Source organism: Trachurus trachurus (genome assembly GCF_905171665.1).
Source record: "Trachurus trachurus genome assembly, chromosome: 23".
Taxonomy (NCBI): domain Eukaryota; kingdom Metazoa; phylum Chordata; class Actinopteri; order Carangiformes; family Carangidae; genus Trachurus; species Trachurus trachurus.
Window position 1 is genome coordinate 19,308,147 of NC_139912.1, and position 60,332 is coordinate 19,368,478.

The window sequence follows — 60,332 nt, forward strand, 5'->3', positions numbered from 1 at the left end:
GGAACAAAATTGTGATTCAGCATTTCACTGAATTTAGTCTCAAATTCTTTCATCAAATCTGGATCCTTTCCTCACTGAGGCTAAAGCTACCTTTGCACATATATTTTTAATTTTATTCCTGCGCTTCTCTCTCCAGACACAGACAGATTTGGACCTGTTGTATTTGATCATTTACATTGCCGACACATGAATAAAAGTTTAACCAGAAGATTGAGGCAACCTGCACTGATATAACTAGGGCTGCAATTAAGCTCTATTTTCAATATCACTTAATCCCTCATTATTAAAAATCAATTGATTATTCAATGCTAATATAGCTTTAAGCTAATTATGACCTACCATAACCTTATAAAAACAATCGTTTTTTGTTTTGTAGTGGAGAGTTGACCTATCATCGACAAAATGATTATTTAACTAACTGAAAGTAAAACTGGCTGATTAATTGATGGTGAAAAGAATTGTTAAATGCAGTACACAGTGATTGTTTGGTCTTAAAAATGGCAATTGATGATTAAATTACTGTCAATAGTGAGGTCAACAGGTAAAGGATAGTTCTCTAACCATTTTCAATGTTAAAGAAGCTCAGTGGATCCAGGAATTTGGCCAGCATCCATAATGAAGCTACTTGAACCCAAACGAACTCTTGGTTTTGTCGTCTTATTGTCGACTATACAAGACAAACAAGGCTTCTTTTGAAAAACATTCTCATTATGCTTCTAGCTCCATCTGCCCAGGCAATATAATGGCATGCAGTTTAAGGAAATGCCCCCTTGAGTGGAGGATCACTCACAAATCCCCTTCTAAACGAGCATCAGGACATTATAAAGGCTATTGTAGACCGTCATGCAACTGAAAGGTCACAGATCTGATAACCTGACAGTCCGTATCCTTGAGCAGCCTTATTAATTAACTGAACCCCCACAGCTCCCTCGCTCTCCAGATAAGAGCACCAGTTAAATGCCATAAATGAAACATTAAAAGTACATGAAAGCTAGACAAGAAGACTACTGCTAATCTGACTGACAGTCGCTCTGACTTTAATACATTATGCATCAAAGATACTCCAATACCCTGTTGTTCCTCCACTGTGTTCAATAAGAAGTTAAAGAAACGGCAAAGGCGGGCAGGGTCAGTGATGAAAGCAACAACAACTTTAGGAAATAAACTCCCAGAACGTATACAGATCAATACTAATTAATATAATACTCAGGCTGAACAGGGTGTGAGAGCACAGAGGGACAGATTTAAAGGAGAATAGTGAATTGGAGCTTTACCTCGGAGAAGTGGAACGAGACAGATAAGAGACGACGCCACGGATCCATGTGATGATGATTCATGATGAGTAGGAATGTCCAGGCAGATATTAGGTCAGATATTCTCCACCTCTGGCCAAACCTGGCATTAGTAAACTGCATAAACACTGCAATTACATGGTTACTGCGACTGTCTTTTTCCAGGATAATTAGCCATCCTCCGTTTCAAAATGAGGGGGTTTCCTAAAGGATGATCCACATGCAGGGTGGTTTGTTATTTCTACAGCCGCTGGTACTTCCAAAAGAGGGCTTGGAACGCAAACAACTACTTTCCAAAGATGATACAACCCATTACTGTATATCCCCAGGCTGGAGGTAAAGATTACACACCAGTTTCTAAGGTTATTGCATCTTTGTTGACTTTTACAGAGAAAATTAACCCCCAAGTATAAGCGCTCATTTTCTTGATTCTCCTGCTGATGCAGTTGCTCATGTTGAGAGAGCCTGACTGATGCCCAGTAAGCATTTCCATCCAGACTCTTAATACATCTTTTCTTGCACACACACAGTGGTAATATTGTGCCACATCACAAGTTTTAATTACCGACATTTACAGATATCCTGCTCTAATACTCCTGCTTATCTACAATAGACATAAACACTATTTAAACTGTGCTGCTAAAAATTGCATAAAAAAATAATAATGCAGACAGCAACATGTCTTTCCATACACAATGTCCTGGTAACTGAGGATAATCCTTCAATTAGGGACCATTTCTCCTGAAAAAAAAAACTGAAACTCAGGACAATAGCTGCAGTTTCTTCAATGTAATGTGTAATTACAGGTAAATGAGATTCCATTCACCTGCATGACAGCGGAGTGAAGACAGAAAACCAACTGTATGACTGAAAAACAACAGTGATAAGTGAAAAACTTGATATTTTAAGTAACAGAACTCACATCTCTGAGTAAGAGTACTTGATATACTTTATATACACCTCACAATCACTAACCTATGATTCATAGTTGGAAGCAGAGGCACAGCTCGTCAACAGGCAGGACATCCAGTGCTTGGGCCCCAGGCTGTTCGAGGGCCCCTGGAGCCTCATAAACCTTACCAATGTCGCAAAGCGCTTATGGACTATTCTCAAAAGCAGCATTGCCAACTATTTTCAGTATAATCATTTTTCAATCTGAAGGTAAGTTAAACTATAACTACATGTAGGTAGCCATTTTTTCAAGCAGCCACCCAACATGCCTCTCAAACACAGATTAAAAAACACCCATTCACAGCTCATTATGTCTTTGTCTGACTGTTGATTGGTCAACTGAAGGTGCTGCTGTTCTGTCCAACCCACTGTTTACCATCAGTCTGGAAAAATTTTGTTGCCAACTTCTAAACCTCACAGGGATCCATCACTATACATATGCACTAATTCAGCTGCTCTTAAGTAAGGCAAACAATGTTAATGTAATGCTATGGACCTAAATATAGCCACTACTGTGTGTGTGTGGGTGCAATTTTAATGCGATAGTTCTCCATAAAAGAGCTTTTGCATAAACCCATGTGGCCTCAGAAGTAAACCCCTAACTCAAGCCATTATCATAGTTATAAAGGAAATAGAACCGCTAACCACACTTCACATTAGTACTTTCCTCTCCTTCCTTTTCAAAAGACCCTTAGATTGATTCCTTTATAATAATTGCCTCTAACAATGGATAATGAAGCAATTATGAGCTGTTTGGTTTCTTAACACACCACGGTTTGCCTGTAAACCACTGAATAAGACCGCACATTAACTGAGGACAGCAGAGAGAGAACAGAGGGAGGGAGGTGGGGGGTGATGTAGAGGAGGCCTCTGCCAAGTGGGTACATGCCAGCACTAAACAATCTGGCCTACTGATATGTTTCTTTGGTCAGGGAGCTGATAAACAGTGGTACAGACCTCCAGCTGTCATAAAAGCCGATCTTACTAACCCCGCTCATTTCTGTCTCTGTCTATCTATATTTTACTTATGTCCTATTTAATGTGAGGACTCTGACCTGGTTACACAGACTGTATCTGGTGACCTGGTTAAATATATCAAGTTGATATTTGCTTCTTAGACGCAGCTCCTGCTGAAAGTGTGGAAATAAAGGTAAGACCTGTCCAGGAGCTTCAGGGATATCAGACAGCAGATATTCCTTTCCAGCTAACTTATATATTAGTTGATACCAAGTGCTGAGCTGATAGCACTGCATTAGAAAAACACATGAGTGCCATAGAATCATTTATCTAATTTGACAAAAAATAAATACATTAAAAGCAGTGTTAGTTGTCCCAACACTAGTGCTACCCCTTCGTTTCACTGGTGGGACGTCCAAGTCACTATTTGTTTTGCTAACTGCTAATGTCACACTCGATTTTAGTTCTGCTCTTAAACAGTGGCTGCACAACACAACTTCTGTGAAAGCTTCTTGTTTAAGAAGAATTAATGTTCTGTCAGAGTGTTAACCAAAGTATGAAACTCTAAACTTTATACATCAAATTGGTGCAAACACCTACAGTAGCATATCATAAGTCATCATAATACCCGATATCGGTTTTTTAGGCAATATTAGCGATATTTTAGCATTACCGTGGAGTCCAGGTTCAATTAAACTTTGACTGTTGCACTTCTAAACCTAAACGTCCCAAATGTGTATTCTTTGATGATAAAGCAGGTCTAGGTTCAGCCTCCTCTCTTCTGATTGGCTCACTGACCTGTTGTTACTAAAGCTGCAGTGAGAAGCTGAGAGGGTTTGGAAAAACTACACTGATACCGATACTACATATGGATTTCGGTTCTAAATACTTATGGATCAACACTTCAAATGAAACACAAGAAAAGTGTAAAACATGGGACCTTTAATAAAAAGCATGTAATTAATAAGAAGATTTTTAAATGTAATACTTGTTGCGATCATGTGACTGACTGTGCAACATCATGTGATCATGTACAACAATGACTACAGGAGGTTTTCTGGGCTTTTCTTTGCATTGAAACCTTTAACAAACATTTCATAACTACGCTTCTCTCTACAAATGTTCTCCTCGCTCTTTATCAGTCTGTGTTTTTTTGCTGTGTGAGCAAACACACTTACATAGATGGTTGAAGTTACTGATGCACAGATCCATTCATCGCTCCAACAAGCACTGGTTAGACACGGTGGCTAGAGCTTAATATTAGATATTTCACTGATGACATTTTACGCAGACAACTGAGAGGACTGTGACTGACAATCAGGTGACTACCGAGTCGTCTCAAGCCGTGAGTCATGCAGACTGTGTAGACATAAAAATGTAAATGTAACATGGAAAGCTCTCCTCGCTGCTGGTTGCTGATGTCATTTAGCTGCTGCTGCCCCCGCAGGCCTCTGTGGTTCTGTCTTTAGTGGGTTTGGGGGATCACTCACTTGCCTCTCAGTTGTCCTTTTTTCAATTTGCCGTTGAGACTGGGTGGTTGAGTGAGATGCTTTCCATTACACTATGCTGTCACCACACAGTAATTTTCCTTCTTGCTTTAAAACACGCAAAGAACTAGAACCAACCAAACGCCAACAAAGATGCAGCAGTGGAGGCAGAAAAACAGTGGTGGCACCATGAATGTCTCCTGCTTCTCTTCTGTATTGCATGTATAATTTTTTCATATATTATTATCTTGTATGTAGCTATAATATCAAGATGCTTATATTGTTGACTTTACATGCTGTAAAAGTGTTAGAGCTGCACTGCACAAATGATTATAAGCTCCATATAACATGATGCCCTCTTTCCCAGGATCCCTCTCTCTTTCAATTTATTTCTGTAGAGGACGTGGGGTGATTTTCACATTACCTGAGTAGAGTTTTATCTTTCCCTCTCCCATGCCTCCCTGGTGAGGCTTTCTCTCCTGACTTTGTGCTGTGTAACTCGTGTGTCTATGACCAACAACATCCTGTGATTCTCCAGAAAATGGGCTAAATGACCAAGGAGCACACTGAGTATTTTAGCCCTCTCCTTTGTTATGTTAATTCCACCCAAATAGGGCTTTTATCACTTAATACATTTAAATGCATAATGGCCTTAATCTGTCTATAACTGGACAACTACAGTGCATATAAAATGTGTTAGACTGGACTTCTCCATATCCGACTAAAACGTCCAGATTACGCAATTGGAAACCGATTTTCTTCTGCATGCATACGCCTTAATCTGACTGAAACTGGACAATGCATGTGTGCCTGCTCCACAACATTAGAGACAAAGTGTAGCAGAATTCAGCCCAAACCCAGCCAAAAAAAAGAAAGAAGAAACAAAAAGCACCTGGCCTGCGATTTCACAACACCACAACCATAACCTTCATCTAATGACTTTGACCTTTCACATCAAGGGCTGAAATGGACACTAGTCACACCTCATCACCCAATATTACAGAAAAAAGACACTCATTTATAATGTAACCTAAACCCAAACAAAACATTTAGTAAAAAATAACTTCAACTAAACATTATACATTATTGCCCTTTCTGCTCAGAACCTCTCCAGGACCCCTGTGGGTCCCCAGACCCCACTTTGGAAACCATTGATCAGAACTGGTGTCATTAACTGAGACAACAACAAGTGGGATACACAATGTATTTGCAACATTTTTTTATATCAAGCAGTGAAACATTGCAAATAAATTGCTGATTCAATTGTTTATTGCAACAGCAGGATTTTTAATTATTACTTTGGATTAATTCATCCAATTACTACACACCTGCCTCACTCAACGGATGCACCACGTGTTCTGTTTTTTAGTGTCATTAACAGAGGAAATGCCATCAGAGAAAATGCCATATTTCATCAGTTTATTCATGAGTCATTCTCTTTTAAAAAGGCAGCGGAGCAAATTAGTGTAACAAAGTAAATTTGACTCATGAGTCACCAAGAAGGCAAGAGACCATACGGTCATATCGTCTATATAACCAACTACAGCACATCATACAAATCAAAGAAATTAATCTGAACTTACAACACACATCAACGACTGACCACCAGTCTGTCTGATCAAGAAAATACATGCACGATAATTCCAACATGACAACAACCTCAAGCTGCATCAGACAGTCAGTCAACACAAAATGTGTCCGACCCATATAAATGCACTGGGGAGTCTAATTGCAATGAGTATCTTCTGACGAGCTCAGAGTCTGGGAAAATAATTGATGCTGAATCAGTAATTGGATGGGATGTTTGCTGTGTGATGTGTGAATGAGCGTGCACGTGAGCCTATGTATTTGTGTGTATCAGTCAGTGATTAAAGGCTTTGCAGTGTCATCTCAGCCCAAGGGATATTAGCAGCAACGCCACAGAAATGAGAGGGGAAATAATAAACAAACTGGAGTTCATTCTGTATGCATGAGTTTGAGCCCCTGGGCCTCTTAGAAGTACTGTGTTTGTGCCATTCTCACATCTTTTCAGCAAATACAGCCACATTACCCAAGTGGACAGTTTCAGATATAGACGCAGCTATATAAACAGTTCCAAATTCAATGTCACCAAAATATATACCTGTAATTTTGTTGATCTTATGGATGAATTAATTTTGATTATTATTTTTGCCTTTGTGTACAGAGCCCCCCAGGGTATTTCAATGTTTTGTAATAGTTTTCAAAGTCACATCACAGTTGAGGTGTGTTTGGAGGCCAGGAACCTGTTGAAATTTCTTATTCATCATTCATATTAATCCTCTCCAGCTCAGTATTTATACCCCCCCCCTGCTGCATTTGCAAAGCTGCACCCACTTTGGAGCAATCTAAATCAATTCCAATCAAATTGTGTGGGTCTGATTTAAATTGCTGTCACATTATTAGCCACTCAGAAATATGTTACACTGATAATAAGGACAGTCTAACTTCTGTTTAAAGGTCCCATACAGTATAAAGGTAGATGTCCACATGTTTTTTTGTTTTTGTGATTGGACATCAGCGCTATGTTCTGTAAAACTCTCAAAGCCTCAGTCGACTGAGAACTCCATAGGGTCTGTATTCAGAAATGTGAGCTTTACAACCAGTTGTCAAGCCCTCTGTAACTTTGTGATGTCACAAGCAAGCAGTCGCCATAGGCCAAACCCCACCCAACTGGACCCACCATCCAGCCTGGCAGGATTTGGTTTCTCTGGCTGTAATCTGTTACATTTTACCTGGATCGCTCAGAAAACAGTCAGCCAATCAGAACAACAGATCTGAACCTCCTCTCTTCTGATAGGTTCACTGACCTGCCATTACTAGCTCTGCAGAGAGAAGCCTGGAGGAGATGTATATGCCGAGATGTTTTTTGGTTATTAAAAACCACAAATACGTCCTCTGCAAAACACTACTGAGACTAAACAAACAAAACTCATCCTTCCTTTGACAATGAAATGTTTGCTGTGTCTAATCTTACTGAGGAATGTATTTTATATGTTGCCTCCTTCACAGTCCCTCAACCGAGAATGAGGCAATTTTCCCCTCAGTCCATGTCTCATGGGTGACAGTCTACATTTCATCTACCTGCATTTATTCTGCATTGGAAAAAAAAAAACGCAATCATTGACAGCAAGAGTAGAAAACATCACAGAGTGTGTATGTGTTAGTGAGCGGTGAGTTTATAACATGCTCTGAGATCAGTAGTTGCCCATGTAGCCTCTAGCTGTTCAATTCTTAACGCACATCGAGCGGTTCACATCTTCTGGCACCTACAGCACATCTCACGCTTTGAAATGGATATTGAAACATTAACATGTGGCATTACTAAGCTAAAGTGAACTCACATAACCCCCTCCAAAACCTCATGACTCATAGAAGCCCTGTTCATTTTACCCGCAGCTAACCCCTTGCGCTAACCCACCACTGCTTTGATGGTACGATTGATGCCATGCTGATTGTTGTACGAGGAGAAAAAGCGGTTGCCTTCCCTTTGTGTCAGCAACATTCCCTGGCCAAGGCTACGGCCAAATCTTCGCCAAGACACGCACGCACACATACACCACGACCAGTTATGCAAGTACTGTGACACATACACACTCACACAGCTAGTTGCCTAAGCAGAAATGAATCCAAACACTAATTTTTGCACATACAAACAATTCTGAACACAATCCCAAACCCTGAAGGGCTCCTCAGAGGCACAGAGAAGATTTAATACTTTCATAATAACATGTTACATTGTGCAACAGACAAATAAAGTGGGAGCAGATTAGTGTTTCCAGAAGTCATCAGGCTTTGCTACCTTTACATGCCGAGTAAGACAGAGGGAAGCAGCTAGGTTAATGAAATGTCTTAACGGGCTTTGAATGCCACCAACAAACGAGTTGAAGATCCAAATGAAGATGTTATTCTAATTGAGACTGAAGCTCTCAGCTGACATGTCTGTGATACCGGGTAGTAGTTGTGCCTGGAGAGAAGAGCGCAGTGCTTTACGGTGAATACATGAGGCTTGCAGAAACAAAAAGGAAACCTGTAAAATGCAAATTAGCTCCCTTAATTTCCCAGAATAGGTGTATGGGTGTATGTGTGTGTTACACAGCAAGCTGAGAGTGACAAACCCTGAGGGAGTCACAAAAAATGTGTTGAAATCTGCTGCTGGTATATGTGCTTGAAATAAAAAAAAAATCAAAACTAAAAAGAGGAAAGATGATCACGAGGGGAGGTTTGGGTTGTTTTGCATGTGGTTGTGCAGGAGTCAATGAGTGCAACTTTAACTAGAGGATCATTCCTTTAATCGAGGTGGCAGCTTGCTTTCTTCATCTGCCTGCAGTTAGCATGTAATGCGCCTGATTCAGCACTTGCCTTTCTGCTACAAGATCATTAAACCACCATGCCATTCATCATTTCTGATTCTCACCTAGGAGGGAGCAAAAAAACAGCGCGAAACATTTCCGAGCCTCCTCTCTCTGTGTTTAATGCGCACCTATTTCAATGTCAAACTCAGCTTAAAATGAGTGCCGAGATGAATGAGCCTCATGTAAATAAGAACCGAGCCCGGATATTTCTCCTTACCTAGCTCTCAGCCTGCCACATTCACGCTGATGGGTTATCAATCTTGCAGCAAATGGCATAAACATGCAGATTCATACCATTTGTGTGCTGCACAGCAGCAATGTTTCATATTAACACATTAGCATGAGCCAGGGCTGAAAAAGGCCCACTTGGCCCACTGATACACTTACTACACCAGAGGAAGTTGATGCAGGCTGCGTTATCTCTTCCTCCTCTGCAGGTTAAGGCTGCACATCTATTTTCATCTCTTATTTTCTTGGAGTTGTTCGGCTCTAGCTTGTTGCTGGTGTTCACATCACTGGTATTTTAGGCATTAAACTTAATATCCTGTTGTCAGCTCTGATAATCAGAAGGAATGTAAAGCTGGTAGTCAGCACTCCTTGACATCAGTAAGAATTAGCATCAGATGTATTCAGAGATCAGCTGGTTTGGATCAAAACAGCCATTTGCCATTGAATGATTGAAACATTTACAGCTTGTAGCTGACTCATTGACACTTTCGCCCAAATAAGAAATAAAGCTCTGTTCCAGCTATTGACAATCTAAGTATAGCTGCAAACTCCTACCCATTTTCTTGTGTTAAGAAATGAAGAGATAGAAGGAGCAACTTCCTCTCTGCTCAGTTATCCTCCAGCTCACTAACAGGACAAGAGAAGTCAGCAGCTCCACATTCAGCAAACTGTCAACCTGTGTGAAGGTGAAGTGGGATGTTGCTAGCTGAGAAAAAAAAACACGCACTCTGTTGAATTTCTCTGCACCATTAAAGGTTAAAAGAGACGCTGGCCAGTGGGAGCCGAGGCAGAGGAAGTAGGACCGTGTCAGGCACCGGTGCAGTCGTGGGTTGTTGGAGCAGCTCTTAGAAAGGTTGGCACGGTCAAACAAGCACAGAACTACTCTTCATTAATCTCAGTCTGAGGACTTCTCTGTTAGACATCTGTTCCAGTCTTAAAAAGGTTACCAAACAGCTAAAACCAGGTCACTTAGAGAAATCTTGACATACCTTGAATTTCTCTCAAAGTGGTTCTATGGAATCGGGACAAACTTCCTCTTATTTTCACAAAGTAAACTGAGGATGACTTGATTACCATCCGTTCTCCAAGTGTTTCATATCATGATTGTGCCAGATGAAAAGTTCAAATCACCACAGTTACAATTAAGCCAAAAGGAAAACATGAATGTCTGCACCAAATTTCATGGTAATCCATTCCATAGAGGATTTCACTCAAAAACCACAAATGTCAAACACATGGTGGCTGGTCACTGGAGGATAAGCTGCCAAACGGAGAAGGGTTGTAATTCCTGTAGAAATTTTAATGGTGATCCATCCAGTAGTTGAGCATGTACAAGTGGGGGACTGACCAACACTACCACTACAAAGCTGAAATAATTTAGTGCTTAAGATGTTTGATTCAGCCCCACGGCCTGCTTTGTCTCTGACCCATCCCCTGCTCCCAAATCCTGATTCCACGGAGGCCATACTTCCTTTTCCACCATCACCTTCCTCACTGCGGAGGAGAATCTATCCTCAGCTCCTGGTTCCTCAGGGAGCCTGCGCGCGATCTGTCATGACGAGTTCATCCAGCATCCTCAAAGAGCAGCTTCACAGGCCATCAGTGTCATGAAGCTCTTTGCCCTGAACACTCACTGGTGACAAATAACCCCCCCGCTCCACCCCACCCCGCCCTTCTTTGTGCCTCTCATTATTCCCCATTCCCTCTGTGTGAGGAGACAGTGAGCCTTTCCCCTCTCTAGAAAACAGACGAAACAGCCGTTTGCTCCCTGCACCCTCGTCTCTGTGTTTCCATTACAAGCAGCTTTTGTCTTCTATGCTCCTTTTTGTAACAGCCTTTAATACTCGAGCCTTTGGTGGTGTCAGAAATGCTTTGCAGTCGACTCTTTGAGCATCCGTAAAGAGTTTGCAAACAGCAGATGTTTATGATTTAGTTCAGATCCACTGCTATGTCAGGCAGCAATGTGGCAGAAGAATGTTCAGCTATTGATTAGTCACTTCTGAGAAAAACTTCTTATTAATCCCTGAGAGGATCAGATGGCATCGCTCCAGGTACTACTTAGCATCCGATTAATCAAAGGCGTCGCCTGCCCTAAAATGGCAATAGTGCTAATCGATGCTGATGTGAGAGCATGTCGCCGCTCTCTATCAAGGCCGTTAAACTCTCGTCTGCCGAGGTTCCCTCTAATTTAATCTGACACTTTAAATGAAATATCTTCAGCCGTCATTGATCTCGGTGAAACACTACCCTCGTGATCCAAAGCAGACACGACCCACGGGCGCAGTTGTAAAAATGAAAGCTGTGACATGAAAGAGAAGAGGAAGGAAGGGGAACGAGGACAGATCGGAGGAAGAGGAGAGAGAAAGTTGTGTTTTTTTTTTTTTTAACTCGCCTCTCTCTGTATGCATTCCTCACATCAGCAGAGGACAGGGAGGCGAGGAGAGAAAAAAGAAAAAAAAAGGGACAGTGAATGGAAGCTGGATCAAAGCCGTGGAGAGGCCTGGAAGGAGCCGACGACGGGAGCAGCGGCGGTAATGGAGAGCTGAATGGAGGGACGGCGGCTGGAGATGGGGGTCGAGCCCTGCGGGGCTCACTGTCGTCTGTGTCGGCTCCGCGCTGCACAGCTGAGTGCTCACAATCAACCTCAGTGAACTGCACAACCCTAAACACATACCTGCACCACATCTCATCAGCAGCCACTCATCTTCTACTCAGATCAAACAAGCTACTCAAAGTGATGCCGCAAATGTAAATAGCCTTTTCTCCTTACAGACAAGACTTAAAAGGATTAGTAGAGATGATCAGGCCAGGTATTTCAGGAATCAGACCATTGGACAGATTTCAGTCGCTGCTAAGGTTCAGTACCCAAACTTAGTGTTTGGAAAAAATGTATCTGAAAGTAACTTGGTCAAAGTTGAATCATTATAAATGCTTAAAGCAGAAAGCAAACAAAAAAATGTTGTACATTAAAAGCCAAAAGGCAGAGAACTACTGAGATTATGACCCAAGTCAAATCCAAGTCAATTCAACAAGCAGCTCCACTGGAGTCCAAAGCCAAAGCCACATCTAAACAGGACGAAGACAAAGACAGAAACCAGAGCAAATAAAACTCGATACAAAAACAGCAATGGAAATAAAAAAGACTTTGTGTCCCTCGTAATGTAAAACAATGTTCAAGCTTTGAGACAGCTCTCCGGACAAAATAAAATTAATTAAAAACCCATTTGGTTTAGAAATGTTTTTATTTGAAACGGCTTCAGTGGGGGAATAAACTGAGTCTTCAATCTGGACACATTTTTGTTTTAACTGTAGATTCAGTGAAGACCAATAAGTGGTCATTCATTAAATACACTCACCATCTGATACATTAAACCCTGGTCCCAACGTTAAACTATAGTCTCCTCTGTAACACAGTTTAGAATGAGGTAGTTTAGTAAATAAGCAGCTTACACTTGAATTATATGGATCAAATCACTTGTTTGTGGAGCTTTGTTGAAATTACAGCAGACTCCTGTGGATCAGCTAATCACCTAAGTCTTTTTTCAAGTACATATACTAAATATTCTGGTTTCATCTTCTCAAATGGGAAGATTTACGACTTATCTTTGTTGTATGAGACAGTCATTAAAAAAAATTAGCTCATTGGCTGTTTGTCAGAAAAAGGCACCATCACTGTGGCGTCTAAGAAACTGAACACCAGCTTTCATTTTCTATAGACTAAACATTCATCTCTCAGTTAATCAATACTTTTTAAAAAATGTGTTTGCAGCTGCAAGTATACACAGATATGACCATGTGCTCAAAGAAAATGCTGACAAAAATCATCTGATACTGGTAAAGACCAAAATTAAGTCCATCACACTGGACACAAATAGACCAGTGGTGCTAAAAGCACCAGGGAGAACCTGACTTGGCTTCAACACAGCCTACCTGCTGGACTTCAGAGCAGCATTCGCCAGTTAATGACTTCTCTTGGGCTGATTAAAGTGCTTACTTAAGCAGGACCATTCACCCTACCAGACTATATCTACCCCCAACATGACTGCAGAGTGCTGGCACACCATCACTCCTGCCTACTGGGCTGTTGGTGAGTGAGGCTTAGACAAATCTCCCTGGTAAGGTTATTAGTATTCCCTGGGGGTGAAATCCTGAGCCCTCTCTCAATTCTGCAGCTTCTGGTTGAATGAATGAGGGGGTTAACACCATCAGTGGGCCCAGAGCCAGCTCTGGCCTCACACCGGTCCTTTGGGATAAGCATACCAGATGCTGTGGCATCTCACTTGTTACACAATCAAGGAAATAATTGCTGCGCCTGACTTGGGTGTGTAATTCAATTAGGGCGATAAAGAAGCCCTCATTATTCTCTGGAACAATTACAAAGGGGGTAACATGGCATTTTGTTGCAACCCGTGAAATCAAAAGAAGCTTAAGGAATAGACCCACAGGCAATTTTAGAAAAATTTGGATTTCATCTTTTCCAACCAACATGAAAAATCACAATAATTCTATTTACCAAGAGTTTCCTGATATACAGTACCTTGTGATTTTTTTAAAGACATACAGGGGTTGCTATAATATTCAATAAGGATTTTTGGTAAAGGAAAAACAGCCTCAATTGGTTTCTTATCAGCGTCTCTTCATAGCCTCATACAGACAAAAATCAATGCTGCGAGCCAGTGAATCTACTCAGCCATCTATTATTAAAAAATGAACCAGGCATTCATGAAAGCAGGCTGTGAGTGATGCTAAATAGATTAAGATGAGTCCTAATCAACATCTGCATCTCATAAAATGCAGACCTCAGACAATGCTTTCCCCCCCAAGGTAATATTTCAGTAACGTAAACGCTGAGACCCAGGAGCATCCGCATCCTAGAGGCAGCCTCCAGACGCTGTAAAGGGAGCAGAGGGGCAGTGTGATGGATGGAAGCTGGCTGTGCTGTCTGGAAGCCCAGGAGTGCATGTCTACGATACTGTAGCTCCACATAAACTTTGTCATTATCAAGGGAGACAGCCACCGAGAACAGGTTGATGCAGCCTGGTGGAGGGTAAGATCCTCCTGCTCAGTTTGCACCGTGTTTTACTTCTCTTCTCTTTTAACAGTGATCTGAGCTCCACAAGCACATCAGTGACAAGTACAGCGTTGATGGAAGTGAGATGAGATTTTATAAAAGGCTAATTGGTAATAAAAATGATTGTCATCAACTGTAACTCCTCTAGTTACTCTGCGTTTCCATTTCCAACTGTGCCACTGGCTCAGGATGATGCATCTGAGCATGACTTCATAAATGAGAATCAATGAGGCGCCTTGTTGATTTGACAGCACCTTTGCAGAAGTGGTTTACAGCTTAACACCCAACATCCAGCCTCACTAATTTGGATCAAGTGCAGCCTCTCTGGAACAACCCGTGTTTGTCTTTTGTTCATTCCCACAAACCCTCTGAGCGCGGAGCAGCACAGCAACACAACGATAAGTGGCAAAAAAAAAAAATCTATCACACGTTCGTTTCTCTTTATAAATTGATGATAGATTGTCTCACCTGGTGGTGTCTAGCAGCTGAGGAGGGCAGGCTCCCTCTCTCTCTCCTTACCGCAGCTCTTCATTCACACCAACACACAGGGCAGCTTCTTCTTCTTTTTTTTTCGTTCTTCTTTTTTTGAAGAGGAAGCGCAGCGGCGGAGGGAAAAAGCTGCTTTAGGTCTCCTGTAAGATGTTCCTGAAGAGCGGAGGGGACGGCTGTCAGCCCGGGGATCAGCGGGAGGGGAAAGCTCCGTTGCAGGCTGAGAGACGGAGAGGAGGCGGCAGCCTGCAGACCTCAGAGCGCCGAGCCCGTCTGAGCGCTCAGCGGGGGGAGTGCAGCTGCGCGGCCGGACACCAGATGGCGGTGTTGCACCCCGGATCTCCCCCCATCTCCCCCCGCCCCGCCAGCAGCGGAGGCATGTGGGGAGGATGCTGCTTCATGACCGACCGCCCGGGTACCAGCTGCACGTGCTCTGCAAGATTCTGGAGTTGGTCCGCCGATGTGACGGGTCTGGTGATCATGATGGGAGAAAGTTCAAAAGTCCTTTCACAACTGTTGATATATTGTACTCGAAACAATGAGATCAAGCTTCCACAAAACAAAATATTGCATTATATTAAAAAAAAAAAAAAAAAAAAAATCAAGGAAAGAGACCCTCTTTCTGAGAGGGCTGATTCTGAGGGAACTGTGATATCCTGGCCAATGGTGTAGTCTGTGATATACAGGTATACGCATTATACCACTTAAAATGCATTAATATTTCAATAAACAACATACAACAACTACAACAGAACTAATGTGATACAGGTATGAACAGTGTACCAACTTGAAAAGCATTAAGATTTCAGTATACACTACAACAAATTAGACTACACCGCTGATTCTGGCTTTGTGTGTGTAGGGGAGACCGGGGATGGTTCTAACACTTTTTGTCTTAACTCCTTGTAGAGCGTTCATGGTAGGCTCTCAAATTACACATTTGTCCACAAAAAATAGCAATGCCTAAAACTTCTCAGAGTATATCAAAGAACTCATTATCCGATGTCACCATTACAACCTTCACCATTGTAACAAATTGTAACAGTGAGATTGAAAACTAAAAACTGAGACCACACCACAAAACATGCATCTTTATTGTGCATGTTCCAACACTAAAGCATCTTCCTATGGTTCAGTAAAGAACTCATCACTGATGATGAATGAACAGAGTCAGTGGTGTGTATCCTAACATTAGGAGAGCTTTCTTAAAGAGCACGTTCTGATAATACCGATGAATGGTGAACATGTATGAATGGAAACCTTCAGCAGGAGGTCAGAAGCAGATCATAATCCATGTAAAAATTCCAGGGAAGATGGTTGACACTTAATAAAACAAGGTAAAAGGTGTTACAACCATCCCCACCCCTGTCAGCCATTTTTTGACCATGCACGGTGGTTTGAAATAAACATAGATGAAATTTTTACCCAAGAACCTGCTCTTTCATCTTATACAAGTTACCCAGTTCAAACTTCAGTGGTATCAGTCATCAAAATTTGGACTTGGTCCAAAATATTTGTCTCTTACCTAAAAAAAAAAGTGTTGTTTTTTTTTTACTGTAAAATCTACACACTTCTTCATACAGCCATGCAAGATCAGGGAGGGAGTGGCCTACACATGATATTGATCACATAACTCTAATGTTATCCGTTATTGGTAAAAATGATGCCGTTACAACCATCCCTTTGTTACAACCATCCCTGGTCTCTCCTGTGTTACATTGTTAGATTGTTCTATAGTCTTCAGTATGATAGATGTGTCTCAGTAATATTCTTGAGTGAGTCCAGACTCCTGCACAGACCCAATAGAACCCTTGCAGACAGAGACGTGGGAACAGACTCTGTAGTGCAATGATCTGATTTATTAACTCACCAGAAGTCACAGGAACATGAAGGAACACACCGGGGAACACAGGAGCTGACAGCAACACACAGGTAACACTGGGAACTGATGCAGACTAACCAACAGAGGGCAACGGGAAAACACTGAGGCAAAATGCACAAGGGAGAAATGACATGAGACACAGGTGGGGCAATCACACACAGGTGAGACACATGAGGTAATCAGAGGAGGGAGAGCACAGGAAGAAGAGACACAGGGAATTTCAAAATAAAGTAGGGCATGAACAGGAAACACACACACAAAAATCCAGTGCATAAGTCTGGACTAGTCTAGACTAGACTGTATTACTGAATTTATTTACTATTACGTTTCCCATTATTGTCATGATAATATGGTTGCACACCAGTTCAGTTACTTTGTGTCAGCAGTTGTTGGGTTATCTGTTTGTGTTTAAGTCAGTGAAGCCAAAAATACTTCTTTTTTTCTTTTTCTTTTTTAAACTTATTATTGCATTATAGGTAGCTACAGTGTGCAGCAGCGTGTCATAAAAATATGAAGTAAAGAACTCAGTTAAATGGTAAAGTAAAGCTTTAGGTTGCATCAGCATTCTGCTTCATGGGCTTATGGAGGCTAATGTTTTAGCATGTGTAGCCTATGTTATCTACATTTAACATATTTAGATAAAAACAAAAGAAACATACAGTTCTCAATTTAGACAAAGTATCTGTAAGATCTTTCTTTCACTTCACTGAAGGAAGAGGGAAAAAAAGCTGTTCAGATATCATCTGAACCAAAGAGCTAGTTCCTCATACAGTACATGGGAAACACATTATCAAGATGAGGATGCTTATTATCTGATGTGAAGGACATAAGGGCAGAAGACAAGTTTTATTGTCATTGTGGCACAACAAAATGAGAAATCAGAATGGCATGCTCATAGCAGCAGATATAAAGATACAAATCAACAAAGACCTGAATAAACAACTACAACTACAACAACTGTGTGACTAAAGTAACATCTAAATAAAATTCATGTGGAACTGTTGCCAGAGAAGTAAGTCCTGAAACCCATCCCTGCAAAACTGCATCTACTGCAGCTTACTGATAAACCAAGAATCAGAATCAGAATTTTACTGTCATTATACCAGGTATGACCAGATAAAAAGATCAATCTCAAAGTGCAAGACAACATCATTTCACATCACATCACACGGGCATACTTAGGAATATGTGCAAACTACAAGTGCATATGCATAAAGCACAGTTATCCAGATTCACAGTAAAGTATTTAAATATTGTGCTTCAGCATGATTATGGCTGTGGGAAAAATGTTTTTGAGTCTGTTCTTTGATTGAAGACATTTTGGGTTGAATCTGTACATGTACTTTATGGGTATAAAGCTTGCTTTCTTATAAGTTGTATATTTAAATTTTATAATTTAAAATATTATTAATATATATATATATATTTGAGATGAGAACATGCAGTTTTTTTGTGATTCACTTTTTATTGGTTTTCAGCAGGAAAAAGAGATATGTACAGTATATATACCATACCACAAGTCAAAACAAAGCCAAAACAGAACATCTACAAAAAACAAAACATCAACAACAAACAGAGGGAGTTCAACAGAGACAGTATACACCTATATACAAATATATACATACAAATGCGGACTGATGAAAATAATGTATGGAAAGGGCACAACCCATATCAAGATACTGAGGGTCCCATCTTTTCATGTCTAATTCTTCCTTATCCAGCAGTCTGTGACACAGCCTTCATGTGACGTCACGGCCCGTATGGAACGCCCCCCTGGCGGTCAAAACAATCCACTTCCCCGCTGTCTGCGGATTAGGACAAGGCAGAAAAACACACACTGCTCCCTGCTGCTTCAAAAATACCGGTGTTATGGCCCAACTGGTGTCTGATTTAACTGGTTACCGTACCGAACAACAGCTGTGCTGCACTTCCGTCCGCAGATTTGTCACAAATTCACAAATAAAGCCGCAGTTCACATGTTACTGCAGCCAATATGCTTCTGTGAGTGAACCTGTTCAGGCAATCTACAGACAGTCAGCGCCACACTTCTCTCACTCTGCACAACACTGCACAGTAGGGTGAAGTCAGGTAAAATGGGCCACTTTTTGGTAAACGATTAATAAGACCATCAAAAACGCTATGCATGAAATCCATTGATATTTTTAAAAATCGACATAGGTCTCTTAAATGTTTCTGTGTGAAAAAAAAATTAAAAAGTACAATTATTTTGGAATTATGAGAGTTAAAGTATCGGGATATTCCCTCTCGAGGTACGATGAAGGTTCAGGTAAAATGGGCCAGCCGTTCAGTTAAATTGGGCCATGAGAGAACAACACAGTAATTTTAGCAGAAATCATTTAAATTTTAATAATTAATTGACACTACTACTAAACTACAACACTAAACTTAACATTAACAGTGAAAACATAGGAGGTTGAAGACATTTTTTAATCTTAAAATGCATTTTAAAATTACATGGTCATGTTGTTGCTATGCTCTTTGTTAACTGACTATGTTATAGGCTCTTTTATGTGTGTGTATGTGTGTGTGTGGCATTATAGATGCCATTTTTTCCCCCACAGTGCTAATGGCACCATGAGTGGCACTGACCAACCTTGGATATATATCTAACTTTGAACATGTTTTGCACCCTCAATTTCTGTGTAACTTCAGTGTAAGACTGTGTTTTGTATGTGGCCCATTTTAGCTGAAATGCATGGCTCAATTTACCATGATGCATTAAGGTAAATTGAGCCACCCACAAAAAATGCATTTAAATTAAAAATAAGTAAGCTTAGCAAGAATTTTGCATTCTATCCAATGGGGGGAATCACAATGTGTATTATAAATCACATTTTTTGTTAGATCTGTTTTTTTACGGAGTTATCAACCTTATCAGTTTCAAGTGAAATTTGTTTGCCAGGCCACTTTTCGCACACTTCTCCTCAGCAGGCTGGATATAAAGCATTGTCCCACCCACAACAGCAACCAGAGACCACTCAAATCAATTGTTTTTTTTCAAGTAGCCTACAGTTGTAGCAACAATTTGAAATCATTTACAGCCATTGCCTGTTAAAACTTAAAAAGCTAGGAGGCTCAAACCTTAACTGGCTCATTTTACCTGATGGCCCAATTTACCTGATGTCACCCTATGACAAAGCCTGTCATGTTAAAGTTACGAACTAATGGAAAACACTCTGAAAATACAATAACAACATCGTCCTCGTCGCGGTCGGTCCCGACCCCCGTTACCGTGTCGCTGATGCCAAGGGCGGTGCTGTTGCCGTGTCCGGTGGCGGCGGTCCCGCCGGGTTACCATCGCCGCCGCCGCCGGTCCCGCTGCTGTCGGACCGCCGTCATCGTTGCCGTCGGTAGTGGTGCGTAGCAAAGCTCCGGGGGGAGGGGGGGCAGCTGGTCACCGTGCAGCCCAGCTAAGGGCTCTGGTTTGTGGGTGAGAGGAGCAGGGAGCCTGGGCTCAGTGGGCTGGAGCTCAGACTGTGGAGCTCAGCGGAGCTGCGGTACCAGGACGGTGTTCCCGCACAGGAAAGTTACAGGTACATTTCTACCACTTCAACGAGTTCAGAAACATTATTTTAAGATCAAAAAACTACAAAATGGGGCTTTTAATCAGACACCAGTTGAGCCATAACACCGGAAATATTGGTTGCAAGCGGTGGAGGATGATGGATTCTCCACCAGGTAAATGTAAACATCGCCCAACTCGAGCTTCGGCAGGGAACTGGTCATCTGGTGTTGAATATGGGCCACAAGTGCCCAAAACTTCAAAGCTATTTTTATATCTTTCTTTCTCGGCTGCTGGCAGATGATTTAAGTCATTACTCGGTTGTTTGTCCATAGAAAGTCCATTGCGGGGCCACTTTGGAATGTTGCTTTTGACCGCCAGGGCCCTGGGAAGTGACGTCAGTGAAAGCTATCAATTGGAAGCAATCTTGGCCATTTCATCAAACCACCCATTTACCGATACAGCTCCTTTCATTTTCCAGCGTCGCAACACTATCCTGCATCCAGTAATAAGTGCTGTTCTGTTCTGTACAAAGCAGCAGTTGTTGTACTACAGTGCAGAGGGTAGTAAGACCACAGTATTAATAAAGGAGATAAAAGACCATAGTGACTGTCCGAACCATGCCATTTTACATGGGGTCCAATAAGTCCTTTTAATGATTTCATAACTAATCATGCAGTTTTCTGTTTGATGCAATTACTTATATACCTCATAGATTACGTAAATATAGGCTAGTCATTCACGTGAAAGAGTCTGACTGCAGAGGCAAAGCATGTCATGTAATTTGACAGTGAAATTTTGATTTCTTTTTCAAGCGCCAAAATGTTTTCAAAGTTTAACTGTGAACACTGATGATGCAAGTAAAGGTGCATTCTCAGAATAAAAAACTATTTTCTCAGGTACCCAGCCACTATATTCTGCAGAAGTAATAAATAAATCCTTTACGATAGCAATATTTAAGGGAGTTTTTTGACTCTGTTAAGGACGTGGTGACAGCAAAGTCAGGGAGAGAGAGGGGATAACATGAGGCAAAGAGCCATGGGTCAAAACTTAACCCAGGCTGCACAGTGGGGGCGCACAGTGGGGCAGCCTGTGGAATAAAATGATGATGATCCATTACAGTGAATAAACAGGGCACGTACAGGAAATACATGAATCTGTTGCGTCAAAGCATGCTGGCAGAGATTCAGCATATCTACTACCAGCATTCAGTCAGTCATTCTGATGCCTCATAGGAGATCAGGATCGTAACCGTCCACATTCTGTGTAGTGTTTGTGGGGTGAAAGAGAGAGTGAGAGATAATTGTGAATTGTAAGAATCTCCCTTCTTTGGATTTACACAAATTTCGAAGTGAGTTTCAGACAGTATGAAACTTTTCCCTGTAATGTTTAACCGGCCTTCATAAAAACAGGAAGGGCAAAATATTGTTATTTCATTGGAGGTATTGTGCATCTAGTTCATGATCTTGTTGGAAGTTATGTAAGATCTACGATCCAAGATGTTCTCTAATTTGATCTTTGAACATTTTACTTTTGATGCAGTTTTTGAATTGGATAAACATATCAACATAAACCCCATCATCTATGGTGCTTGGGTAGTCACTCACACTAGTATACTCATACACACACACAACTATACTCACACACACACCACTATACTGTGTATGAGAATACTAGTGTGTGCATGAGTATACTAGTGTGTGTGTATGACTATAACAGTGTATGCGTATGAGTATACTAGTGTGTGTAAGAGAGTATAGTGTGTGTGTATGAGTATACTAGTGTGTGCGTATGAGTATAGTAGTGTGTGTAAGAGAGTATAATAGTGTGTGCGTATGAGTATAGTCATGTGTGTGAACGAGTATAGTGGTGTGTGCGTGTGTGTGAGAGTATAGTGGTGTGTGTGTATGAGTATAATAGTGTGTGTCAGAGAGTATAGTGTGTGTGTATGAGTATAGTGGTGTGTGTGTGTGAGAGCAGATATATAGGGATATGTATTATTTCGGCCTCTCAGGTGTTTAAGGTTTTTGACTGTGCTCTGGTAACTTTGTGCTTTTTTGTTCAGATGTACAAGTGTTATTGAACATTATGGATGATTTAGGACACCATTAAATAAATAATCATGATACAAAACATTGGTAAGAATTAATATCATTTATTCCAAGGACATATCAAGACATGAACAGTCATGACATGAAACAATCAGAGTTGCAGTTTGCAGCAGTAGGCATTATAAAGAGTTTCAGTTTTAAACAATAAAAGTGTTTTTATAAGTGTGTTTATAATGTCAAGTGGCTTTTGCTATTTTGTTTGGTATTTGTTTTACTTGAGTTTAAAAGTACAGATAGGCTTTAAAACGACTGTACTGTGTGATTACTGACATCAAGGATAAATTGATTAAATTAAGATTTTAGTAACGAAGTATGTGACCCTGAAATAGGACTACTAACTTTGAATGGAATAGTAAAAACACAAAGAATCAAAAACAAATAAAAGGATTGTACAGTTTTCACACGTCAACATGTTTACAAGAATCAACAAAGTGTAACTTCTTGTCTACTAAAGGGGCTAGTTGTAAGTTTTTGTTGTTCCATAGAATTAGCATTTACAGCTGTTCTTGGCAGTAGAAGTCCAGTGTGGTAAGTAGATAGCCATACAGTGAGAACAATAACTAACTCACAAAGCTCCTATAACTCCTTTATATTCACAATTCTAACTAAATTCACTTCATGATTGAATAATAAATGTAATATTTTTCATGATAATTCAACTTTATAATTTAATTTACTAAATTATGTCATCTAGCATGTAGACATTTACATGCCTTGGTTGTTTAAAAATGTTCCATTTAGATGAATGTTGCATGAATGTATTTGTTTTAATCATTTATTTAACAATTCAATTAGTTTTTCCTATAATTTAATTTACTGTCTATCAACATTAACCTATCTACTCTTAGATACACACTTTCCCCATGTCCCATATGGAATAAATATCCCAAAAAAAGATTGATTACTGATTATCTATCAATGATGTGCAAGCGATGATACATGAAAGGATAGAAGGTTACAGTGATGACAGTCAAGACTGTCTAGAGATCAGTGTGTGCACAGCATCAATGTACCAGAGGTGGTCACAACCCAGAGGCGGCCCAGGTCGTATGACACGTGTCGAACGGTCATGCACATTGGGACGTTCCGCCAAGCTGTGCCATTGGGTGATGAATTGGAGATGCCAAGTCTGTTGAGAGAGAACTCATCATTGGTTTTTATCAGCAGTAGCGTTGCTCAAGGCTTCTGAAGATTTCTCTTTGAGGTTATTTTAGCTTTTTCATTGTACATAAAGTTTATGTACATTTATTTATGATCAGACATTTACTCTAATTGGAAACAACACTTTAGATTCACACTTAAACACTTCAGGTATAAGCTGTAAAAATGAATTCATCACTGAGGGATGATATCTTTTATTATTACTTTTCAATTTTGCTTTCCATTAAGTGCATGAAAATAGATATGTGGGTGTCAATGCTAGACAGTAAGGCTTACCTTTGGTACACCTTGCCACTTCTATTCACTCCAAAAACACTTCCGTCGGTCCCCACTTCAATCATTGTCATGGTTTGCCCTGACACGTATGACCAGCCACTTGCGCTACAGGTTGATGTCACGTTCTGTCATAGAAGCATGAATGCATGGTGTTACTGCTGTGATCCATAGGTGAAGAAGGTTGCTGACATTATGAGATATCACTGATGCCTCAGATCCAAACCTGTGTGGTGTAGACCCGGTAACTGGTGTCGACTCCCCAGCAGCCGTTGTTGGGGCTACAGCTGAGGTACCTCAGCCTCCTTCCCAGGGAATTCCAGTACAGGGTGCCCACTCCCTTGTAGGCCAAAGCAGTGGTCTCTCTCAGACAGCGGCTGTAACTGCTAGATGTTACTGCAGCTACCTGACCATCACCACCAGCATCCACCTGCTGCAGATTCGTACCTGAAGAACACATAGACACAAGGCATTTCGTCTTCAATTACAGTGCTGCCCTAGCATTGTTGTATTATACAGTTAACTAAATGAAATCAGTGATGAAAGGCAGATAGGCCCACACAGACTGGATATTTGTTCATGTAGAGATAACAATAGTTACCGCTGGTCTTTAGCATGTTGCCTCCTACACTCTTGTACACTCGGTTTGAGGTGCTGACCCCCCACAGTCCAGCTGGTCCAACTGAGATATGCTTGAGTGAGGCATAGCCAAGAACATACCACCTTGATCCAATTAGGATATACGCCCGATTGGACCTGGTTGTTGCAACCACTTTTCCTAGTCCAGCATCAATCTGATTGATACCACTCAGTCTTGGTCCCTGTCTGCAGTTAAATGCTGTGAAGACAAATCATTAGTCATTATGTGAGAGGAAACACCAATGTCATTCATTTCATCATTATACTATATCATACACTGATTTAAAAATCTATTATGTAATAACAATGTATCTAACAGTGACTTACCATGACTACCAGCCAGGTAACACAGCACCAGCATGAAGGCTGCAACAGCTTTCATCTTGTCTCTGTGTTTGTGAGTCTTGATGGTGTTGCAGAATGAACCTCAGGATGTGTTCGAGCCACTGTCTTACATCCCATCATGGGTCGCTTATTTATACACTGGACCTGTGCTCAGTTCCAACATAAACTGGTTCTACTGGTTGTTCAGGGAAGCAAGCAACACGTCTTTAAAAAATATATATACATTCCCGACAACTTTTATCAATTTGTACCTGCCAGTGTGAAATATTTCAGCCAAAACAAAACAAGAGATGAACTCAGAGGCTGTGACTGCAGGACAGCCCTGACCGGATTTCTGTCCTCATGTTGACACGCCAGCATCATACTGTGAACCCACCAAAAAACTTGTCTGTTCATACTGTCCAGCAAACTTGACAAAAATAACTTGGCTATTCATACTTGTCCCTACAACCAAAATGAGAAATATATTCATTACAGCTGTTACAGCAGAAAGTATTCTACCTTGTCCTTTCCTCTGCAGCTCAGGCCCTGATTTCTCCATGGCATCAACCTGGCCTGGGAGTGAGGGTGGTGTCAGCATCAGCATCAGAAGATGTAGGAAAAACATGAGCAGTGCTTCTTGCTTCTCAGCCGAATAATTTTGAACCAGATTACACCTTCTGGGCCCTGGTCATACTGACAGAGGAGAGCTCCTTGACTGGAAACCGCTTGCTGAATGGTGCCTGCTGTCCATAGTGGTTGGTTTGCTCTGTTACAATTTCTGGAGAAACTGGACCCAAATGCAGCCACTGACACAGTGGCTGCATTAGCAGTAGCACACTAAGCACAAAAGCAGGTACACCGATGATGAAAGCAGACGAACAACCAAAGGGCAATGGGAAGACACTGAGGTAAAATACATGAGGAAACAAGACACAGGTGCGGCAATTACACACATGAGCTAATCACGATGGGAGAGCACAGGAAGACAAGACATAGGGAATTTCACAATAAAACAGGAAACAGGAGACAAACCATAACATTAATGGTATGGTGTGTATACCAGGTCAGCCGTATGTGCCCCTACAGTGGTATTGTCTAATAGTGTGCAAGCACTGGAGCACACTATAGAATAAAATGATAACATCCATTACAGTGAATACACATTGTGCATACAAGAAATACTATATGAATGTGTTAGGATTTTCACAAATCTTTCTAGGTGAGTTTCAGACAGTATGAAGCTGTTTCCTGTAATACCTAAATTGATTTCACAACAGCAAGAAGGGCAAAACGTTGTTATCAAACTGGAGGAAATGGGCATGTAGTTTGTGATCTTGTTGGAGGCTGTCTAAGATATCGGTATCAATTACTGATCAGTCTAGTGTTGCTAATTTGTTTTTACTATTTACTATTTACATATTACGGTTTAAATTGGATGAACATACATTAAACCCCACCAAGGAAGTGCTGCTCTTTTTTTTGACACACTATACCTTTAAACTCACATGACTGCTGTGTGACACTTTAGTCTGGTTTATACTGTGTATGTGTTGACTGACTGTCACTTTTCCACATTGGGCAGTGAGCTCACTGTAGCTGTGTGTACTGCTGAGACTAATTAATACAAGCCCTTTTACTGCTTTTGTCCTCCATTCAGTTCACCCTGATTGCTGCAGATTCCAGCTCTCTATCTAAATGTCAGAAAGACTTGTTAACCATAGGTTAGTCAAGTTACGCACATTTTTAGTAGTTTTAGTGTTAAGATTGTTATTTTATTTTTGTTACCATGATACAGCACACAAGTTGTAGAGTTTGGTTTATGTGTATGTAGTAGTACCATTATCTATGTGTGGCAAGGGACCGTCAACTGTCACATATGGATGCCTTGATATTTATTTTTTCCTTCTTCTATTTCTTTTTAGCCTGGGTGCAGACACACAGCAAGTGCCAGACCTCCACCCAATAGCGACACAGGAGCTCTGACAAGATTATTAACAAAATGTACTGAAGCATTAACTGCTTTTGTTAATAATCATGACAGAAATTTAAATAAAAGTTAAAATAAAAAGTGGTTGTTGTAATGTTTCCCCATAACTGAAAAATACATTTCAGGTGCTGAGAGAAATGTTTCATTTTCTTTTAACACTTTGATGTTACCAGTGGCAGCTTTTGTTCAGCTCTTTCCCAATTTCTTCTTTTCCTGTTTATTTTTTCCTCATTTTCCTCATTTCCATACAGTGAGCATCCAATTTGATTGTGTGAGTGGCAGATCTGAGAGCTGTAATGGATTGGTAGAAAATGCTGCAGGCATTTTTCCCTTGTATTTTATTGCTTACACATATGCTCTGGTGGTTTTTACAATAGCTTTCTTCACCTACTCTGTCTCTAAGTCCATAATGTCTTATCGGACATAATGGATGATTTAGGACACCATTGGTAAGAATCAATATTATTATTTATCAGAGTTGCAGTTAGTAGCAGTAGTAGGCTACAGATGTTAACCATTACAAAGACTTTCAGTTTAAAACATACAAAGTGTTATAGTGTTTGTAATGTCAAGTAGCTTTTTCTATTTTGTTTGGCATTTGTCTTAACTTTTACTTGAGTTTAAAATTACAGATAGGCTTTAAAATGATTGTAGGCTACTGTGTGATTCTGACATCAAGGATAAATTGATTGAATTAATATTTTAGTAAGGAAGTGTGAAATAGTAGCACTGGCACTAAAATAGTACAATTAACTTTGTTGTTTTTCATACAATACAGGAGTCAAAAAAATAAAGGGATTGCACAATTTTCACACGCCAACTTCTTCACAAGAATCAACAAAGCTTTACTTCTTTGCTACTAGAGGAGTTAGTTGTAAGTTTTAGTTGTTGCTACATAGAATTAGCATTAACTGTTCTTGATGGTAGAAGTCCAGTGTGGTAAGTAAATAGCTGTTTACGTCAATGTTGGCCATACAGTGTACGAGCAATAACTAACTCACAAAGCTTCTATAACTCTTTCATATTCACAATTCTGACTAAATTTACATTATGATTGAACAATAAATGTTATATTTGTCATAAAAATTCAACATTATGATTGAATTCTTAATATAGTACAAATGATGTCATCTATAGCAAGTACACATTTACATGCTTTGGTTGTTTCAAAAAATGATCCATTTAGCTGCATGTATGCATTTGCTTTTGTAATGTCCATTTATTTATTTCATATTCAATTAGTTTTTTTTCTCTTTAATGTAATTTACCAGGATGTCCATGTCCATCAACATTAACATAGCTACTCTTTTAAAATTTAAACACACTTCTTGCTATATTTCCCCATGTCCCATCTACAAAAAACATACAAAAAAAGATTGATTACTGATTATCTATAAATGATATGCAAGTGATGATACATGAAAGGATAGAAGGTTACAGTGATGACAGTTAAGACTGTCTAGAAATCAGTGTGTGCACTGCATCAGAAAACCAGAGGGGGTCACAACCCAGAGGCGGCCCAGGTCGTACGACACATGGCGAGCGGTCAAGCACACTGGGACGTTCTGCCAAAATGTGCCATTGGGTCGACTGCTGGAGATGCCAAGTCTGTTGAGAGAGAAGTCATCATTTGTTTTTATCAGCAGTAGTGTTCCTCAAGGCTTCTGAAGATTTCTCTTTGAGGTTATTTTAACTTTTTCATTGTACGTGAAGCTTGTTTATGTAATGATCAGACATTTACGCAACACTTTAGATTCACACTTTAATGCCCCAGGTACAAGCTGTTAAGATGAATTAGTTGATATTAAGGAATGATACTTTCTAGCATTGCATTCTGCTGTTTGCAAACATTACGTAATATGCTTTCCTTTAAGTGCATGAAAATGGATATGTTGTGGGTGTCAATGCTAGACAGTAAGGCTTACCTTTGGTACACCTTCCCACTACTATTCACTCCAAAAACACTTCCGTCGGTCCCCACTTCAATCATTGTCATGGATAGCCCTGACACGTATGACCAGCCACTTGCGCTACAGTTTGATGTCATCTGTCATGGAAGCATGTGGTGTTATTTCCGTGATCCATGAGTGAAAAGAGTTGCTGACATGAAATATCACTGATGTCTCAGATCCAAACCTGTGTGGTGTAGACCCGGTGACTGCTGTCGACTCCCCAGCAGCCGTTGTTGGGGCTACAGCTGAGGTACTTCAGACTCCTTCTCAGGGATTTCCAGTGCAGGGAGCCCACTCCCTTGTAGGCCAAAGCACTGGTCTCATTCAGACAGTAGCTGTGACTGGTATATACTGCAGCTACCTGACCATCACCACCAGCATCCACCTGCTGACTCGAACCTACACATTGACACAAGACATTTAGTCTTTGATTACAGTGCTGCCCTAGCATTGTTGTATTATACAGTTAACTAAATGAAACAGTGATGAAAGGCATGATAGGATTTTTTCATTTGGAGATAATAGTTACTGCCGGTCTGTAGCATGTTGCCTCCTACAAACTTGTACACTCGGTGTGAGGTGCCGACCCCCCACAGTCCAGCTGGTCCAACTGAGACGTGCTTGAGTGAGACATAGCCAAGACTGTACCACGACGATCCAACTAGCATAAACGCTTGATTGTACTTGTTTGTTGCAACCACTTTTCCTAGTCCAGCATCAATCTGTTGCATACCACTCAGCTGTGGTCCCTCTGTGCAGTTCCATGCTGTGAAGACAAAGTCACAGTCGTTATGTGAAAGAAAACAATGTCATTAATTTTATCATCATCATACATAATATGTATATACTGTACGTATATACTTGGAAATTAATTCTGTAATAAAAAAGCATCTAACAGTGACTTACCATGACTACCAGCCAGGTAACACAGCACCAGCATGAAGGCTGTAACAGCTTTCATCTTGTCTCTGTGTTTGTGAGTCTTGATGGTGTTGCAGAATGAACCTCGGGATGTGATGTTTGGAGCCACTGTCTCACATCCCATCATTGATTGCTTATATACACACTGGACCTGTGCTCAGTTCCAACACAAACTGGTTCTACTGGCTGTTCTGGAAAGTTGTAGCTATAGCTTCTCAAAAGAACCAGCAAAACGTTCCCTATATAGGGAGGGTTTTCATTCCACACATCTTTTCATAAAGCTACCTGAGGCAAACTCAGATGTTATGACTGCAGGACATGTTGACATGGCAGCATTTGTCAATCCACCAGTCTTGTTTGCTGGCTCAAAACTTAGGAATGGACATTCATACTGTCCGTATAATAAATGAGAAATATTCTAAATACTGTAGAAGCATTTTCTGGTTCTTGTTAGTTATATGATGATATGATAGATGAAGAGATTGTCTACAAATGGCTATAAAGTCCATTCCTTTTTTTAAATTTCAGATTATTCAGAGCTGTGCTGCAAGATTTTTTAACCATCACGTAGAGGAGTTCTCACTTCACACCATTACTGAGCAGTGTCCTTTAGAAGAGTTGTGAGGTCACTTATAAAGTTCTTAATGGTTTGTTATCACATCAAAGATTAGGAAACAGGCAGCATAAGATTTTTAACAAAGTTCCAAATCTATATATATAAATATACATTTTATGTCATTCTCATTTTGAATCATGGACATCCTTTGACTGTAGAAGGTGGGGTTGAGCTGATGACACATGCAGGATGGTATGTATTGTATAATAGAATGTGTAGTGTTTCTCTGCAGCTATAATCTAAAACCAGATTAAAACCACAAGACATCAATTACTGGAACAAGTCTGGTACATTTCCTCATACATACATTCCAATACATATAGGAACATTTCTTTGCCACAGTGAAGTTGATCCTTTAAGGGATAGTTCAACATTTTGGCAAATTGGCCCATTGCCATAATCGCTATTGTCATAGCAGTAGGTTCGTTACCTTTAATTGTCGGTGTAAGCTATTTTTAGAACGGTGGAGCGGAGCAGAAGGCTGCTCAGGGCTATATGGAGGCTATAAGGGAATTTCTTGGTTTCCCTCATCAAACTCATCAAATACACAATCCAACAACTCCAAAACGCTCTGGTGGACAAGTTGTGACCTGCACATTCACCACGCTATGAGATAATAATGGAACGTTACGAGACAGAGCTGTTTTAGAGGTAAATTCATGCAAAACCGCTGATGCGCGTTGCCTTCAGGGACAGTTTTTCAGCAAGCAGACTCTGTACCTCGAAAACGGCTCAGTTTCGTAACGTTCCGTTTAGAAACATTATTTTAAGATTGAAAAACTACAAAATGGGGCTTTTAATCAGAAACCAGTTGGGAAATATTGGTTGCAAGTGGTGGAGGATGATGGATTCTCCACCAGGTAAATGTAAACATCGCCCAACTCGAGCTTCGGCAGGGAACTGTCATTTTAAACGGCTCATATACAGCAGCTGGTGTTGTATATGGGTCACAAGTGCCCAAAACTTCAAAGTTGTTTTTATATCTTTCTTTCTCGGCTGCTGACAGATGATTTAAGTCATTACTCAGTTGTTTGTCAATAGAGAGTCCGTTGCGCCACCATTTCAGAATGTTGCTTTTGACCGGCAGGTCACTGGGAAGTCACGTGTCGTGTGACACAAGCCACACATGCTCTCCCTGTGTGATGGCCTGGGTAGTGGACAGTCTGAGGACAAAGAGCTTTCAGGTTGAAGTTTATAATAATTAAATGCACCGATGAGACTGTGCTAGGTCTCTGCTGTACGTCTTGACCCCATGTCAGCTGTTCAGCTGTAGTAGAGGAAAACTTGGCTCATGCTCCAGTCATTAAAAAAACAAACTCTGGTCCTGCTGCATACCTGACGCGGTGCGGCACACCTGTCACTCAGCAGCATACCTGACGCTCTTATTCTTTTAATTGCGATAGTTCCACAGCCAAAGTAGTGCTACATTCAGCCGAGCCTGAGACCAACATACAATACGTAACAGGTTTACATGACACTTGAGAAAACCGAATTATTGCCTTATCCGACAATAACTGGAAACTGTGAACTCCAGCTACTATCGGAGTTCTCCAACTCCGATTCAGACAACCAGATAATGCGATTGGAATTGAACTTTCTCACAACAGCAATGTTACACCATATGTGCACAAATCATTAATCTGCTTTATCAATTAAAAATAAAATCCATACTGGAAGACCAGAAAAACGCACAAATTTCTTTATTGCAAAAGAAAATATTTCAGGAGACAGACTGTGTTCAAAGTTAAAAAGATAATATTAGAATAGGCTATACATCCTGTTTTCCTGTTCTGTTGCTACAATAATATATAGCCATTTTTACCATCTCAAGAAAAATACATTAAAGCGAGTAATTTAGAGAGAGAGTGGCGCTTTTTTCATGTTGTTGATTTTTATATTGTATTTGTGTTCTAACACTGAATTATTTGCAAAAAAGTTTATCATTGTTGCTGTAATTGTTGTTGTTATTATTAGCTGACAAGGCCAGTGTCAGTCATGATGCATAGGGACAGGATACAGTACAGGATAATGTCAGTCATATAGGAGTGAGGAGGAACATACAGTAGCCTACATACATATATAGTGTTTTAGTTGCATGGCAAGTGTGAGCATACTTCAACACTATATTCTAACTGACTGATCGGTGTGTGTTGTGTTTAATATGATTAGATTATACTACAAATAAAGTATTTGTGTTAAAATTACGGTTCCACTTTGCGTCCTTCGTGCGATCGGATAAAAGGCATCTCCAAACCAAACTCCCGGACTGAATTTCAACCCCCGCCCGCCCCATGGTTAACTATAAAAATAGACATGTTCACTTAAAGGTTATAGCTACAACTTTTTCATCAAAAGGATTCATTTTTTAACTCTTTCGCGACCACACTAATTCTTCAGCACATCCGCTCAGGACCACATGTTTTTGGCTATTTGTTTACCTTTTATCTCACGTCGAACCGAACTCTGTACGTCACCTAGAAACAAACGGTCTTCACTTGGTTGAAGAGTGACTTTCCAACGTGCTTCTCGAAAAAACGGCGAGTTTTTCTGCCGTTTCGTTCGTGAGTACGAAGTAGAAGAAGAGAGCTGGGTTTCTCCAAAAACGGAGCTCCCGCTCTAGTTTCAGAGAAAAACGCACTTTTGTGTCAAGTGGCAATCTGCTCATTTTACCGGTAATCTGCAGTGTGGCATGTCTCCCAAATCATTTCTACGGCTAAATAAATATATTTGTAGGTAAATCTGGGGGTTGTGGCAGCGTGGAGAGCAGCGGTGCAGCGGTGCTGGTCTCTGGCCGCAGCGCAGCAGCTCCGTGACACTGCTGTGTGACTGGCCGGCGATGAGTGCTCTAGGGCGGGGGCGGCCGGTCACAGCCCCCGCTGCTCAGCGCCCGCTCCGCTGCACAGCGCTGTGAAAACAGCTGTGATAACGGGCTTTCAGATCCGAGTCTCCAAACCAGAAACGTTTGTAAACAACACCGGAAAAACTCGCCAGATTTGTCGTCGGTCGCTTTTGTCAAAAGTCACCAAGAGGGTTTGGAAAGTCGCCAGATTCAGCGAGAAAGTCGCAACACTGTAGCCGACAGCCGCACAGTGCTGCACGCTGTCCCCAGAGCACCATTCAAGGAGAACGATTACTCAAACAAAACCAAGATCACACAGTTTATAAAAAACATTATGTTTTGGTTTTAGTTTAAAACAGTTTTACATATCAGAGGACTACCATATTCACACACAGGGTACCTCAGAGTGTCTATTATCGTAATCTGTAAAAAAACGGTTTTGACGAGTTTACTCGTCAGTGGTCGTGAACGTTCGGCAGGCTGTGACGAGTTTACTCGTCAATGGTCGTGAAAGAGTTAAAAATAATGCATCCACAGAATGTCTAGAGGGGTGCAGAATAAAAGTATTAATTTTACTGAATTTAAAAAAAAAAAAATAGTATATAAATAATTGTTTAATAAATTGTGGCGGGTCCGAAATATATAAATATTTACATCTGGTTACGTTGGCAATGTCTGCATGGAATGATCTCTGTGGCAACAGCATTAGAACGTTGATGTCATGTGTCTACTGCAGAGTCCTGCACGGGTCCAATTTTGGAAACCCGCGCCCGCCCGACCCGTTGGTTTTTAAGCCCGTGTCCCAACCCGTCACCCGTGATTATTTCTGATTACAACCCGGATCCGACCCGCCCGTCAATATTAAGACCCGTTGCCCGACCCGCTGCCCGTTAGATCGCCGTCATCACCGGCGATAACGGGGGTAGCCTACAACAGCTGTACTCTTTAGAAAAAAGAAAAAAGAAAAGAGAGAGGAGGGGGGGGGGAGCCGTACTCTTTCGCGGCTATTTCCGGAACGGAGAATGATAGCAACGTAATTCTTTTTTTAATGAAAGCAGGACACCTCAGCCTTTACATTGATCCCATCAGTGTGTTTGTAGCTTACCCAGAAGCCGAGCAGTCAAGCCATGACAAGCTAAACTCCAGGGAAAGCTGTGAGCGGTCACACGAGCGGCCAAAGATCGTTTATTTACATCAAGATGCTGCTCTGTTGTTGCCGTGAGTGATGAAAAAAAAATGATTTGCTACGCTGGTTCATGCAGCTGCGCGTGAGTTTTCCTCTGTAGGCCTACACATTCACCCACGTACCCACCCGCGTTCATTTGAGTTCCGCCCGTGCCCGACCCGTGAATTTTCACAAGACAGCTTATCCACCCGTTGAGCACCGTTTTTGCGGGGTACCCGTCGGATACCCGCGGGGATCCGACCCGATGCAGGACTCTGGTCTACTGCTGTAACTGGCAACCAGTAAAACGGAAGGTTGGAGCGAGAGCAGGCAGTGTGAGTTCTACACCTACTGGCCAGGAGGAATTAAACTTAGCTATCACCTTTAACCTTACTGAATGCTCTTAATGTGTTAGTCTGCCCCCTCCACTCACTCAGACAAACAGCCAATATTCTGTGACAGGTGCTATGGCAGCTGTCACAGTAGCCTAGGAGACAAACACAGGAGGCAATTGATGATTTTTGGAGACAGAAAGATTAAATATCATCTCGAAGTCACCAAAACTTAAATTATACCCCTTTCCCACTGGCCAAAAAACCCGTTTAAACCCGCTAACAATCGGCTTTTGGTGGCAGTGGGAAAGGCGCACCGAGCCGCGTTGACCCGCGTCGACGCGGGTCAAACGACTCGGCAAGCGACGCGGGTTAAAATCGCCTTTAATCGGCTCGGCTCCGAACGGCTTGCAGTGGGAACGCCAGACCCGCGTCAACCCGCTAATTTACGTGATCGCCGGTCGCGTCTCATATCACGTACCAAAACAAAGCTCTGCTCCGCTCTGCTCTCATCCGAGACTGGGATCAAAACATCAGAGAACACTGACCAAAAACGATTGAAAAAAAGAAAAGAAGCGACAGTCTGTTTAACTGACGTGTTGTGCCGCGGACGTCCGTCATCCGGCCGCAGCAGACTCTCTGTCCTCCGCGGTCCTGGTGCTCCAGGTCAGCCAGCCAGAGAGTCTGCCTCGGCGGACGGACACTCCGCGGCGGGCGGCTGTGGCATGACTGTGTGTGTCTCTTGCACCGCGGATGAGAGCGGGGCGACTGGTTTATGCTCTGTCTGATCACTCAGCGGGGGGTCAGACTCGGCTCATTTTGGTCAATGGGAAAGGGGCCAAATGCCGATTGTTAGCGGGTCGACCCGCGTTTAAAAAACCCGCGTCGACCCGCTAATTTTAGTGGGAAAACGGCTTTAGCTTTACTGCTAAGGCTGTCGGTTGCCGCGAAACGGCGATAGCAACGGGCTAATTTCTGTTAGCCTGTCAATGGAGTTTTACATTATATGTTAGCATTAAGCTAGCAGACTTCATGCTTAGTTGTGATAGTGTTTTGAACATGTTTCAAAGGCCTATGTGGGTTTGATTGAACATCTTTGATGCTTACATATTGCCACTTAATATATTGCTTTACTCCTCTTTTTATTTTATGTATGCCTTTTTTACTGTAGCCTAGGTAGGGCATGCGATAGCTATTCGGTTAGGCTAATGTTAGAGATGTTAAAGATAACTTTGACATCTAAACATCTCTGACAATATGTTGCCTCAGATACTTAACTTAGATGTAGAGATGACAGATGTAGACGTCCTTGTTAATTTTATCCACGTTTAGTTGGTGTCGTCTACCGCATAACTTTATCCAGAGCAGACACTTCTCTCCGTTGAGATGTGGCTTGGGGAAAGGTAAAAAAAAATCCACCCCGTCACCCAGCCTCTCGGGATACCCATAGACTGTAAAAAATATGGACGTAGCATCCGTGACATCACCCATTGGTTTTGGGGAGTCGTTTTTGTGACTCAAATATGGCGGCCTGAACAGCTCCATGTTGGATTGGCCGGCCGAGAACCCGCCCACTGGCCTTGAAACAGCTGTCCACGGAGCTGCTCGGACCTGTCACTCAATGTTTCCGCGCCCTAATTGGCCAGAGTTTTAACCTAATAACAGTGAAACGGTAGAGTTTTTAAAAAAAATTCACCCCCCTCAGAGTGTGTGCGGGAGACCAAAAAACGTTCTGACACCAGGCTTTGATCATGTTTATTGAGGATTTAAAGTCTGCGATTTTAACATGGGGGTCTATGGAGAATGCTCCCTTCTGACACCAGCCCCCAGAGGAAGCCGAGGGGATTGCAGTTTTTTGAACGCGGAAGTGAGCTTCACTTCTCAGACCGACAACTGCCCCCTTGGGGATACCTAGTGTCGGAGTTGCATGTAGGCCTACCCCATGCACACCGTTTGACCATTTTAAACTTAAAATGTCAAGAAAAAACATATAAAAACGAATGAAAACTGACTAACTGACTGCATTTCAATGGACGCAGAGAATGTCTGAGTGTATGGGCTAGCTATGCGCACTGTGACTGGCTCATCGCGTTTGGGGGCGTGGCTTAGCCATAGGTCAGGAGCCAGGAGCTCCGTTTCTGAACAAGCCTCTGCCTGCTCGGCCAACTCAGCTGACAGCCTGGTCGCACTGGACGCGGAACCGAAGCGCAGCGCCCTGGAGCGGAGGCAGTTTCAGATAGGCGCACATGTTAACCGGTCTGCCTGGTCGCACATCTCGCACTATGGAGCGCAGTGCGCGCGCCTGCAGCGCTTCAGATCGGTTCATTTCTATTTTTCACGCGAGCCGCGAGCGCCGAGAGCGCCGTCTGTCAAGCTGGATAGACCAGATCGTACCAGACAGGAAGTCAGGCACAGAAAAGGCGAGAGAATCCGGTCAATTTTCAAAATAAAATAAATAAAATGATGATTAATTAAGTTGTTACTTGTCCGTCTATAGCCTAAATATTTGTCAGTTGCGTCTGCACACGAGACACACACACACACACACACATGTTTAAAATGATATGTGTGTGTGGAAAACCGAGTGAAAACGAGAATGGGCGACTGCAGCCGATGTCTGACGGGCGCGGAGAGAGGAGGAAAAGTACGCTCCCAGTGCGACCACTCAAGCGCCCGCGAAGGCGTGCGCAGTGCGCGAGCACAGCTTCCGCGTGCAGTGCGACCAAGGGGTGACTCCTTCTCAGGAGTTTGCTCCAGAGTGTCTGGTGAGAAACCTGCTCATCCACGTCAAACTGCCTCTGCAGCTTTGTTGTCGTGTTCTTCCTTCTGTCAATACTGCTTCCTCCTCACTGTTTCTGTGATGCTTGGTTTCAGGAAGTCCAATCTGGTTTGCACGTACCTCTTTAAAAATAAGTCAGCTGCTTCGCCAGTCTTCCTGTTGGGAGTTGTGCAGGAAGTGTGAGACTTTATCGTCAAAACTTTCCTCTCACAGCTTGACACTCGTGCCCTCCAGCGGTACATGTGAGAATGATCTTTCATACACAGTCTCTGAGATAATGCTGACAGCGGCTCCCGTGTCTATTACCGTGTTTACTTCAAAGTCAACGCTGAATGGCCGCCTGCCTGTGTCACCTGCACTGAACACTGAGACTGTACCACCTTGATCCAATTAGGATATACGGCCGATTGGACCTGGTTGTTGCAACCACTTTTCCTAGTCCAGCATCAATCTGCTTGATACCACTCAGACTTGGTCCCTGTCTGCAGTTCCATGCTGTGAGGACAAATTCACAGTCATTATGTGAGAGGAAACAACAATGCCATTAATTTCATCATATACTACCATACTAAATAAATCAATTATGTTATAAAAATGCATCTGACAGTGGCTTACCATGACGACCAGCCAGGTAACACAGCACCAGCATGAAGGCTGCAACAGCTTTCATCTTGTCTCTGTGTTTGTGAGTCTTGATGGTGTTGCAGAATGAACCTCAGGATGTGTTGGAGCCACTGTCTTACATCCCATCATGGGTCGCTTATTTATACACTGGACCTGTGCTCAGTTCCAACATAAACTGGTTCTACTGGTTGTTCAGGGGAGCTAGTGTACTATTTTTGTTGTGGGTTCTCAATAACTACACCGTTACTTGAAAGAGAAGGTACTTTATCAAACTTGTCTTCAGGAATATAAGCAGCATTCACATAAACCTCTGATACTAAGCAAATATGCATTTGCTGTTATCATTACAGCTAGGAGGAAAGTTTTCATTCAACATTCAAAAAAAAAAAAACCCGGTGCAACAACTTTTATCAATTTGTACCTGCCAGTGTGAAATATTTTAGCCAAAACAAAACAAGGGATGAACTCAGAGGCTGTGACTGCAGGACAGCCCTGACTGGATTTCTGTCCTCATGTTGACATGCCAGCATCACACACCTGTAAACCCAGCAAAAAACTTGTCTGTTCATACTGTCCAGCAAAATTGACAAAACTAACTTGGCTATTCATACTTGTCCCTACAACCAAAAATGAGAAATATATTAATTACAGCTGTTACAGCAGAAAGTATTCTGCCTTGTCCTTTCCTCTGCTGTTTCCCCTACAGCTCAACCCAGGTGAGGGTGGTGTCAGCATCAGTATCAGAAGATGTAGGAAAAACATGAGCAGTGCTCCTTGCTTCTCAGCCGAATAATTTTGAACCAGATTACACCTTCTGGGCCCTGGTCATACTGACCGAGGAGAGCTCCTTGACTGGAAACCGCTTGCTGAATGGTGCCTGCTGTGCTGGGTCCATAGTAGTTTGTTCTGTTACAATTTCTGGAGAAACTGGACCGAAATGCAGCCACTGACACGGAAGGTTACACCCTGCCTTTCCGAAAATAGACTTCCATTCTTTGGAATAGCAGGGTTTCCTATTTTTTCTAAAGACCCCACCATTCCGAAAAGGCTATTGGGGAAAACCCTCCATTCCGAAACCCCCCACTCCGAACGGACAGACGGACACAATCAGAAAAGAAACGGAGGCTGCACATTGATCCTTTTTTATTTTGGGGGGGTTCAAACGGATCATGTGCATAATTATCTGCAAAACAAGCTAATATTTCATATTAGTGATACATAACGCTCATTATGCTTCTAGCCTGTCTAGCCTCCACCTGGGCTTTTTACTAAACTTAAAGCAGAAGTAAGCGGGATACATTTGTGCTGATATAAGTCTTAAATAGTTATATCTTCCGACAGCAATCACTTATATAGAGTGTTTGGTCTGCAACACGGGTCTGTCAGTCACTCTGCTCTGCTGTAAGCCGAGGAGAAAACTTTCCTTGTATCCTACAACCTTTATCCAATGAGGAGAGAGAACGGCATAAAGGGGCGGTCCTCTCTGTGTGTGCAGCCCAGGGATTATTGCTTACACATGCTCTGGTGGTTTTTACAATAGCTTTCTTCACTTACTCTGTCTCTAATAGTTATAGTATCCATAATGTCTTATCGGACATAATGGATGATTTAGGACACCATTAAATAAATATGATACAAAGCATTGGTAAGAATCAATATTATTATTTATTCCAAGGACATATCAAGACATAAACAGTCATGACATGAAACAATCAGAGTTGCAGTTAGTAGCAGTAGTAGGCTACAGATGTTAATCATTACAAAGACTTAAAGTTTAAAATATGCAAAGTGTTATAGTGTCTATAATGTCAAGTGGCTTTTGCTATTTTGTTTTGTATTTGTTTTTACCCTTTACTTGAGTTTAAAAGTACAAATAAGCTTTAAAATGACTGTACTGTATGATTACTGACATTAAGGATACATTGATTAAATTAAGATAAGGAAGTATGTGACACTGAATCAGGACAAATAACTTTGTTGTTCTCATTCAATTGCAGGATTGGTGAAACATAAAGAATCCCAAAACTAAAGGGAGTACACAATTTTCACACGTTAACATGTTCACAAGAATCAACAAAGTGTAACTTTTCCTTCACTATACTTTAAAGGAGCTAGTTGTAAGTTTTTGTTATTGCTACATGAAATTGGCATTCACAGCTGTTCTTGACACAAGCCTCAACCTTCTCTGTGTTTACATGGAATTACTGTAAGGTAAGGACATGCATCATTGTAAAATGTCATCTTCAGATTAAACAGTCAATTGTGGAAATAAGATAATTGGGCCAGAGCTACTTTGTTAGCATGCTAATCTCAAGTCCAGTGTGGTAAGTGAATAGCTATACATCAATGTCAGCCATACAGTGAGAGCAGTAACTAGCTTACAAATAGCTCCTATAACTCCTTCATATTTACAGCAGCATAATTATAATACAATTTACTAATATAGTAGAAATTATGTCATCTAGCGAACTGTCAGTTTTGTAAAAGTGATCAAAATATATGAATGAGTTCCTTCTTGCAGAATTTTCCCAATTCCCATATACAAATTTATGAAATAAACATAAGCTGAATAAGAAGTTACACCAGAGCTTTCACACAGAGAAAAATAATTGATCACTGATTATTTGTAAGTCATGTGCAAGTGAAAATACAGTGATGACAGTCAAGACTGTCTAGAGATTAGTGTGTGCACCGCATCAGTGTACCTGAGGTGGTCACAACCCAGAGGCGGCCCAGGTCGTACGCCACGTGGCGAGCGGTCAAGCAGATTGGGACGTTCCGCCAAGTTGTGCCATAGGGTCGACTGCTGGAGATGCCAAGTCTGTTGAGAGAGAAGTCATCATTTGTTTTTATCGGCAGAAGTGTTGCTCAAGGCTTCTGAAGATTTCTCTTTGAGGTTATTTTGGCTTTTTCATTGTGCATAAAGTTTATGTACATTTATTTATGATAAGACATTTACTCTAATGGGAAACAACACTTTAGATTCATCACACTTAAACACTTCAGGTATAAGCTGTAAAGATGAATTCGTCAATGAAGAATGATATCTTTTATGATTACTTTTCAATTTTGCTTCCCATTAAGTGCATGAAAATAGATATTTGGGTGTCAATGCTAGACAGTAAGGCTTACCTTTGGTACACCTTGCCACTTCTATTCACTCCAAAAACACTTCCGTCGGTCCCCACTTCAATCATTGTCATGGATTGCCCTGACACGTATGACCAGCTATTTTTGACACAGCCTGATGTTATTCTCTGTCATAGAAGCATATGCATGGTGTTACTGCTGTGATCCATGGGTGAAGAAGGTTGCTGACATTATGAGATATCACTAATGCCTCAGATCCAAACCTGTGTGGCGTAGACCCGGTAACTGGTGTCAACTGCCCAGCAGCCTTTGTTGGGGCTACAGCTGACGTATCTCATTCTTCCTCCCAGGGAACCCCAGTACAGGGAGCCCACTCCCTTGTAGGCCAAAGCAGTGGTCTCTCTCAGACAGTGGCTGGCAGTGCCACGAAATGCTGCTCCAACTACCTGACCATCACCACCAGCATCCACCTGCTGCAGACTCGTACCTGAAGAACACATAGACACAAGGCATTTCGTCTTCAATTACAGTGCTGCCCTAGCATTGTTGTATTATACAGTTAACTAAATGAAATCAGTGATGAGAGGCAGATAGGCCCACATAGACTGGATATTTGTTCATGTGGAGATAACAATAGTTACCGCTGGACAGTAGCATGTTGCCTCCCACACTCTTGTACACTCGGTTTGAGGTGCTGGCCCCCCACAGTCCAGCTGGTCCAACTGAGATATGCTTGAGCCAGACAGAGCCAAGACTGTACCACCTTGATCCAATTAGGACATACGGCCGATTGGACCTGGTTGTTGCAACCACTTTTCCTAGTCCAGCATCAATCTGCTTGATACCACTCAGACTTGGTCCCTGTCTGCAGTTCCATGCTGTGAAGACAAATCCACAGTTATTATGTGAGAGGAAACAACAATGTCATTCATTTCATCATTATACTATATCATTATACTACTTTAAAAATCAATTCTGTAATAAAAAAGCATCTAACAGTGACTTACCATGACTACCAGCCAGGTAACACAGCATGAAGGCTGCAACAGCTTTCATCTTGTCTCTGTGTTTGTGAGTCTTGATGGTGTTGCAGAATGAACCTCAGGATGTGTTCGAGCCACTGTCTTACATCCCATCATGGGCCGCTTATATATACACTGGACCTGTGCTCAATTCCAACACAAACTGGTTCTGCTAGCTGTTCTGGGAAGCTAGAGGAAATGTTTTCATTCCACACATCTTTTCAAAAAAAAAAAAAAACTACCTGGTGTGACAACTTTTAGCAATTCGTACTGCCAAAGGTATTTAAACCAAAAAAAGTGATGAACTCAGAGGCTGTGACTGCAGGACAACCCTGATTGGATCTGTCCTCATGTTGACATGCCAGTATCATACGTATCATACATCTGTGAAGCCACCAGTCTTGTTTGCTGGCTCAAACTTAGGAATGGACATTCATACTGTCCCTATAATAAATGAGAAATATTTTAAATACTGATAAGCAATTTCTGGTTCTTTTTTGTTATATGATGATATGATAGATGAAGAGATTGTCTACAAATGCATATAAAACTGGTCCCAGCTTATTAACCTAGTTCAGCATGACAAAAGGGGAACAGGCAGCCTTGTTATGCATCTGGGAAGCAAAGATGGAATTTGGGTATTTTGTTTAGTTTACTTGTATTTACCTGTATTGATACTTGCATTGATAAGAGATGTTGAGGTGTTGGGATGTTTAAAACTGTTTTGTATGTGCACATATTGCATATTGTATGTGTGCATAATCTGTTCAAAAGATTCCTTGCTGTTATGTCACTTTCTTTTTGAATCGTGGACATCCTTTGACTGTAAAAGGTAGGGTTGAGCTAATGACCCATGCAGGATGGTATGTTTTGTTCAATAGAATGCATTGTCTCTGTAATAACGGGAACAAGTCTGGTAGATTTCAGAGTTGTCGGGAAATACATCGCAGTAAATCCTCCCTGTTTTCACAAAACATTTCTTTGGTTGGTAGAGCAGCCGCCCCATTTGTTGAGGTTACAGTCCTCACTACAGGTTTGAATCCTGCATCAAGTGGCCCTTTCCTGCATGTCATCCCCCCCTCTCTGCCTCTGCAAATCCTGTCTCTCTCTTGACTGTGCTTTCCTTAAAAAAAAAAAGGAATTGGATTCTAGTGGGAGTCTACTTTCCATATTTGGAGGAGATGCGGGGGTTAGCCGGCTGAGAACCTGCACACTGAACTCGAAGCAACCAGCTAACGGTACTAAAACAATACTAAAACGGTTGTGGTCAGTGACCTTGACCATTGGCCTCTGACCACTGTTATATCAATTAATTATTCAATGGAATGTTACATCAAGGTTTGTGTGATGCTGACATCTCACAGTCATGCAGCTTTAGCTTCAGACTCTTAGCATGACATCATGAAGCCATCAATTTCAGATCTCTTTACAGGGATCTCACTGCAAGATAAATCAGATGGGAATCTTGAAGTCACCTGCAGGCAGGGTTTTTCAAAGTTAGTTCGCTTGGCTTGTAGCCACAGACAATAACAACAGACAGGTGCAGTTACCAGGATTGGTGAACAAGAGTTCGTAATTTACTGTAGGCAGTAAGGCACTCAGTTTCCTCATTCCTCTTCCAACTGAATGGCACATAAAGGTTTTACAGGAACTCGCCAAGTGTACAAATACCTGGTCAACGCTTTCTTCCTCGGTTTGCCTCAGATTTCTCGACAAACCCTCCCTTCTTCCTCTCATCAAAGCACCTTCTACTGTAACTACAGCCTTCTCTCAGGTCGTTCCCATTCTCCTCCCACCATCCTTCCCTCCCTTCCTCCACCCCTCTCTATTTAACCAGCGCATCCCCTTCCCAAAGTATTACTTTTGTTGCATTAACTTATGTTGCACAGAATACAGCTCCTAAACTCTTGTTTCATTCCACATAAACATCCTCTTACAGCTTCCTGAGGTCATGGTTATTATATGCCCTATTCCCAAGCTTCAAAATGCAAAAAACATCTCTATTGTGGTGCTGCAAGTATGTGCTCAAGGTGTATCTCAGTCAGACCCAGGCACCAAATGGACCTGAACTAAAAACTATAGTTATTCAGAAATATTACATGTTAAAGATTGATCCTTAAAGGTGATTGGGAGACTGCAAAGACATACCTTGATAATGTTGAAACGTGTTGCATTTTATTGTGCATTTGGTGTTTTTTATTGTCACACTTCATTTCCTGTCAGTAAGGACGATGATGGATAAGATCTGATGCCAGCACAGAACTCTTCCTAGGAAAAGAATCACACATTTCTGGCCATGGGTCACCTGTTATTATAGATAAAACCTTGTTATACACATGTACACACATTGTAGGTTGTTAAATGTTTCTCTCTCTTTCCTGTTGACCATGGCAACCCTGTGTTCATACTGTCAAAACAACAAAGACAACAAAGTCAACAAAGAAATGCAGGCTTACAGAAAGTGTAGTCTGAGCGTGTCCAACTGGGCGGGGCTTGAGGCAGAGCTGAGAGCGGTAACTGCTTTGACATCAAAGTTACAGAAGTCCTGATGGATCGCTGTAAGACTCATTCTGAATACAGGCTGTGTGCTTTCTCAGTGGCTGATCTTATTTTATATGAGGCCTTAAAAGTTACTAAATTACTGAGACTGTAGGGATGTGAAGTGACATATCAACAAAGAAAAATTACACTAAAATTACACAAATTTGAATTATTATTATTAAATTTTTCCAAAAGGTCTCTTATGTATTCATTATTTAGCCCCTTTAATTATTGTTTTATTAGGTGTTTTTTGCTTTGACTTTCTACAATGCAGTAAATGTTGACTGCACAATGCACTGGGCCACTGGGTGGGAAATCTCAGATAAACATGAAAGCTCCATTAATAGCTTTTCTCGCTTAGTGGAGATAGACTAATCTGGAACAACTGCAGTTTCTCTATCTGCTGAAAGAAAAACAAGAAGACAAAGAGATGAAGATGAAGGAAGGAAAGTAAAGGACGTGAACCTTTAACAGCCGTTCACTCGTAGAGTGATAGCACTGGAATGTCCGAGGATTTTAATTGGTTTAATTTCTGGGAAATAGTCTAGTTACATACAGAGCGGTGTACAGACTCACCTCCACACCCATACTTGTTGTGGTACTACTGGTTGCACTACAGTTTTTAAACATGACGGCACAAAGGACACAGCCTTCCCTGCACAACAAAACAACAAAATAAAGAGAGTACAAATAAAAGGAATTAGGTTACAAAACATTTGCAAATGATTGCTAGCCTACAGTGCTTTGCTGTGCTTATGTTGCACCCTGAACATCTGGATGAATGTGGGTGCTATACTAACAAATAAATGACAGTGAGTGGAGAGGGGGCCAGACACCCTGTCAACTGGACACTGGAGGCTGTAGCCTGGCACAACGCAGGCTAGACAATGAGACACCATGGGCTGAGGCAAACATTTCTTTGGTTGGTAGAGCAGTCGCCCCATGTGTTGAGGCTACAGTCCTCACTACAGGTTCGAATCCTGCATCAAGTGGCCCTTTCCTGCATGTCATTCCCCCCTCTCTGCCTCTGCAAATCCTGTCTCTCTCTTGACTGTGCTTTCCTTAAAAAAAAAAGGAATTGGATTTTAGTGGGAGTCTACTTTCCATATTTGGAGGAGATGCGGGGGTTAGCCGGCCGAGAACCTGCACACTGAACTCGAAGCAACCAGCTAACGGTAGACCTACTAAAACAATAATATAACAATACTAAAACGGTTGTGGTCAGTGACCTTGACCATTGGCCTCTGACCACTGTTAGATCAATTAATTATACAATGGAATGTTACATCAAGGTTTGTGTGATGCTGACATCTCACAGTCATGCAGCTTTAGTCTCAGACTGTTAGCATGACATCATGAAGCCATCAATTTCAGATCTCTTTACAGGGATCTCACTGCAAGATAAATGAGATGGGAATCTTGACGTCACCTGCAGGCAGGGTTTTCAAAGTTAGTTCGCTTGGCTTGTAGCCACAGACAATAACAACAGACAGGTTACCAGCATTTGTGAACAAGAGTTCATAGATTACTGTAGGCAGTATGGGCTGAGGCACCTCAGAGCTGGGGGGTGCAGAGGATTGACATACTACAACTATGCATGGAACTGGTAGGCTGGAGGAAGGCCTGTTGCTGCCCAGCCAGAGCATGAGTTGGAAGTTGCGGCCCAGCCAGAGAGGGACAAGTGTCACCAGACTGAATCCTAGTAAGTTGGGAACCTATGTTCCTGGCCAAGTCCTTGTACTCAACAGGCAAGAAGACAAGGTGTCTCCATGATGCTAGCTTATGCTAGGTGGCAGTCAGCTTCCCTGTCGTCCCAGCCAAAGTCCTCCCTGCACTGAGCAACAGGTCATAACATAGTTCATTAAGTTCTTGAGAAAAGAGAGGGTCTGCCAGATCTATTAGCCGCCAGTTCGTATACTGTTACATTTTGAGGGAGAAATGCGGGTCCCAAAAGCAGACTCCAAAAACACAGGTGAGTGTAAAAATGATTGAGGGAAATGGGGGAAACACAAAAAGGTGTCAACAAAAGGGTCAATAAGTCCTGAACAACACTAAACCAGCACAAAAAGAAGACAAAACCAAGACCTCACAAGAACTGGAAAATGGAGAGGAACCTCATCGAGAGGAAGAAGAGACCAACTGGCAATTGAAACAGGAGAGGTACACAGACAAGGGGGAAACAATGAGACAGGGCAGGTGGTGATTTGACAGAAGGGATTTTCAATAAAGCAGGAAAACTCTATTGTACTCCCCCTTTAATATGCATGAACTGACGGACAGGAGTCATATTACACATATTTTACACATTAAAAAAAACAAACACTTGCACGACTGACCTTTTCTGTCCACACAGAGCTGTTGAACCATCTGACAATCATCAAGCATCACAGAAAAAACAAATCCAGTATAAATAAATACACCACCAGCAGAAGAAACACACACTCATACACTGGTAAGGTGTGGAGGAAATAAAGTTTCTTGGTAAACAGTGCCTTGAATTACAGCTCAATTTGTGTCCTCGCTCTCAACGCGATAGGTAATATCACAAAAGTGTATAAATGTGCATTATTAATGATGGAAATACACAAATAATGTGCATATAATATCAAACAGACACTAATAATGACATATGAGGAGCTTGGATTTCCAGATCTTACTTTCTCTTTCTCCTTTCATGAGTCTTGTTGTCATATCTCTTTGTCAGCGCAGCTCAGGACACATGGTTGAAGGTCAAAGGCACCTTCTATACACTTTGAAGCCCCAGAGGACGCCACTGTCCTCGGGGACAGGTGCTGACAGAGGTGCTTATGTGATTTGAGGCTCCACAAAGCCTCTGGGACCCCCTGCCGGGCCTTCATCCAACAGCCATGAAACTGATGAATCTGTCTGCTCACTAATGTGGGAGGTCACCTATCACATCACATGACACTTTTATAGCTACCAACAGTCAGTTTCATGAGATAATGATATGCAACAGGTGAAGTATTAATTTGTTGTCATGTTTCTTGTTTTATTTGACCAAGTGGTAGCCAGGGCTTAGTAGTATATAGTCTGATCCATGTGTCCCATTTCACTGGTGGTGTGGCGTTCAGGTTCAGCTCCTGAAGACAGAGGAAACGAACAGGAGGCAGAGTAAGCTGTAATTTCCTCTTGGGACTACGTGCGCACTATATATGATGTGATGTGGGTCATCATGGAAAGGGCACAGTTTGTGTTTCTGTCAGCTCAAGGTCTGCTTGGATAATCTCACCTTGAGGAGCCATAACTTGGTATGAACACTTTATCTGTTGACAGAGCAGTGTGTAGTTATGGAAATGCTGCTGAAGCAGACAAACAGTTCACTGGCCACCACTGAGCGATAAAACGTGAGCAGCATTTCACTGCAGACATCAGAGTACCTGAGCCTCCTTAGGACAAACTTAAGACAAACAGGCTTTGTCTCTATGGTATCCATATTCATGGTCCAGTCCAGTTTACAGTTTAGGTGAACACCTGTACACCACCTCTAGTCCTTCATTTGTTTGCTTAGAGACTGAAGGGTGGACCTAGACCTTCTTGTGGCTCCATTCACTAAAGCTTATTCCTGCCCATTCCTAATGCACATCACATTAGCTCTGTCAGAAGGTATGGAAACAAAGAGGAATACAACTATGACCATGTTGTGTTTAAGGTAACTATGACCAGAGCAAAAGGTCAAGTGACATTGTTAAGAGGCAGTTCACATTAGGAGGACTTGATGATGGATGAATATGAAATAAGAGAGAGGTGAAAGTAGCAGTTTACATTGTTTCTATTATCAGAATCCACCATGTTGTTATTATTGTAAAGGTGGTTTATTAATTGAATCTTTTAGTCCTAATCATGACCATCTTTATACAAACTAATCTAACCATGACTGTTCCTGCAGTAACCATGGTATCGATGCAGTTGCATGTTTGTCAGCTACCATAACAACCAAGGCGCAGTACCACCACAGGGTTGGGATGCCCGGAGTCATTCAGATTGTGATTTTGAGAACTTTAAGAAGATAGAATTTTAGTAGGTAGGTAGCCTATTAAACTGGTCATACATGTATTCGCTTTGCAGTAAATGTCAGAATAGATCATCGACATCTCAGGTAAATGAGCCAACTTCCTGGAGCAATCATTTCTCAGATTTGGATAGTAGCTTAAAAGATGCCAGAACGTTACTCTTTTTTTTTTTTTTATACACCCTTCTACTGGAATGTTGTCGTGTTTTCACAGGTGTCTCGGCCCAGCCTGTTTTGTCTGTGGTGTGAACTGGCTCCTCCACAACATTTTGCCACTCAAGCTTCCTGGGATTTCCATCAGTCTATTGGCAGAAACCTGAGAGCAGCATCAGTCTTTGGCCTTGTCCTTTTGTAAGTGTCAGTAAGTTTTTGTGTAAATACATTAACTATAGGAGTGGACCACCATTTTCTTTCAAACCTTTTATTGTACTTAGTTCTTCCTGAATATACTGATTTTCATTTCTCTCACCTGTGGTACTAATGAGTTGTCTCACTTTGCTAATAAATCAGTGTTCCAACTATGGTTTCAACTTACATGACACTGTATCCACAACCTGTGCTCATGTGCATGGGAATTCTGCTGAAAATGTGTAACTAGTATCAGAGTTAGAACAATAAAGCACTGTTGTCATTCCTCCACAGTGGCGACAGGGCTGGTCCAGAGGTATTACATTATCATTTTCAGATGGTACATCTGAGTTTACATCCTGGTTTCATGAACATCAATCAATCATAAATGCCTTGAGGGCATTTCTCTCTAAATTAAATTATTCAGAATTCAACTCTTCATAGTAAAGCGAATGTGAATTTGCACCACTGACCAAAAGCAAGTCATGCTTACAACGCTGACCTTTGAGGGAAGAGAGAGGAGGAAGCTATCCCAGAGTATTAGCCATGTTGCATGACTCACATTTAGTAATATCAGCTCACCAAAGAGGAATGTCTCAGGAACATTTTCGAGACACAAGTCCATATGGTACAGAACAAATCCATCTTTTGAATAAACTGTGTGAAATTATGGTCCCATTAGCAACTGAGCTGTGCTAACGAGCTTGCTAACTGACCGTTGAAAAACTCATTAACTTCAGTCTCAGTACACCACCTCATTTATCTTTGCAAGGGCAAGAGAGCAAGTGAAGCAACAGTGGAGACGAATTTATAATAGAGAATCTGGTTACAAACTGGATGTGAACATTTAGCTGACAGAGAGAGTCTGGGAGGAAATTAAGATGTGTGAAAGAAGACAACTTCTCCTGACGCATGGAGCTTATCTGAAAGGACCATCCGCCTCACAAGAGGTTCATGTAGCTGCTCAGGCATGATTTCCATGAGTTCTGCATGGTGTCACAAACATAGCAGGTGTTCTGTTGTGGGTCTGCCTCTTGATCATGTTTCTTAGTTGTGGTGTTTCTTGCCTGCTTTTCTGTTTGTCTGGTTTTCATCTGCCTGGGGCCGTATTCACAAAGCATTTTATCTTACCGCTAGGAGTGCTCCTAATTCGCGCTAAAAGTTTTTACGTAGGAGTTTTTTCTTAAAAGCTATTCACAAAGCCGCTGAGATCTACTCTTACTAAGGATAAATCACTAAGAGCTAACTAAGAGTGACGCCCTGGTGACGCCCCGTTGCTATGGATTACGTCAATTCTCGTGCACGAATTCGAGGCGCTCAACACGGTGATTGGTTGTTGAGTGCCGGCGGCGCACCCGCGCTCCCTCCCCTCCCTCCCCTCCCTCCCCTCCCTCCTCTGCGGCGGCCCCCTCCCTCCTCTGCGGCGGCGCAGTGCACCCACCAAATTTTAAAAAATATTTTTGGCTCACATCAGCATGACTGCATCGCAGCGGTCGCAGTTACCTCGGTCCGACCGTTGTGACGCCGATATTGGACAGTCCGTCACCGTCACTACTCCCGTTTTATATCGAAAAATGTTGTAGATAACAAAACAAAAACAAAAAAACACAGACAAAAAGGCACTTTGGGCATCAATGGGCAAAGGGGTAGGTGCTCCAGCACCCCCCTCTGCAGCAATTCGCAGTCCTCCATACATTTGCCTGGCTGCAGCCATTTGCGATTCTTTGTGAATAGGTCTTACTCAGGCCCCGTCCACACGAATACGCGGCTTCACCGAATCCGATCTTTTTCTTAATCGTTTTGAAAAAAATCTCCGTAAACACGGCATCGTTTTCAAAAATATCTGCGTCCACACGATCACCTGAAAACGACCCAAAACGCTGTAGTACCTACATACTGCAGGCGTGTGTGTGGAGTGTGTGTGTCGCTGCAGCGCTGCCTGCCACACATAAGACAGCTGAAGAAGACGGGAAGTCCCCGCTGTAATTCAATAGAAGAAGTTCCCCGCTGTATTCAAACTCAAACATGGATTAAATGTTGACAGGGAGTCGTGTCAGAGTAAATATGATGATCAGTGATGATTAAACAGCCGTGATTCAGCCGCAGCGTCTGAGCGACGCGACGTTAGTCGGCCGTTGTTGTTGTTACGTGCATAGACTGTCAGTGTGCAGCAGCTGCTGCAGCGGTGTGTGTGTGTGTGTGTGTCTCAGGTTAAAGGTAGAGCGGCGGGGGGCATCATGACATCATCGTTTCAGAAAAAATCCGTATTGGCCGTCCAGACGGAAACGCTGGGGCGGCGTTTTCAAATTTTCCCACTCTGGGACCCGTTTTCAAAAAATACCGTTTTCACCCCCTGAAAACGCCGGATCCGTGTGGACGCGAGGCCAATCCGATAAAGTATTTATCCGGATTCGAAAAAAACGGCTTCGTCTGGACGGGGCCTGAGTTAGGAGTCCTCACGAGGACTTCTAAGCTCTCCCATACTTAGGAGCTACTTTTAGGCCTAAAATACTTTGTGAATTACTCTTATTTTAAAGAACTAGGAGTCCTAAATTTAAGACTGACAAACCCACTTTTTTTAGGAGTTGCTCCTAAATTTGGCCCTTAGGAGCTTCTTTTAACCTTAAGATTCTTTGTGAATACGGCCCCTGGTCATTTGCCCTGTGTGTACTGTAGACTTGTTGTGTAGCAACTCAAAAGTTGATAGAAGGACAGTATGAACTGAATATTGTGAAACATCTTTGTGTTATCTGTCTTGCCTGTAAATTAACCTGTCTGTTCTGCATTCTTTGAGCTCTCTTCTGATTGGCTTCAAGGTAATGTATGTGTAAACATTCATAGGAACTACTTCCTGCAAGGTTGGATGATAGGGCTTAAGGTGAGTATGGTGACTGTTTTCTTGTGACCTCATGGAGTTACACTCCTAGCTGCAGCTGGTTTCAAGGCTCAGTTTCTGTATCTCTCTGTGCACTGAAGCTTTTATACTTTCACAGTATTTATACAGACACCAGCTTTAAGAAGACATGGACATCTGGTCATCCCTTACAGTATATGGGACTTTTAACAGGACGATGATGCACTTAGGTTGGTGGTGCTGTCTTTTAACATTGACATCATTTAAATTCAGACAAGGAATCATGGGAGAAACGTTCATGCATACGTTTTTTTATGTCCAAACTAAGACGACAGCTGTGATTACAATAAATAAAGGTGTTATGTTGGTTTCAGAATGCATGTCTCAGTGTAAATCTAAATTAATAGTCTCTGGGAAATGTCAAATACTTGTTTGATTAAGAGTTAAATCTCCTGCAAGGCGTTAAGGTTGAGTACACAGCACGGAAATGGACAGAAGCACCTTCAGACTGACAGGGGTCATATTTACACATTTGACATGTTTAAGGAAAAAAAAAAGATGATCCCATCTAGCTGAGCTGTTGCACCATCTGGAACCACAAAGCACCATAGGCAGGGTACTGAAGGTCAGGGTAATGGGCTGAAACAAATCCCCTAAATAAATACAAACAACCAGGAGAGAGAGAAAAAACAGACGCCAAGCACTCACAGGCTGTTACAGATTCATATTCATTTGAAACACGGCCAAAGAAAAGAGGAAATTAAGTTTAGCTGGCAGCTGGGTGTTGGAGGACACATGCATCTGAAATGGTACAGCTCACCATATGATACACCAGCATCCTCCAATGGGCAGCTGACCTTTATTAGTCAGAAGACAGTTCATGCCCCCGTAGTGGTTAAAGGGATAGTTCAACATTTTGGCAAATTGGCCCATTGCCATAATCCCTATAGTTTTAGGAGTAGGTTCATTACCTTTCATTCTCGGTGCAAGCTATTTTTTTAGAATGAGGTAAATGCAGAGACTGCTTGCTGAAAAACTGCCCGACGGGAACGCGCATCAGCGGTTTTGCATTAATTTACCTCTGTCTCATAACGTTCTGTTATTATCTAGCGTGGTGATTGTGCAGGTCACAACTTGTCCACCAGAGGGTTTTTGAGTTGCTGGATTGTGTATGTGATGAGTTTGATGAGGGAAACCAAGAAATTCCATTAGCCTCCGTAGCGTAGCTCTGAACAACTTGCCGCTCTGCTCCACCGTTCTAAAAATAGCTTGCACCGACAAATAAAGGTAACAAACCTACTCCTAAACTATAGGGATTATGGCAATGGGCCAATTTGTTGAACTATCCCTTTAACACGCAGGCTCTAATGCATATTATCTAGGTGGGATATGGGCAACAGCAGCCTACATATAGTGTCTTTTTGAGAGTTGTGGGGGCTTTATACTGTAACTGTCACTCACTTATCATTATAGACTAAATAAAGATAGAGCTAGCCTCTGTGTTACAGGTTTCTGATATATATTGATTAAAGGGATAGTTCACCCTAGAATGATATTTCGCTCATTATCTACTCACCCTCATGTTGACTAAGGGCTGGAAGAAGTTTCGGAGCCCACCGTCCCTTCTCTGAGTTACAGGGGGTCTTAGCGTAGCAGTGCATTTCAATGCCATGGTAGCAAAGGGACACCAGAGCTCTTCGTAAAAAAAACACACACAAAAAAACATCCAAATACCTCCATGATGCTCGTATGTAATGTCCGTCTTGTGCTGAAGCCCCAAATTGCGGAATTGTCCCGAAAAAAATTAAATAAGTCCACATTCCAAGCATGTTTGTAGCATTAGCTCCCAGTGTTGTTGTCCGGTCTTCCGCTGCCAGCGCGCATGCGCAAGAGCACATGAGAGCACTGAGACCAAGGGGGTGGATCTGACTACACGCAGGCGTAGCTCACAGTCGGCCATATGAGGACGGGCAACTGTCTCTGACTCTGGCTGCAGTTACAGTGCAGTAGATATGTGATCCAGTCATCTGCACTAAAAAAACGATTCATAACTCTGTGTAAAATAAATCAATATGTAGCTATTACTTTAACTATTTGCATAATGTCACTAAAATGTTACTTTTACAAAAAAAAAATATTATTAAAATTATCCGTGATTCTAAATATGCTGCATCATAACTGCATAAACGTTCATAAAAATCAAACCGTTTTGAAATCGGACAAAAACTGAGCAAGTTATGGTCATTATAGCAGAACATGCAGCAGAGGCTTAATGCTCTGAGGGAGAGAGTTGCCCGTTCCAAGATGGCCGCCGTACTGGCTACGCCGTGTCTTTGGGAAACAGCTGGGGGTGAGTCATCTAGTTCTTATATATATCTATGACTGAGACCGACTCGAGTCTCAGTGCGAACGTTGCGCATGCGCGCTGGCAGCGGAAGACCGGACAACAACACTGGGAGCTAATGCTACAAACATGCTTGGAATGTGGACTTATTTAATTTTTTTCGGGACAATTCCGCAATTTGGGGCTTCAGCACAAGACGGACATTACATACGAGCATCATGGAGGTATTTGGATGTTTTTTTGTGTGTGTTTTTTTTACGAAGAGCTCTGGTGTCCCTTTGCTACCATGGCATTGAAATGCACTGCTACGCTAAGACCCCCTGTAACTCAGAGAAGGGACGATGGGCTCCGAAACTTCTTCCAGCCCTTAGTCAACATGAGGGTGAGTAGATAATGAGCGAAATATCATTCTAGGGTGAACTATCCCTTTAAGATCTTGATTCCAACTTCCTTTTGGATCAAGTACAAAGAGCATTCTGTCTCTGTAAATGCTCCGTTTTCCTCCTTGGCCCTAAATAGCACATGCACAGTTACACCCTGTTTATTGGTAAACAGCCTCACTTTTTATAGTCTGCTGAGCAGGTATGAGGCATTAGGTGTAAATTCATAAATCCCCCAGAATACTACCCTGCATTTTAATCAGACCATAAGTTATTTGAAGGTGTGCCGTGGAGCTTAAGGGTAAAAGTAACTCACTTCCCAAACACCCATATCAGCCGAAGCCCCGTTTCTCTCTTGGAGCCGATGGTTAATTCACTCCTCTGACAGAGTGACAGCCCGGTTTAAGAGTGATGGTCAAAGGTGGCGGATACTTTACGCATCGCTAAGCCCCAGAGGATGCCACAGTCCTGAGGGGACAGGGGCTGATGGAGGCGCGTACGTGACTCGAGGCCCAGCGAAAGCCCTTGGGGGACGAGCACAGACCTGTAGACGCACTAGAAGCTGCTCACCCACGTGCCGCAGGTTTCCAGCCGTCCTCCAATGTCAAACACCATCTATCACAGAGGCAGAGGTCCAACAGTGCTAAGGATGTAACTATGCCCACACACAGCGCTGACTACAGCCTCAGGCCTTATTTCTTAGGCTTCTTTGTCAGCTTATAGAACTAATATTGAAATCTATAGTAGCGGGAGAGACAAAGCACAACAGTATAAACTTGAATTGTCAAAGTTATTCTTGTGTTTCCTAAAACTGCTTGACTTTGCCCTTCTAAAATAAAGTTGCAAAGATATTTGTAATATTAAATGTAAAATGTATGTGGTCAATGATGCACATTTGGTCTGTGATGCTCTCAGCATGTAACATCTGGATCGGTATCATAACTTTTCATAAAAGAATTGCCTCAAGTGAATCCAAAAATAGTCTCTGCAGAACATGGTACCTATGCAATATTTCACAGGTAAATGTGTGCAATTTGAAATCACTGTGTTCCTTGAGGGCACAACTTGTCACAGCAACTGGTGTCTGTGGGTTATACTATGTATATGTATTGTTAGCAGATTCCAGCTGTTTATCTGAAAAACACAGGGCACATCTACCTGGTGCCTTTTTAAAAGTTCAGAGGAAACCAGTGTTTCCTTTTAACATTTAAATGCAGGAGATAAAGTGGAATAAATTGCTGTTCGGCTCCCAAATCTAATCTGCCTATTATCACTTAGTAGGCTGTTCCCAAGCGGCATCTTCCAGCCTGCAGTTTATCCTCTCTGTTCTCTCTGAGATCAAACACAGAGCTGCTGTGAGTTGTGCTTTGCAGCACCTATACGGACGACAGGCGGGTCACCAGGCATCGCAGGCCGAATGTAAATCGAGCCTTTGAAATGCAGGATGGGAAAGGAGAAGCTTACAAACAGATTAACACTTTGTGTGTGTACAGAAACAGAAGGTGTCACACATACTGTATGTCCTGATATCAAGACTGAGGTTGCCATATGTCATCTATGAGGAAATATAGTATTAGCAGCCATCATTTACAACCACAAGAGGTCATCAGTGATTAACATAGGGCTTTAAAGGGATAGTTCAGCTTTTTTTGAAGTGGGGTTGCATGAGGTACAAATGGCCATTAAGTATAATATCTGCAGTAGAAAGGTCTCTACTCGCTGTGTGGTGGAGTACTGAGTGAGTTAGTTAGTTCCAGATTTAAAAAAAAAACTCTTTTCCGACTAGCTGATGCATTGTAAATTGTATATATATATATATATATTGATGATTGGTGATGGCAATTATTTGTAATCTGTTTTCCTCTCTCTTCATGAAATAAGCCTTCATATGTCTCAACACAAACACTGTGCACACAGGTGAACTGACTCAGTCGTAATGATATGCAGATTCCTCTGGCAAAGAGAAGCAGAGGTATTGATCCAAATGTTCTTCAGCCTATATTTATCAAGTAGGACACTTTTACCTTAATTACATTATGTTCATTATTTAAATAGACTTGTTCTTCAGAGCCAAAGTGCTGTCCCTTTCTGAAAACACTCCACAGAGTAAAGTTAAATAGCTCTGAAACATTTTACTTTGAAATCCATCTGGTTGATGTGATATGTTTTGAACTCTTCTCTTTTCCCCAGGGGGCTGTATTCATATTCAAGCAAAGAGCTGATTTGACATCAACAGACCTCTGTCCAATCAGGCAACAGACTGTCAGTCATATGACACAATCATATGCAAAGTTCAGATGAATGACTGGACCTGGTTCGTGCAGAGCAGCTGGAACCAGGAAAAAGTGAAAGAAACGCATAAAAATTTAACAGTGGTGAAATCCAGACTCACACACCCAACCCACACACACACACATACATACACATGTAATCTGACACTTACACATACTTCATAGAAGGTCAATACTTAGTCAAGATTCTCCCCACGCTCCTCAGAAAGACCTGGCCCAAGACTGATTCACCAGAAGACAAACAATACTAGCAGATGGAGATATATAGGTATATAAATGGAGAATCTTATATAAAGGCAAAAAATCAGGGAAGCATTTTGAATAGCTTTTTTCGAACCAATCACCATACCAATAAGTATATTGATTTATCTGTTTATTTGCTCATTATATCCTAATGACAACTCCTTATAACAAGTTTGGCATAAGTCAAGTTTTTTAAATTGCACCATTTGATATGAAGAAGCTAATTCACACCACAAACAGGTGGTTTTAGGGTCAAATATTGTAGTGCTATAAATTATGTTATATTATTACATATGTGACTAAATTTCACAATTCAGTTTTTTTTTCACAATCCATGTTCTCATCAGTCTGGCTGCTGGCAGTCTGAGAGAAGTGTGGACTATTTTGCTGAATGAAGCTCCTCTCAGTCTCAGGTACTGTTTATGACTCTGCTGCCTTTTCCAGCGTCATGTTCTCATTTTCATTTACTGCACTCTTGCCTGTAATATCTTGTCAGCTTGTTTTCTCCTCGGTGCTGCGCGCGGTGTGAACTCTGCTGACACAGACTGTCAACTTTACAATACCAATTCTACTGAATTTGAAAACCAACAACCATCTGTTTACCCTACTGGAGAGATGACAGTAGACACACCACCTCATTTGCCTTTGCAGAGCAATTGAGTGAGTGAGGCAGAGGAAGAGGGCCCTCCAGTGGTGTGTCAGCTCCAGATGGTAAATAGGTTTTACATGGCAGGCAGAAGCTGTGTTCCACTACATGACTTTTTCAGGGCAGATTCTTATGAAGATTTCTTACTGACAACCATCATACATGAAAACACATTATCTTAAAGATATTTTGGGGTGGTTTTTTTTACACTTTATTTGATAGGATAGGGCAAAGAGACAGGAACGAAGTGAATGACATGAGCTAAGGATCATCTTGGTCGGGAGTCGAACCACCTAGCAGTGCTATAGGCATATGCCAACATGGGACAGTCCTCTAACCACTTGACCAGTGAGCACCCTGATGACTACATGTTAAAGGGACATTGTGTAACTTCTCCTGTTATCTATTCAAAAATCGATTTGGTTCAGTCTGTTTTTCATTAGTCAGTAATCCCCCCCATCAACAAACTGAAGTGTTCCTTTCAGCTCTGAATTAGCCGTTCATATCATTCATATCTACATGGAGCGGGTAAGCTCGGTGCTGGCTGCCATGTGGTGTCGCCATGTTTTTACGTTCAGTGGCAGCGTGACGGTAGGAAACCACGGAAACTCAGCAGAGACACCGGAGCTGTCGGCTCAGGTCGAGGTGGCGTCTGTGAAAAGTCACCGTGGTAACGCAGTGAGGAGGAATGGAGCGTTACACTGATGCTGCATTCACCTGCAGTCGGGCAGACGGCCGTCGCTAACAAACCAGATGTCATTTTAGTCACAGAAGTCGAGAGAAAGCCGGTAAAACGTGGGTCAGGTAAACAATACGACATCGCCATGACAACATATTGTCACGTGTATTGTTTTGCCTCGTGCTGACGGACCACTTGTTTACATAGAGGCTTGTTTATGCCGTTACGTGCAGCGGCTGTCGTCCGTCTGCCGTCTGCCCAATTTCACGTGAATGCATCATGAAAAATACGACTGAGTTGCTTGCGATATACAACCACAACTAGATGGGAGTAATTCCTACACAATGTACCTTTAATGTATTAGAAATTATACTTCATTTTTGACACCTAATAGAATTTAACTCTATTTTGAATGCAGCACATATTATTATTACTGTAAATACTGCATGTGTGAATATATTAGGGTATAGTTATTACCCAGAAATCATTACTAAGAGCAGCTCACAACAGCTGTAATCTCCTGTTAAGCACCCAGACAAGCACAGGGACTTTTCATAGAACCTTGTAATACAGCCTGATCTATATTACAGATTTGTAGTGCACACACACACATACACACACAGAGACCAAGTGTGTCAGGGTGCATCACATCTTTAAGTGCACAAGGCTTAAGCTCTTGCTTTGCATGGATCTGACATGAAAAGATGTTTTGCGGCTCCCAGGCTGCTGCTGTTGTCTCTGCTGCATGCATGACTAACTCTGTAATAAATATCAAAATAAAGGTTCTTCTTGTTTATAGGGCAGTTCATTAAAAGCCGACCTCTCCATGCTGAGGGAGCAGCCTCCGATGTGCTTAGAGTCTTTTGATGATACGCTGTGAAGTTCTCCTTCTGTGTAGGCTTTGATTTACATCAGTAACATACAGGAGCTATACGATTTAAGTTCCATCCTGTTTAATTAAACCTGCCTCATATGTATAGAACACCTGCAAAACTGATAGTCTTCTTGGTGACCGTCACAGTTAGTGCTGTGCAGAGCCACTCAACTACACCGGTTATTTTTCATTTCTACACATCACAGGTTAGGTTAGCCATTTTCAATTAACCTCTGCAGAATATCTCCCACTGCATCCACACACACACACGCACACACACATCTCTGTAGCAATAACGAGATGAAAGCATTAAGGTTTTTTTAAGCAGAGGTGAAGGACTCTAGATGTGCATGAGGCGTCTCATTTGTACCCAATCAACCCAACAGACGCTGCACAAAAAGAAGACTCAACCTCATTACATGTAACATAATTACATTACATTTACATTTTGATGGTAGGTCGGGGGTCATGGTGGCCTGGCGATAAGAAGTGGTAAAAAAGAGAGCGATAGGAGGTTTTTCTCTGACTGGGCTTGAGTTTCTGGTCAGGTTCCTGCTATCAGCACCATGCACGTCCTGACTGGACGTCACAGGCAGAAAATTGAAGGAGAGGAAGGAAAGAAGGAAGGACAGCCTCGGCACTGGCGGTTGTTTAAGGAATCCTCTCACAGAGGAACACCCAGAGGAGCACCACCTTCAGCTCCATCCAGCAGCAGAATATAAATCTTAACCAAAATCGACTGCTGTCAGCTCAGCTCAGACTCCGTGCGGGATATCCTGTCTGTAAAAAAATATACTGGGCGAGTGAAACCATAGCGATGCTTCAAGGCTGCCACTTTTCCAGTCGATGCTGAGAGTCAAATGCTTTGAAAGGTAAACACCAGAGGGCAGAATGTGTCGCTGCTCATCACAACGCTGGAGTGGGGGGTTCATCTATGACAGTCATGACTTTACCCCCTCTTTATTTATTTTTTTAAAATTCATATTGGAGTTTTACACAACCCTATAATGA

The 60,332-nt window shown here is 41.9% G+C and overlaps 3 protein-coding genes across 3 annotated transcripts; all 3 read right to left on the minus strand.

Annotated features, from left to right (window-relative positions):
* Window positions 1-23,797: 23,797 nt before the first annotated feature.
* Window positions 23,798-24,835, minus strand: LOC311006466 (fish-egg lectin-like; the record flags this gene model as incomplete). Its single annotated transcript, XM_083999313.1, has 4 exons — window positions 24,765-24,835; window positions 24,400-24,636; window positions 24,025-24,245; window positions 23,798-23,926 (listed from the first exon to the last, which is right to left on the minus strand). Exons 1-4 carry the CDS (start codon window positions 24,817-24,819, stop codon window positions 23,798-23,800), a joined length of 642 nt encoding a protein of 213 aa, XP_083855439.1. The 5' UTR covers window positions 24,820-24,835.
* Window positions 24,836-28,217: 3,382 nt separating this feature from the next.
* LOC311006467 (fish-egg lectin-like) lies at window positions 28,218-28,741 on the minus strand (the record flags this gene model as incomplete). Its single annotated transcript, XM_083999314.1, has 2 exons — window positions 28,218-28,359; window positions 28,677-28,741. 2 exons carry the CDS (start codon window positions 28,739-28,741, stop codon window positions 28,218-28,220), a joined length of 207 nt encoding a protein of 68 aa, XP_083855440.1.
* An 11,917-nt stretch (window positions 28,742-40,658) lies between these two features.
* On the minus strand, window positions 40,659-42,125 carry LOC311006468 (fish-egg lectin-like; the record flags this gene model as incomplete). The annotated part of the gene is made up of 5 exons (XM_083999315.1): window positions 40,659-40,800; window positions 41,112-41,236; window positions 41,333-41,556; window positions 41,711-41,947; window positions 42,077-42,125. 5 exons carry the CDS (start codon window positions 42,123-42,125, stop codon window positions 40,659-40,661), a joined length of 777 nt encoding a protein of 258 aa, XP_083855441.1.
* Between the last annotated feature and the right edge of the window lie 18,207 nt (window positions 42,126-60,332).